The sequence below is a fragment of the Lytechinus variegatus genome, chromosome 19 (genome assembly GCF_018143015.1).
Source record: "Lytechinus variegatus isolate NC3 chromosome 19, Lvar_3.0, whole genome shotgun sequence".
Taxonomy (NCBI): Eukaryota; Metazoa; Echinodermata; class Echinoidea; order Temnopleuroida; family Toxopneustidae; genus Lytechinus; species Lytechinus variegatus.
Genome location: NC_054758.1, coordinates 1,655,145 through 1,727,233, shown reverse-complemented (window position 1 = coordinate 1,727,233; position 72,089 = coordinate 1,655,145). Strand labels below are relative to the sequence as shown.

At 36.6% G+C, this 72,089-nt stretch overlaps 2 protein-coding genes across 2 annotated transcripts; both read right to left on the bottom strand.

The window, feature by feature from the left end:
* Positions 1-37,255: 37,255 nt before the first annotated feature.
* Positions 37,256-54,623, bottom strand: LOC121406206. The gene is made up of 6 exons (XM_041597229.1): positions 54,433-54,623; positions 53,582-53,739; positions 53,160-53,194; positions 40,807-41,250; positions 37,646-37,884; positions 37,256-37,393 (listed from the first exon to the last, which is right to left on the bottom strand). Exons 1-6 carry the CDS (start codon positions 54,550-54,552, stop codon positions 37,256-37,258), a joined length of 1,134 nt encoding a protein of 377 aa, XP_041453163.1. The 5' UTR covers positions 54,553-54,623.
* Positions 54,624-70,831: 16,208 nt separating this feature from the next.
* LOC121406205 (uncharacterized protein F54H12.2-like) lies at positions 70,832-71,623 on the bottom strand. Its single transcript, XM_041597228.1, has one exon. It carries the CDS (start codon positions 71,621-71,623, stop codon positions 70,832-70,834), a length of 792 nt encoding a protein of 263 aa, XP_041453162.1.
* Between the last annotated feature and the right edge of the window lie 466 nt (positions 71,624-72,089).

The following is a 72,089-nucleotide window of genomic DNA, read 5'->3' as shown; positions in this document are numbered from 1 at the left end:
TGCGCTCATTCTTTTAGAAATTGATCACGGTATCATAACATACATGCTACTAAGTTTTCACGCATCATTGATCTTCCGTCATTGAAATAGCGCCCTCTAAAGTTTCAAAAACGCTTACCTTTGAATGCCCCTCATTGCGTCATGCATGGCCAAACCCGTACCTTTTCTTGATTTAGGGTCTTTAAGATATATGCCCTTTCATGCCATTTAAAAAAATATATACCTTACAACTGACGAAATATCTCAAAAATGCTCCCGAAAATCAGCAAAATACCCAAAAATGCACTTTACTGCCAGCACAACTTCAACTTGCTCTTATTTCCTTATTATTGAAGCTTATTCTTTTTAACTTGGCAGATATGAGTATTGATATATACTTAAACAGTTCGTTAATGTTTTGTAACAGAAACTAACAAATTGCTGACGGTAGCTTAAAATTATTGTGCAAAACCTTCATTTTTATGTCTTTCTTTATATGGCATTTACTTCCGGTCTATTGCTTCCACACAAATAAAAGTGGTATCAATGTCACCGCATTGGAATACTCTTTCCAGTGATACCAAATACGACATAGGTTACAACAGAAAATTTCAAGATAAGTCAATCTGAACACATGGTATACTGCTCACAATGCACACATTTTCAACAACCACGTATGGGCCGCCAATATGGTCTAAAAAATTTTACTCGAAAATGTAACTTCCTATGGACAGCAAAATGTGTTAATATCCAATTTGATTAACATGTAATATTTGTTAGTCCTCCCCTGCCACCGTTCCTCATCAAAATTCATTCTAATTTGGTAGACATGTTATCCATAATTAGTGACCATAACTTTAGAAATAGCGCCCTCTATTGCAAAATCTTAAAATAGTTGAATTGCCGTAACTTCCTTTGAATTTATTTTTGTCTCATATTTTCAGGGTTTGCCAATTGTATCATTTCACATAATCTAACTGTGTTTTACGCATCAGTGACCATTCCTTTAAGAAATAGCGCCCTCTAATATTTTGAGAATGTATATCATCTACAGTTTTCTTTCTATCTCTTTTTGTTTCTTGCCCTCTATTAAATCAGAGGCGTCAATGCATGCACATCGTTCTGAAACGATTGCAGTTCTAGTCTTCTTCTTCTTCTTCTTCCACCAAAATCCCATTTGTTTAACACATGGTTTTGTTAGCTCTACCCTGGCTCCGTCCTTCATCCAAATTCAACCAAATTTGGTAGACATGTTGCCCAGCATCCCTAGTTGTGCCTCTCGTCTTCCATTTTCCAAAATCACTCATGCATGACCATCCAGGCGCCATTTTGTCCATTTCAAGTCCATTTGCATACCATTCTTCATTCTTTCATATCTCAGTTATCCTGCATGCTACAGACTTCTAACAAATTGCTATAGATAGTCCAAGAGTTGCTCCATCATCTGCGACGTATAAATTGACCTTCAAAATGCCATCTTCATGCCTTAAATTCAAATCCAAAATAGCCTTCCTTCAAAAACTTCATATTTATTAAAATGTAAAGTCAAAAAATCGTAAAATGGCCATAATTTTTTTTTTTTATTCATTTCGAGCTCATATATTCAGGAGTTGATTACAGTACCATATCATACATACTACTCAGTTTTCACGCATCACTGATTTTTCGTCATTGAAATAGCGCCCTCTAAAGTTTCAAAAACACTTACATTCGAATGCTCCTCATTGCGTCATGCATGGCCAAACCCGTACCCTTTCTTGGATTTAGGGTCTTCAAGATATGCCCTTTCATGCCATTAAAAAAAATATATACCTTACAACTGACGAAATATCTGAAAAATGCTCCCGAAAATCAGCAAAATACCCCAAAAGGCACTTTAATGCCAGCACAACTTCAACTTGCTCTTATTTCCTTATTATTGAAGCTTATTCTTCCTAACTTGGCAGATATGAGTATTGATATATACTTCAACCGTTCGTCAACCTTTTGTAACAGAAACTGACAAAAATCTGACGTCAGCTTCAAATTATTGTGCAAAACCTTCATTTTTAATGTCTTTCTTTATATGGCATTTACTTCCGGTCTATTGCCTCCGCACAAATAAAAGTGGTATCAATGTCACCGCATTGGAATACTCTTTCCAGTGATACCAAATACGACATAGGTTACAACAGAAAATTTCAAGATAAGTCAATCTGAACATATGGTATACTGCTCACAATGCACACATTTTCAACAACAACGTATGGGCCGCCAAATGGTCTTAAAAAATTTTACCCGAGAATGTAACTTCCTATGGACAGCAAAATGTGCTAAAATCCAATTTGATTAACATGTAATTTTTTTAGTCCTCCCCTGCCACCGTTCCTCATCCAAATTCATTCTAATTTGGTAGACATGTTATCCATAATTAGTGACCATAACTTTAGAAATAGCGCCCTCTATTGCAAAGTCTTAACATTGTTGAATTGCCATAACTTCCTTGTTTGAATTTATTTTTGTCTCATATTTTCAGGGTTTGCCAATTGTATCATTTCACATAATCCAACTGTGTTTTACGCATCAGTGACCATTCCTTTAAGAAATAGCGCCCTCTAATATTTTGAGAATGTATATCATCTAGAGTTTCTATCTCCTGTTTCTTGCCCTCTATTAAATCAGAGGCGTCAATGCATGCACATCGTTCTGAAACGATTGCAGTTCTAGTCTTCTTCTTCTTCTTCTTCTTCTTCTTCTTCTTCTTCCACCAAAATCCCATTTGTTTAACACATGGTTTTGTTAGCTCTACCCTGACTCCGTCCCTGATCCAAATTCATCCAAATTTGGTAGACATGTTGTCCAGCATCCCTAGTTGTGCCTCTCGTCTTCCATTTCCAAAATCACTCATGCATGACCATCCAGGCGCCATTTTGTCAATTTCAAGTCCATTTGCATACCATTCTTCATTCTTTCATATCTCAGTTATCCTGCATGCTACAGACTTCTAACAAATTGCTATAGATAGTCCAAGAGTTGCTCCATCATCTGCGACGTATAACTTGACCTTCAAAATGCCATCTTCATGCCTTAAATTCAAATCCGAAATAGCCTTCCTTCAAAAACTTCATATTTATTGAAATGTAATGTCTAAAAGTCGTAAAATGGCCGTAACTTTTGTGTTTTTATTCATTTTGCGCTCATTCTTTTAGAAATTGATCACGGTATCATAACATACACGCTACTAAGTTTTCACGCATCATTGATCTTCCGTCATTGAAATAGCGCCCTCTAAAGTTTCAAAAACGCTTATCATTGAATGCCCCTCATTGCGTCATGCATGGCCAAACCCGTACCCTTTCTTGGATTTAGGGTCTTCAAGATATGCCCTTTCATGCCATTTAAAAAAATATATACCTTACAACTGACGAAATATCTCAAAAATGCTCCCGAAAATCAGCAAAATACCCAAAAATGCACTTTACTGCCAGCACAACTTCAACTTGCTCTTATTTCCTCATTATTGAAGCTTATTCTTTTTAACTTGGCAGATATGAGTATTGATATATACTTCAACAGTTCGTTAATGTTTTGTAACAGAAACTAACAAATTGCTGACGGTAGCTTAAAATTATTGTGCAAAACCTTCATTTTTAATGTCTTTCTTTATATGGCATTTACTTCCGGTCTATTGCTTCCACACAAATAAAAGTGGTATCAATGTCACCGCATTGGAATACTCTTTCCAGTGATACCAAATACGACATAGGTTACAACAGAAAATTTCAAGATAAGTCAATCTGAACACATGGTATACTGCTCACAATGCACACATTTTCAACAACCACGTATGGGCCGCCAATATGGTCTAAAAATTTTTACTCGAGAATGTAACTTCCTATGGACAGCAAAATGTGCTAATATCCAATTTGATTAACATGTAATATTTGTTAGTCCTCCCCTGCCACCGTTCCTCATCAAAATTCATTCTAATTTGGTAGACATGTTATCCATAATTAGTGACCATAACTTTAGAAATAGCGCCCTCTATTGCAAAGTCTTAAAATAGTTGAATTGCCATAACTTCCTTTGAATTTATTTTTGTCTCATATTTTCAGGGTTTGCCAATTGTATCATTTCACATAATCTAACTGTGTTTTACGCATCAGTGACCATTCCTTTAAGAATAGCGCCCTCTAATATTTTGAGAATGTATATCATCTACAGTTTTCTTTCTATCTCTTTCTGTTTCTTGCCCTCTATTAAATCAGAGGCGTCAATGCATGCACATCGTTCTGAAACGATTGCAGTTCTAGTCTTCTTCTTCTTCTTCTTCCACCAAAATCCCATTTGTTTAACACATGGTTTTGTTAGCTCTACCCTGACTCCGTCCCTCATCCAAATTCATCCAAATTTGGTAGACATGTTGTCCAGCATCCCTAGTTGTGCCTCTCGTCTTCCATTTTCCAAAATCACTCATGCATGACCATCCAGGCGCCATTTTGTCAATTTCAAGTCCATTTGCATACCATTCTTCATTCTTTCATATCTCAGTCATCCTGCATGCTACAGACTTCTAACAAATTGCTATAGATAGTCCAAGAGTTGCTCCATCATCTGCGACGTATAACTTGACCTTCAAAATGCCATCTTCATGCCTTAAATTCAAATCCGAAATAGCCTTCCTTCAAAAACTTCATATTTATTGAAATGTAATGTCTAAAAGTCGTAAAATGGCCGTAACTTTTGTGTTTTTATTCATTTTGCGCTCATTCTTTTAGAAATTGATCACGGTATCATAACATACATGCTACTAAGTTTTCACGCATCATTGATCTTCCGTCATTGAAATAGCGCCCTCTAAAGTTTCAAAAACGCTTACCTTTGAATGCCCCTCATTGCGTCATGCATGGCCAAACCCGTACCCTTTCTTGGATTTAGGGTCTTCAAGATATGCCCTTTCATGCCATTTAAAAAAATATATACCTTACAACTGACGAAATATCTCAAAAATGCTCCCGAAAATCAGCAAAATACCCAAAAATGCACTTTACTGCCAGCACAACTTCAACTTGCTCTTATTTCCTCATTATTGAAGCTTATTCTTTTTAACTTGGCAGATATGAGTATTGATATATACTTAAACAGTTCGTTAATGTTTTGTAACAGAAACTAACAAATTGCTGACGGTAGCTTAAAATTATTGTGCAAAACCTTCATTTTTAATGTCTTTCTTTATATGGCATTTACTTCCGGTCTATTGCCTCCACACAAATAAAAGTGGTATCAATGTCACCGCATTGGAATACTCTTTCCAGTGATACCAAATACGACATAGGTTACAACAGAAAATTTCAAGATAAGTCAATCTGAACACATGGTATACTGCTCACAATGCACACATTTTCAACAACCACGTATGGGCCGCCAATATGGTCTAAAAAATTTTACTCGAGAATGTAACTTCCTATGGACAGCAAAAAGTGCTAATATCAAATTTGATTAACATGTAATATTTGTTAGTCCTCCCTGCCACCGTTCCTCATCAAAATTCATTCTAATTTGGTAGACATGTTATCCATAATTAGTGACCATAACTTTAGAAATAGCGCCCTCTATTGCAAAGTCTTAAAATAGTTGAATTGCCATAACTTCCTTTGAATTTATTTTTGTCTCATATTTTCAGGGTTTGCCAATTGTATCATTTCACATAATCTAACTGTGTTTTACGCATCAGTGACCATTCCTTTAAGAAATAGCGCCCTCTAATATTTTGAGAATGTATATCATCTACAGTTTTCTTTCTATCTCTTTCTGTTTCTTGCCCTCTATTAAATCAGAGGCGTCAATGCATGCACATCGTTCTGAAACGATTGCAGTTCTAGTTGCATTGACGCCCAATGGCGACAATGCATTGTTCTTGTTCCATATTCCTATTCCGTAATCTTCTTCTTCTTTGCATTGACGCCCAATGGCGACAATGCATTGTTCTTGTTCCATATTCCTATTCCGTAATCTTCTTCTTCTTCTTTGCATTGACGCCCAATGGCGACAATGCATTGTTCTTGTTCCATATTCCTATTCCGTAATCTTCTTCTTCTTCTCTTCTTCTTCTTCCACCAAAATCCCATTTGTTTAACACATGGTTTTGTTAGCTCTACCCTGACTCCGTCCTTCATCCAAATTCAACCAAATTTGGTAGACATGTTGTCCAGCATCCCTAGTTGTGCCTCTCGTCTTCCATTTTCCAAAATCACTCATGCATGACCATCCAGGCGCCATTTTGTCAATTTCAAGTCCATTTGCATACCATTCTTCATTCTTTCATATCTCAGTTATCCTGCATGCTAAAGACTTCTAACAAATTGCTATAGATAGTCCAAGAGTTGCTCCGTCATCTGCGACGTATAACCTGACCTTCAAAATGCCATCTTCATGCCTTAAATTCAAATCCGAAATAGCCTTCCTTCAAAAACTTCATATTTATTAAAATGTAAATTCAAAAAAAATCGTAAAATGGCCATAATTTTCTTGTTTTTATTCATTTCGAGCTCATATATTCAGGAGTTGATTACAGTACCATATCATACATACTACTCAGTTTTCACGCATCACTGATTTTTCGTCATTGAAATAGCGCCCTCTAAAGTTTCAAAAACACTTACCTTTGAATGCTCCTCATTGCGTCATGCATGGCCAAACCCGTACCTTTTCTTGGATTTAGGGTCTTCAAGATATGCCCTTTCATCACATTTAAAAAAATATTTACCTTACAACTGACGAAATATCTGAAAAATGCTCCCGAAAATCAGCAAAATACCCTAAAAGGCACTTTAATGCCAGCACAACTTCAACTTGCTCTTATTTCCTTATTATTGAAGCTTATTCTTTCTAACTTGGCAGATCTGAGTATTGATATATACTTCAACAGTTCGTTAATGTTTTGTAACAGAAACTAACAAATTGCTGACGTCAGCTTAAAATTATTGTGCAAAACCTTTATTTTTAATGTCTTTCTTTATATGGCATTTACTTCCGGTCTATTGCCTGCGCACAAATAAAAGTGGTATCAATGTCACCGCATTGGAATACTCTTTCCAGTGATACCAAATACGACATAGGTTACAACAGAAAATTTCAAGATAAGTCAATCTGAACACATGGTATACTGCTCACTATGTACACATTATCAACAACAGAATTGGACACAGTGTCTATTGCATCGGTTTCGCACAAAACGAACTGAACGTACTATGGCATGCCATTTGTCCAGTAAGGCGATAAACTCAGTTTATGCATGCACATCGTTCTGATATGTACTTAACACTGGGTTACGTTGATGAATTGTCAGCGAATTCGTATGCTTATTTCTATTACTCTCTCTGCGTCTTTCTCTCTCTCTCTTTCTTCAGTGGCCACATGGTCTAAAAATGGACGAAATTTGTTTGACTCGAGAATGTAATTTCCTATGAAAGCAAAATCTGCCAAAATCCAATTTGATTAACGTGTGTATTTTTGTTAGTCTTCGCCTGCCTCCGTTTCTCATCCAAATTCATTTTGATTTGGTAGACATACTGTCCATAATTAGGGACCATAACCTTTAGAAATAGCGCCTTCTATTGCAAAGTCTTGAAATAGTTAAATTGCCATAACTTCCTTGTTTGAATTTATTTTGGTCTCATGTTTTCAGGGTTTGCCAATTGTATCATTTCACATACTCCAACTGTGTTTTACGCATCAGTGATTATTCCTTTAAGAAATAGCGCCCTCTAATATTTTGAGAATGTATATCATCTAGAGTTTTCTCTTGATCTCCTCCTGTTTCTTGCCCTCTATTAAATCAGAGGCGTCAATGCATGCACATCGTTCTGAAACGATTGCAGTTCTAGTCTTCTTCTTCTTCTTCTTCTTCCACCAAAATCCCATTTGTTTAACACATGGTTTTGTTAGCTCTACCCTGACTCCGTCCTTCATCCAAATTCATCCAAATTTGGTAGACATGTTGTCCAGCATCCCTAGTTGTGCCTCTCGTCTTCCATTTTCCAAAATCACTCATGCATGACCATCCAGGCGCCATTTTGTCAATTTCGAGTCCATTTGCATACCATTCTTCATTCTTTCATATCTCAGTTATCCTGCATGCTAAAGACTTCTAACAAATTGCTATAGATAGTCCAAGAGTTGCTCCGTCATCTGCGACGTATAACTTGACCTTCAAAATGCCATCTTCATGCCTTAAATTCAAATCCAAAATAGCCTTCCTTCAAAAACTTCATATTTATTAAAATGTAAAGTCAAAAAATCGTAAAATGGCCATAATTTTCTTGTTTTTATTCATTTCGAGCTCATATATGCAGGAGTTGATTACAGTACCATATCATACATACTACTCAGTTTTCACGCATGACTGATTTTTCGTCATTGAAATAGCGCCCTCTAAAATTTCAAAAACACTTATCTTTGAATGCTCCTCATTGCGTCATGCATGGCCAAACCCGTACCCTTTCTTGGATTTAGGGTCTTCAAGATATGCCCTTTCATGCCATTTAAAAAAATATATACCTTACAGCTGACGAAATATCTGAAAAATGCTCCCGAAAATCAGCAAAATACCCCAAAAGGCACTTTAATGCCAGCACAACTTCAACTTGCTCTTATTTCCTTATTATTGAAGCTTATTCTTTCTAACTTGGCAGATTTGAGTATTGATATATACTTCAACTGTTCGTTAATGTTTTGTAACAGAAACTAACAAATTGCTGACGTCAGCTTCAAATTATTGTGCAAAACCTTCATTTTTAATGTCTTTCTTTATATGGCATTTACTTCCGGTCTATTGCCTGCGCACAAATAAAAGTGGTATCAATGTCACCGCATTGGAATACTCTTTCCAGTGATACCAAATACGACATAGGTTACAACAGAAAATTTCAAGATAAGTCAATCTGAACACAAGGTATACTGCTCACTATGCACGCATTATCAACAACAGAATTGTACACAGTGTCTATTGCATTGATAAACTCAGTTCATGCATGCACATCGTTCTGATATGTACTTAACACTGGGTTACGTTAATGAATTGTCAGTGAATTTGTATGCTTACTTCTATTACTCTCTCTACGTCTTTATCTCTCTCTCTCTCTCTCTTTGTTCAGCGGCCACATGGTCTAAAAATGGACGAAATCTTTTTGACTCGAGAATGTAACTTCCTATGGAAGGCAAAATCTGCCAAAATTCAATTTGATTAACATGTAATTTTTGTTAGTCTTCGCCTGCCTCCGTTTCTCATCCAAATTCATTTTGATTTGATAGACATATTGTCCATAATTAGTGACCATAGCCTTTAGAAATAGCGCCCTCTCGTGCAAAGTCTTGAAATAGTTAAATTGCCATAACTTCCTTGTTTGAATTTATTTTGGTCTCATGTTTTCAGGGTTTGCCAATTGTATCATTTCACATACTCCAACTGTGTTTTATGCATCAGTGACCATTCTTTAAAAAAATAGCGCCCTCTAATATTTTGAGAATGTATATCATCTAGAGTTTTCTCTCTATCTCCTTCTGTTTCTTGCCCTCTATTAAATCAGAGGCGTCAATGCATGCACATCGTTCTGAAACGATTGCAGTTCTAGTTGCATTGACGCCCAATGGCGACAATGCATTGTTCTTGTTCCATATTCCTATTCCGTAATTGCATTGACGCCCAATGGCGACAATGCATTGTTCTTGTTCCATATTCCTATTCCGTAATCTTCTTCTTCTTCTTCTCTTCTTCTTCTTCTTCTTCCACCAAAATCCCATTTGTTTAACACATGGTTTTGTTAGCTCTACCCTGACTCCGTCCCTGATCCAAATTCATCCAAATTTGGTAGACATGTTGTCCAGCATCCCTAGTTGTGCCTCTCGTCTTCCATTTTCCAAAATCACTCATGCATGACCATCCAGGCGCCATTTTGTCAATTTCAAGTCCATTTGCATACCATTCTTCATTCTTTCATATCTCAGTTATCCTGCATGCTACAGACTTCTAACAAATTGCTATAGATAGTCCAAGAGTTGCTTCATCATCTGCGATGCATCACTTGACCTTCAAAATGCCATCTTCATGCCTTAAATTCAAATCCGAAATAGCCTTCCTTCAAAAACTTCATATTTATTTAAAAGTAATGTCTAAAAGTCGTAAAATGGCCGTAACTTTTGTGTTTTTATTCATTTTGCGCTCATTCTTTTAGAAATTGATCACGGTATCATAACATACATGCTACTAAGTTTTCACGCATCATTGATCTTCCGTCATTGAAATAGCGCCCTCTAAAGTTTCAAAAACGCTTACCTTTGAATGCCCCTCATTGCGTCATGCATGGCCAAACCCGTACCCTTTCTTGGATTTAGGGTCTTCAAGATATGCCCTTTCATGCCATTTAAAAAATATATACCTTACAACTGACGAAATATCTCAAAAATGCTCCCGAAAATCAGCAAAATACCCAAAAATGCACTTTACTGCCAGCACAACTTCAACTTGCTCTTATTTCCTTATTATTGAAGCTTATTCTTTTTAACTTGGCAGATATGAGTATTGATATATACTTAAACAGTTCGTTAATGTTTTGTAACAGAAACTAACAAATTGCTGACGGTAGCTTAAAATTATTGTGCAAAACCTTCATTTTTAATGTCTTTCTTTATATGGCATTTACTTCCGGTCTATTGCCTCCACACAAATAAAAGTGGTATCAATGTCACCGCATTGGAATACTCTTTCCAGTGATACCAAATACGACATAGGTTACAACAGAAAATTTCAAGATAAGTCAATCTGAACACATGGTATACTGCTCACAATGCACACATTTTCAACAACCACGTATGGGCCGCCAATATGGTCTAAAAAATTTTACTCGAGAATGTAACTTCCTATGGACAGCAAAATGTGCTAATATCCAATTTGATTAACATGTAATATTTGTTAGTCCTCCCCTGCCACCGTTCCTCATCAAAATTCATTCTAATTTGGTAGACATGTTATCCATAATTAGTGACCATAACTTTAGAAATAGCGCCCTCTATTGCAAAGTCTTAAAATAGTTGAATTGCCATAACTTCCTTGTTTGAATTTATTTTTGTCTCATATTTTCAGGGTTTGCCAATTGTATCATTTCACATAATCTAACTGTGTTTTACGCATCAGTGACCATTCCTTTAAGAAATAGCGCCCTCTAATATTTTGAGAATGTATATCATCTACAGTTTTCTTTCTATCTCTTTCTGTTTCTTGCCCTCTATTAAATCAGAGGCGTCAATGCATGCACATCGTTCTGAAACGATTGCAGTTCTAGTCTTCTTCTTCTTCTTTGCATTGACGCCCAATGGCGACAATGCATTGTTCTTGTTCCATATTCCTATTCCGTAATCTTCTTTGCATTGACGCCCAATGGCGACAATGCATTGTTCTTGTTCCATATTCCTATTCCGTAATCTTCTTCTTCTTCTTCTTCTTCTTCTTCTTCTTCTTCTTCTTCCACCAAAATCCCATTTGTTTAACACATGGTTTTGTTAGCTCTACCCTGACTCCGTCCTTCATCCAAATTCAACCAAATTTGGTAGACATGTTGTCCAGCATCTCTAGTTGTGCCTCTCGTCTTCCAATTTCCAAAATCACTCATGCATGACCATCCAGGCGCCATTTTGTCAATTTCAAGTCCATTTGCATACCATTCTTCATTCTTTCATATCTCAGTTATCCTGCATGCTAAAGACTTCTAACAAATTGCTATAGATAGTCCAAGAGTTGCTCCGTCATCTGCGACGTATAACCTGACCTTCAAAATGCCATCTTCATGCCTTAAATTCAAATCCAAAATAGCCTTCCTTCAAAAACTTCATATTTATTAAAATGTAAAGTCAAAAAATCGTAAAATGGCCATAATTTTCTTGTTTTTATTCATTTCGAGCTCATATATTCAGGAGTTGATTACAGTATCATATCATACATACTACTCAGTTTTCACGCATCACTGATTTTTCGTCATTGAAATAGCGCCCTCTAAAGTTTCAAAAACACTTACCTTTGAATGCTCCTCATTGCGTCATGCATGGCCAAACCCGTACCCTTTCTTGGATTTAGGGTCTTCAAGATATGCCCTTTCATGCCATTTAAAAAATATATACCTTACAACTGACGAAATATCTGAAAAATGCTCCCGAAAATCAGCAAAATACCCCAAATGCACTTTAATGCCAGCACAACTTCAACTTGCTCTTATTTCCTTATTATTGAAGCTTATTCTTTCTAACTTGGCTGATATGAGTATTGATATATACTTCAACCGTTCGTCAACCTTTTGTAACAAAAACTGACAAAAATCTGACGTCAGCTTCAAATTAGTGTGCAAAACCTTCATTTTTAATGTCTTTCTTTATATGGCATTTACTTCCGGTCTATTGCCTGCTCACAAATAAAAGTGGTATCAATGTCACCGCATTGGAATACTCTTTCCAGTGATACCAAATACGACATAGGTCACAACAGAAAATTTCAAGATAAGTCAATCTGAACACATGGTATACTGCTCACTATGTACACATTATCAACAACAGAATTGTACACAGTGTCTATTGCATCGGTTTCGCACAAAAACGAACTGAACGTACTATGGCACGCCATTTGTCCAGTAAGGCGATAAACTCAGTTTATGCATGCACATCATTCTGGTATGTACTTAACACTGGGTTACGTTGATGAATTGTCAGCGAATTTGTATGCTTATTTCTATTACTCTCTCTCTGCGTCTTTCTCTCTCTCTCTCTTTCTTCAGTGGCCACATGGTCTAAAAATGGACGAAATTTGTTTGACTCGAGAATGTAATTTCCTATGAAAAGCAAAATCTGCCAAAATCCAATTTAACATGTAATTTTTGTTAGTCCTCTCCTGCCTCCGTTTCTCATCCAAATTCATTCTGATTTGGTAGACATACTGTCCATAATTAGGCACCATAACCTTTAGAAATAGCGCCTTCTATTGCAAAGTCTTGAAATAGTTAAATTGCCATAACTTCCTTGTTTGAATTTATTTTGGTCTCATGTTTTCAGGGTTTGCCAATTGTATCGTTTCACGTACATGTACTCCAACTGTGTATTACGCATCAGTGACCATTCTTTTAAAAAATAGCGCCCTCTAATATTTTGAGAATGTATATCATCTAGAGTTTTCTCTTGATCTCCTCCTGTTTCTTGCCCTCTATTAAATCAGAGGCGTCAATGCATGCACATCGTTCTGAAACGATTGCAGTTCTAGTCTTCTTCTTCTTCTTCTTCTTCCACCAAAATCCCATTTGTTTAACACATGGTTTTGTTAGCTCTACCCTGGCTCCGTCCTTCATCCAAATTCAACCAAATTTGGTAGACATGTTGTCCAGCATCCCTAGTTGTGCCTCTCGTCTTCCATTTTCCAAAATCACTCATGCATGACCATCCAGGCGCCATTTTGTCAATTTCAAGTCCATTTGCATACCATTCTTCATTCTTTCATATCTCAGTTATCCTGCATGCTAAAGACTTCTAACAAATTGCTATAGATAGTCCAAGAGTTGCTCCGTCATCTGCGACGTATAACTTGACCTTCAAAATGCCATCTTCATGCCTTAAATTCAAATCCGAAATAGCCTTCCTTCAAAAACGTCATATTTATTGAAATGTAAAGTCATAAATTCGTAAAATGGCCATAACTTTCTTGTTTTGATTCATTTTGAACTCATTATTTCAAGAATTGATTACGGTATCATAACATACAGGCTACTGAGTTTTCACGCATCATTGACCTTCCGTCATCGAAATAGCGCCCTCTAAAGTTTCAAAAACGCTTACCTTTGAATGCTCCTCATTGCGTCATGCGTGGCCAAACCCGTACCCTTTTTGAATTTAGGGTCTTCAAGATATGATCTTTCATGCCATTTAAAAAAATATATACCTTACAACTGACGAAATATCTGAAAAATGCTCCCGAAAATCAGCAAAATACCCCAAAATGCACTTTAATGCCAGCACAACTTCATCTTGCTCTTATTTCCTTATTATTGAAGCTTATTCTTTCTAACTTGGCTGATATGAGTATTGATATATACTTCAACCGTTCGTCAACCTTTTGTAACAAAAACTGACAAAAATCTGACGTCAGCTTCAAATTATTGTGCAAAACCTTCATTTTTAATGTCTTTCTTTATATGGCATTTACTTCCGGTCTATTGCCTGCTCACAAATAAAAGTGGTATCAATGTCACCGCATTGGAATACTCTTTCCAGTGATACCAAATACGACATAGGTCACAACAGAAAATTTCAAGATAAGTCAATCTGAACACATGGTATACTGCTCACTATGTACACATTATCAACAACAGAATTGTACACAGTGTCTATTGCATCGGTTTCGCACAAAAACGAACTGAACGTACTATGGCACGCCATTTGTCCAGTAAGGCGATAAACTCAGTTTATGCATGCACATCGTTCTGATATGTACTTAACACTGGGTTACGTTGATGAATTGTCAGCGAATTTGTATGCTTATTTCTATTACTCTCTCTGCGTCTTTCTCTCTCTCTCTCTCTTCAGCGGCCACATGGTCTAAAAATGGACGAAATTTGTTTGACTCGAGAATGTAATTTCCTATGAAAAGCAAAATCTGCCAAAATCCAATTTGATTAACATGTAATTTTTGTTAGTCCTCTCCTGCCTCCGTTTCTCATCCAAATTCATTCTGATTTGGTAGACATACTGTTCATAATTAGGGACCATAACCTTTAGAAATAGCGCCTTCTATTGCAAAGTCTTGAAATAGTTAAATTGCCATAACTTCCTTGTTTGAATTTATTTTGGTCTCATGTTTTCAGGGTTTGCCAATTGTATCATTTCACATACTCCAACTGTGTTTTACGCATCAGTAATCATTCCTTTAAGAAATAGCGCCCTCTAATATTTTGAGAATGTATATCATCTAGAGTTTTCTCTTGATCTCCTCCTGTTTCTTGCCCTATATTAAATCAGAGGCGTCAATGCATGCACATCGTTCTGAAACGATTGCAGTTCTAGTCTTCTTCTTCTTCTTCTTCCACCAAAATCCCATTTGTTTAACACATGGTTTTGTTAGCTCTACCCTGACTCCGTCCCTCATCCAAATTCATCCAAATTTGGTAGACATGTTGTCCAGCATCCCTAGTTGTGCCTCTCGTCTTCCATTTTCCAAAATCACTCATGCATGACCATCCAGGCGCCATTTTGTCAATTTCAAGTCCATTTGCATACCATCTTCATTCTTTCATATCTCAGTCATCCTGCATGCTACAGACTTCTAACAAATTGCTATAGATAGTCCAAGAGTTGCTCCATCATCTGCGACGTATAACTTGACCTTCAAAATGCCATCTTCATGCCTTAAATTCAAATCCGAAATAGCCTTCCTTCAAAAACTTCATATTTATTGAAATGTAATGTCTAAAAGTCGTAAAATGGCCGTAACTTTTGTGTTTTTATTCATTTTGCGCTCATTCTTTTAGAAATTGATCACGGTATCATAACATACATGCTACTAAGTTTTCACGCATCATTGATCTTCCGTCATTGAAATAGCGCCCTCTAAAGTTTCAAAAACGCTTATCTTTGAATGCCCCTCATTGCGTCATGCATGGCCAAACCCGTACCCTTTCTTGGATTTAGGGTCTTCAAGATATGCCCTTTCATGCCATTTAAAAAAATATATACCTTACAACTGACGAAATATCTCAAAAATGCTCCCGAAAATCAGCAAAATACCCCAAAATGCACTTTACTGCCAGCACAACTTCAACTTGCTCTTATTTCCTCATTATTGAAGCTTATTCTTTTTAACTTGGCAGATATGAGTATTGATATATACTTAAACAGTTCGTTAATGTTTTGTAACAGAAACTAACAAATTGCTGACGGTAGCTTAAAATTATTGTGCAAAACCTTCATTTTTAATGTCTTTCTTTATATGGCATTTACTTCCGGTCTATTGCCTCCACACAAATAAAAGTGGTATCAATGTCACCGCATTGGAATACTCTTTCTAGTGATACCAAATACGACATAGGTTACAACAGAAAATTTCAAGATAAGTCAATCTGAACACAAGGTATCCTGCTCACAATGCACACATTTTCAACAACCACGTATGGGCCGCCAATATGGTCTAAAAAATTTTACTCGAGAATGTAACTTCCTATGGACAGCAAAAAGTGCTAATATCAAATTTGATTAACATGTAATATTTGTTAGTCCTCCCTGCCACCGTTCCTCATCAAAATTCATTCTAATTTGGTAGACATGTTATCCATAATTAGTGACCATAACTTTAGAAATAGCGCCCTCTATTGCAAAGTCTTAAAATAGTTGAATTGCCATAACTTCCTTTGAATTTATTTTTGTCTCATATTTTCAGGGTTTGCCAATTGTATCATTTCACATAATCTAACTGTGTTTTACGCATCAGTGACCATTCCTTTAAGAAATAGCGCCCTCTAATATTTTGAGAATGTATATCATCTACAGTTTTCTTTCTATCTCTTTCTGTTTCTTGCCCTCTATTAAATCAGAGGCGTCAATGCATGCACATCGTTCTGAAACGATTGCAGTTCTAGTCTTCTTCTTCTTCTTCCACCAAAATCCCATTTGTTTAACACATGGTTTTGTTAGCTCTACCCTGACTCCGTCCCTGATCCAAATTCATCCAAATTTGGTAGACATGTTGTCCAGCATCCCTAGTTGTGCCTCTCGTCTTCCATTTTCCAAAATCACTCATGCATGACCATCCAGGCGCCATTTTGTCAATTTCAAGTCCATTTGCATACCATTCTTCATTCTTTCATATCTCAGTTATCCTGCATGCTACAGACTTCTAACAAATTGCTATAGATAGTCCAAGAGTTGCTCCATCATCTGCGACGCATAACTTGACCTTCAAAATGCCATCTTCATGCCTTAAATTCAAATCCGAAATAGCCTTCCTTCAAAAACTTCATATTTATTGAAATGTAATGTCTAAAAGTCGTAAAATGGCCGTAACTTTTGTGTTTTTATTCATTTTGCGCTCATTCTTTTAGAAATTGATCACGGTATCATAACATACATGCTACTAAGTTTTCACGCATCATTGATCTTCCGTCATTGAAATAGCGCCCTCTAAAGTTTCAAAAACGCTTACCTTTGAATGCCCCTCATTGCGTCATGCATGGCCAAACCCGTACCCTTTCTTGGATTTAGGGTCTTCAAGATATGCCCTTTCATGCCATTTAAAAAAATATATACCTTACAACTGACGAAATATCTCAAAAATGCTCCCGAAAATCAGCAAAATACCCAAAAATGCACTTTACTGCCAGCACAACTTCAACTTGCTCTTATTTCCTTATTATTGAAGCTTATTCTTTTTAACTTGGCAGATATGAGTATTGATATATACTTAAACAGTTCGTTAATGTTTTGTAACAGAAACTAACAAATTGCTGACGGTAGCTTAAAATTATTGTGCAAAACCTTCATTTTTAATGTCTTTCTTTATATGGCATTTACTTCCGGTCTATTGCCTCCACACAAATAAAAGTGGTATCAATGTCACCGCATTGGAATACTCTTTCCAGTGATACCAAATATGACATAGGTTACAACAGAAAATTTCAAGATAAGTCAATCTGAACACATGGTATACTGCTCACAATGCACACATTTTCAACAACCACGTATGGGCCGCCAATATGGTCTAAAAAATTTTACTCGAGAATGTAACTTCCTATGGACAGCAAAATGTGCTAATATCCAATTTGATTTACATGTAATATTTGTTAGTCCTCCCCTGCCACCGTTCCTCATCAAAATTCATTCTAATTTGGTAGACATGTTATCCATAATTAGTGACCATAACTTTAGAAATAGCGCCCTCTATTGCAAAGTCTTAAAATAGTTGAATTGCCATAACTTCCTTTGAATTTATTTTTGTTCTATATTTTCAGGGTTTGCCAATTGTATCATTTCACATAATCTAACTGTGTTTTACGCATCAGTGACCATTCCTTTAAGAAATAGCGCCCTCTAATATTTTGAGAATGTATATCATCTACAGTTTTCTTTCTATCTCTTTCTGTTTCTTGCCCTCTATTAAATCAGAGGCGTCAATGCATGCACATCGTTCTGAAACGATTGCAGTTCTAGTCTTCTTCTTCTTCTTCCACCAAAATCCCATTTGTTTAACACATGGTTTTGTTAGCTCTACCCTGGCTCCGTCCTTCATCCAAATTCAACCAAATTTGGTAGACATGTTGTCCAGCATCCCTAGTTGTGCCTCTCGTCTTCCATTTTCCAAAATCACTCATGCATGACCATCCAGGCGCCATTTTGTCAATTTCAAGTCCATTTGCATACCATTCTTCATTCTTTCATATCTCAGTTATCCTGCATGCTACAGACTTCTAACAAATTGCTATAGATAGTCAAAGAGTTGCTCCATCATCTGCGACGTATAACCTGACCTTCAAAATGCCATCTTCATGCCTTAAATTCAAATCCGAAATAGCCTTCCTTCAAAAACTTCATATTTATTAAAATGTAAAGTCAAAAAATCGTAAAATGGCCATAATTTTCTTGTTTTTATTCATTTCGAGCTCATATATTCAGGAGTTGATTACAGTACCATATCATACATACTACTCAGTTTTCACGCATCACTGATTTTTCGTCATTGAAATAGCGCCCTCTAAAGTTTCAAAAACACTTACCTTTGAATGCTCCTCATTGCGTCATGCATGGCCAAACCCGTACCCTTTCTTGGATTTAGGGTCTTCAAGCTATGCCCTTTCATGCCATTTAAAAAAATATATACCTTACAACTGACGAAATATCTGAAAAATGCTCCCGAAAATCAGCAAAATACCCCAAAGGCACTTTAATGCCAGCACAACTTCAACTTGCTCTTATTTCCTTATTATTGAAGCTTATTCTTTCTAACTTGGCAGATCTGAGTATTGATATATACTTCAACAGTTCGTTAATGTTTTGTAACAGAAACTAACAAATTGCTGACGTCAGCTTAAAATTATTGTGCAAAACCTTCATTTTTAATGTCTTTCTTTATATGGCATTTACTTCCGGTCTATTGCCTGCGCACAAATAAAAGTGGTATCAATGTCACCGCATTGGAATACTCTTTCCAGTGATACCAAATATGACATAGGTTACAACAGAATTTCAAGATAAGTCAATCTGAACACATGGTATACTGCTCACTATGTACACATTATCAACAACAGAATTGTACACAGTGTCTATTGCATCGGTTTCGCGCAAAAACGAACTGAACGTACTATGGCACGCCATTTGTCCAATAAGGCGATAAACTCAGTTTATGCATGCACATCGTTCTGATATGTACTTAACACTGGGTTACGTTGATGAATTGTCAGCGAATTCGTATGCTTATTTCTATTACTCTCTCTGCGTCTTTCTCTCTCTCTCTTTCTTCAGCGGCCACATGGTCTAAAAATGGACGAAATTTGTTTGACTCGAGAATGTAATTTCCTATGAAAAGCAAAATCTGCCAAAATCCAATTTGATTAACATGTAATTTTTGTTAGTCCTCTCCTGCCTCCGTTTCTCATCCAAATTCATTCTGATTGGTAGACTTAGGGACCATAACCTTTAGATATAGCGCCTTCTATTGCAAAGTCTTGAAATAGTTAAATTGCCATAACTTCCTTGTTTGAATTTATTTTGGTCTCATGTTTTCAGGGTTTGCCAATTGTATCATTTCACATACTCCAACTGTGTTTTACACATCAGTGATCATTCCTTTAAGAAATAGCGCCCTCTAATATTTTGAGAATGTATATCATCTAGAGTTTTCTCTTGATCTCCTCCTGTTTCTTGCCCTCTATTAAATCAGAGGCGTCAATGCATGCACATCGTTCTGAAACGATTGCAGTTCTAGTTTTATATTTGTGTTTTTATGTATCAAAAACAAAACCAGAACGCTCCCCGCTCCGTGATTCCGTTTGTAAAAACGAAAACAGCGAAGACGAGATCAGAGACTCCCTTTTCCAGTCCCTGCAACGTGATTTCGTTTTTCGTACAACCTACAGGCATATTAAAGAGCGCCCTCCAGGAGGTGAGGCAAGTTTCAATGGAGATTTTAATAAACTGTACCACACGTATTATGTTGAAGCCAGTTTAAAAGGAGGTGAGGCAAGTTTCAGTGGAGGTTTTTATAACTGTACTCTAAATTATGTTGAAGCCAATTTAAATGGAGGTGAGGCAGGTTTCAATGGAGCTCAGTTTTTTAAAAAGAATAAACTGTACCACACATTATGGTGAAGCCAGTTTAAAAGGAGGTGAGGCAAGTTTCAATGGAGTTTTTTTTTTTAAAAAGAATAAACTGTATCACACATTATGGTGAAGCCATAAAAGGAGGTGAGGCAAGTTTCAATGGAGGTTTTTTAAAAAGAATAAACTGTACCACACATTATGGTGAAGCCAGTTTAAAAGGAGGTGAGGCAAGTTTCAATGGAGTTTTTTTTAAAAAAGAATAAACTGTACCGGACATTATGGTGAAGCCAATTTAAATGGAGGTGAGGCAGGTTTCAATGGAGGTTTTAAAAAAGAATAATTATACCACACATTATGGTGAAGCAGTTTCAAAGGAGGTGAGGCAAATTTCAATGGAGGTTTTTTCAAAAGAATAAACTACTACACAATATAGTGAAGCCAGTTTTAAAGGAGGTGAGGCAAGTTTCAATGGAGGTTTTTTCCAAAAGAATAAACTGTACTACACATTATGGTGAAGCCAGTTTAAATGAAGGTGAGGCAAGTTTCAATGGAGGTTTTTTAAAAGTAATAAACTGTACCATACATTATGGTGCAGACAGTTTGAAAGGAGGTGAGGCAAGTTTCAATGGAGGTTTTTTAAAAAGAATAAACTGTACCACACATATTCTGTTGAAGCCAGTTTAAAAGGAGGTGAGGCAAGTTTCAATGGAGTTTTTTTTGAAAAAGAATAAACTGTATCACACATTATGGTGAAGCCATAAAAGGAGGTAAGGCAAGTTTCAATGGAGGTTTTTAAAAAAGAATACTTATACCACACATTATGGTGAAGCAGTTTCAAAGGAGGTGAGGCAAATTTCAATGGAGGTTTTTTCAAAAGAATAAACTACTACACATTATAGTGAAGCCAGTTTTAAAGGAGGTGAGGCAAGTTTCAATGGAGGTTTTTTTCAAAAGAATAAACTGTACTACACATTATGGTGAAGCCAGTTTAAAAGGAGGTGAGGCAAGTTTCAATGGAGGTTTTTTTCAAAAGAATAAACTGTACCACACATTATGGTGAAGCCAGTTTAAAAGGAGGTGAGGCAAGTTTCAATGGAGGTTTTTTCAAAAGAATAAACTACTACACATTATAGTGAAGCCAGTTTTAATGGAGCAGAGGCAAGTTTAAATGGAGGTTTTTTTCAAAAGAATAAACTGTACTACACATTATGGTGAAGCCAGTTTAAATGGAGGTGAGGCAAGTTTCAATGGAGTTTTTTTTAAAAAAAGAATAAACTGTACCGCACATTATGGTGAAGCCAATTTAAATGGAGGTGAGGCAGGTTTCAATGGAGGTTTTTTAAAAAGAATAACTGTACCACACATTATGGTGAAGCAGTTTGAAAGGAGGTGAGGCAAGTTTCAATGGAGGTTTTTATAACTGTACTCTAAATTATGTTGAAGCCAATTTAAATGGAGGTGAGGCAGGTTTCAATGGAGCTCAGTTTTTTAAATAGAATAAACTGTACCACACATTATGGTGAAGCCAGTTTTAAAGGAGGTGAGGCAAGTTTCAATGGAGGTTTTTATAATTGTACTCTAAATTATGGTGAAGCCAATTTAAATGGAGGTGAGGCAGGTTTCAATGGAGCTCAGTTTTTTTTAAAAAGAATAAACTGTACCACACATTATGGTGAAGCCACTTTAAAAGGAGGTGAGGCAAGTTTCAATGGACACACTTGAAAAGGCCATCTTGTAGCTTCTCGTCAACTTTTGGATTCACGATCACGCACGTGGTAGTATAAAAAATGCCTGCACTGTATGTACTGACTCGATGCAGGCGCTGCGTTCACATGTATATTTATCATAGAGGGTGCTCTTTAATATGCCTGTACGTATAGCTCGTACAAAAACGAAATCATGGTGCAGGAAGAGGAGACTCCATTGAAACTTGCTTCACCTCCTTTTGAACTGTCTGCACCATAATGTGTGGTCAGTTTACTCCTTTTAAGAAACCTCCATTGAAACTTGCCTCACCTACTTTCAAACTGGCTTCATGCACCATAATGTGTGGTACAGTTTATTCTTTTTGAAAAACCTTCATTGAAATTTGCCTCCTTTCAAACTGGCTTCACCATAATGTGTGGTACATGCAGTTTATTCTTTTTAAAAAACTCCATTGAAACTTGCCTCACCTCCTTTCAAACTGGCTTCACCATAATGTGTGGTAGTTTATTCTTTAAAAAAAACCTCCATTGAAACTTGCCTCACCTCCATTTAAACTGGCTTCACCATAATGTGTAGTACAGTTTATTCTTTTGAAAAAAACCTCCATTGAAACTTGCCTCACCTCCATTCAAATTGGCTTCACCATAATTTAGAGTACGTTATAAAAACCTCCATTGAAACTTGCCTAGCCTCCATTTAAACTGGTGCCCCTTCACCATAATGTGTAGTACAGCTAGTTTATTCGAAAAAACCTCCATTAACACCTGCCTCACCTCCTTTCAAATTGGCTTCACCATAATGTGTGGTAGTTTATTCTTTAAAAAAACCTCCATTGAAACTTGCCTCACCTCCATTTAAACTGGATTCACCGTAATGTGTGGTACAGTTTATTCTTTTGAAAAAAAAAACCTCCATTGAAACTTGCTTCACCTCCTTTTAAACTGGCTTCACCACATTGTGTGGTAGTTTATTCTTTTTAAAAAACCCTCCATTGAAACTTGCCTCACCTCCTTTTAAACTGGCTTCACCATAATGTGTGGTACGGTTTATTCCTTTTAAAAAACCTCAATCCATTGAAACTTGCCTTAGCTGCATTTAAACTGGCTTCACCATAATGTGTACAGTTTATTCTTTTGAAAAAAACCTCCATTGAAACTAAGTGCCTCACCTCCTTTTATGGCTTCACCACATTGTGTGGTAGTTTATTCTTTTTAAAAAACCCTCCATTGAAACTTGCCTCACCTCCTTTTAAACTGGCTTCACCATAATGTGTGGTACAGTTTATTCTTAAAAAAAAACTCCATTGAAACTTGCCTCACCTCCATTTAAACTGGCTTCACCATAATGTGTAGTACAGTTTATTCTTTTGAAAAAAACCTCCATTGAAACTTGCCTCACCTCCATTCAAATTGGCTTCACCATAATTTAGAGTACGTTATAAAAACCTCCATTGAAACTTGCCTAGCCTCCATTTAAACTGGTGCCCCTTCACCATAATGTGTAGTACAGCTAGTTTATTCGAAAAAACCTCCATTAACACCTGCCTCACCTCCTTTCAAATTGGCTTCACCATAATGTGTGGTAGTTTATTCTTTAAAAAAAACCTCCATTGAAACTTGCCTCACCTCCATTTAAACTGGCTTCACCATAATGTGTAGTAAAGTTTATTCTTTTGAAAAAACCTCCATTGAAACTTGCCTCACCTCCATTTAAACTGGATTCACCGTAATGTGTGGTACAGTTTATTCTTTTGAAAAAAAACCTCCATTGAAACTTGCTTCACCTCCTTTTAAACTGGCTTCACCACATTGTGTGGTAGTTTATTCTTTTTAAAAAACCCTCCATTGAAACTTGCCTCACCTCCTTTTAAACTGGCTTCACCATAATGTGTGGTACGGTTTATTCCTTTTAAAAAACCTCGATCCATTGAAACTTGCCTCACCTCCATTTAAACTGGCTTCACCATAATGTGTGGTACAGTTTATTCTTTTGAAAAAAAAACCTCCATTGAAACTTGCCTCACCTCCTTTTAAACTGGCTTCACCATAATGTGTGGTACAGTTTATTCTTTTTAAAAAACTGAGCTCCATTGAAACCTGCCTCACCTCCATTTAAATTGGCTTCAACATAATTTAGAGTACAGTTATAAAAACCTCCATTGAAACTTGCCTAGCCTCCATTTAAACTGGTGCCCCTTCACCATAATGTGTAGTACAGCTAGTTTATTCGAAAAAACCTCCATTAACACCTGCCTCACCTCCTTTCAAATTGGCTTCACCATAATGTGTGGTAGTTTATTCTTTAAAAAAACCTCCATTGAAACTTGCCTCACCTCCATTTAAACTGGCTTCACCATAATGTGTAGTAAAGTTTATTCTTTTGAAAAAACCTCCATTGAAACTTGCCTCACCTCCATTTAAACTGGATTCACCGTAATGTGTGGTACAGTTTATTCTTTTGAAAAAAAACCTCCATTGAAACTTGCTTCACCTCCTTTTAAACTGGCTTCACCACATTGTGTGGTAGTTTATTCTTTTTAAAAAACCCTCCATTGAAACTTGCCTCACCTCCTTTTAAACTGGCTTCACCATAATGTGTGGTACGGTTTATTCCTTTTAAAAAACCTCAATCCATTGAAACTTGCCTCACCTCCTTTTAAACTGGCTTCACCATAATGTGTGGTACAGTTTATTCTTTTGAAAAAAAAACCTCCATTGAAACTTGCCTCACCTCCTTTTAAACTGGCTTCACCACATTGTGTGGTACAGTTTATTCTTTTTAAAAAACTGAGCTCCATTGAAACCTGCCTCACCTCCATTTAAATTGGCTTCAACATAATTTAGAGTACAGTTATAGAAACCTCCATTGAAACTTGCCTCACCTCCTTTTAAACTGGCTTCAACATAATATGTGTGGTACAGTTTATGAAAACCTCCATTGAAACTTGCCTCACCTCCTGGAGGGCGCTCTTTAATATGCCTGTAGGTTGTACGAAAAACGAAATCACGTTGCAGGGACTGGAAAAGGGAGTCTCTGATCTCGTCTTCGCTGTTTTTTTTTACAAACGGAATCAAGGAGCGGAGAGCGTGTTCTGGTTTTGTTTTTGATACATAAAAACACAAATATATAATGAGAAATCAGAGAGAGCCCAAAACATTTCTGATTTCAATATTCTGTTTTTGATCAAAAAAAACGAAATCACAGCACGGGTTTTCACGCTGTGATTTCGTTTTTTGTTTTCAAAGACCGAACCACGTACTGAATTTCCGTTTTCGCTGTACGCTGAACGGGTATAAAAAATGAATTATCCATTAGTACCCTGATTCACATCTGCCCTCATCTCACCAGGCACGACTGTTCCAAAGAACTGTAAGTTCACTATTTTATTGGTATAATTAATTATTGTAATTAAAAGCAAAACTTAGTGTTTTCAAAGAAAACAGAAATTCAGTAATTATTTTGCTTATGATTAATGTTAGAGTATTGAACACTAAAGTGCAAAGAATATTAAATGATTTGTTGTATTGTATAGTAAATCATATTTCATAAATGAAAACTTTGTGAAATTAAACCAAGGAGAAACCAACTAAACATGAAGTAATGATATAAAGATGAAGTAATTAAATGTTATTAAAGTAGACATTTTATTATGGAAGAATTGTTGGTTTATACGCTCAATGACAATGACGATTCCCATATATTTTAAACTGATAGTTATGTGATATATGGCTTGTGAACTGAACAAGAGTAATAGCCAGGATCAGTTTATTGATGTTGTATATGATATAGTTGATGTAAATATTCATTGAACTGAGAAGTTATACTTCTATGAGAAGAGAGATTTCCTTTTGCTATTTAGGGATAAAAGATACCGTAGTTTTATTTTACATTACTTTCCGTAAGTAGCTCAGTGAATTCAAGCTAGTATATCGTAACTGACTTGTGAAGAGTTATAGTGTTATTACTGGACCTTGTCTATTAGGAGATGGTTATTTATTTACTCTCTTTAGGGACGAGCTGGGCTCGTACTTCATCCTCGAACTCAGAGTTCGTGACTTGTGATTTATCGTAGCAATCTTCGTACTGTGGCTCTCAGCCCCATCATTTCGTCCGCGAATCTGGACTGGCTTTTCGTCGAGAGTTCGCTCGCTTTACTTCGCGTCGTCGAAGCCACCGCAGCTCGCTCTTAGACGACTATATTCATCGGACCAACGATAGTCATTGACGATGTCGAAGGGGTCCTTGTTCTGAACTATATAAATTATAACCAGATTAGATATACTACGGTCCAGTGTAGGTATTCATCCAAGTATAAACCCTCTTTTGATGAATGGGTACCGGCAGGATTAATTCCTTAAATGCATGAGCGCTGAGAGGCAGCTCGAGCTAAAGCCGGGGTAAAAATTATAACAACGCGCCTCGGAATAGAATATTTCTAGATAGATGGCGCTATATAAATGCCTATTATTATTATTATTGATGAAACTTAATTGGTGGAATTAATAACCAAAAATATTGTCACGTTTGGATGCCAAATTATTAGGCCTTGATTAAATATAAATAAATCACTCTCATTAGATACATATTGCAACGTAGGTTAATTCATGCTGATGCTAACTGCTAAATACAGTTTGATGTTATGTTGATATGCATGTGATTCATGATTTAATTCTGATTGTTCAATTTCTTTAACTATATGTACATTTATAGAGCTGGTCGCTCTGAATTAAATTTATGTTACATATAGATATTGAATGATTGTGTGATTATTGCAAGTGGTAACTACTTTCATTTCAAACAGAACCAAATCTATTACCAGACTGGGAATTTCAGTCCCAAGATCTGACAAATCCCCTATATTTATTGTTTCAATATATGATTTAGACAAAAGTTCAATGTCATAATACATCAGTAACTGAAGTAATATGAGTGATAAAACTTATATAAAACACAGAAAGAGTGGATGTGGACAGGCCTTGGTATGGAGACGAAGGAGAGAGGGAGGAGTGCAGTGTAAATATTTAAAAGATTGCGTGCTAAATTTAGTTGAAAATAAGAGTTTTACGCCAAAGTGTACTACCTCTTAGAAGCATTTTAACAAGAATCTTCTCTGGAGTACGTTGCTTCAAGATGAAATGTAATATGACATAACTCTTTGTGATGTTCCTTGTATCCACCTCGAACATAACTTTTTGCTTTGTCAAATAACGCAACTCCCTCTCCTTAAGACTCTGATGAAATAATAAAGAAAAATTATTCAATAGATTGCATGATGTAATCAGTCAGATTTGGCATTCAGGGAGAAAGCTTCGATTTTTTTCTCTTAATCATATGAAAACAATAGGTTCTTAAATATATAAACAAATTTAATAAAAATGAAGAATTATAACATAGAACATGGCCTAATTAATTGAAAGTGAGTCATTAACTGGTAATTTGTAATTGAATCCGGTCAATATAGCACTTAAAATTTGTGAAGATAAAGTGTGCTTTCCAAATATTGGTCTGAATTATTGACGAAGTAAATATGGATTTTCTTAAATATTTGCAATCAAATACTTATTTCCATTGAAAATTTGTGATTGAGATATAGATTAATTAAGGTGGAGGAAATCTATTCGCACCCATTGATGCCAGAATCAGATAGGCCTTCAATCATGACAATAATACGAAACTGTGGATTAATTGCATATTAAAGGCATGTTGATTATGGAAACCCAAATTAGCTTCTATTAGTTTTTGGTATTTTATGATTTACAAGTGTCACTTTGGTGTATACACATGATAAATAAAAAAGGAGAAAAAATATTGACACCCCCGGGAAAGGGGGTCTGCGCGTGAGTGCGTATGCATCCCTATGCAACGGGCATACTTGCATGCAGCTATATCCCAGCGGCTCGAGCGCCGGGTGCACTAGCGCAGGGGCGATGGTTGGACAACGCTCTGCGGCCGCTTTTCACCAAATTGAACGGATCAATGCGGCCGGAACGGCGCGCGCGTAACGAAAATTATGCGAAGCTTTGGAGCGGATTTCTTTCTTTTTTTCTCTCTCGATAAGATACGAAGGTACATTAGTACCACGAAGAAAAAAAACACTATTTCTACTAATCTGTATATACAGATTAGCAAAAATATCGTAATCTGTATATACAGATTAGCACTGGTGGAAAGGTAACAGAGACCCCAACTCTCTTATTTATGTTAAATTACATGGAAATATAGCGTAGTCTTTCATCCAGACCCAGATCTTTCAAAAACAAATGAATAATAATAATAAATAAGTAATAATAAAAAAGCAAACAAAGACCCACGATCATATTTATGTAGAATAACATGGAAATATAGCGTAGTCTTTCCTCCAGACCCAGATCTTTCAAATAAGAAATGATGAATAATAATAATAAATTAGTAACAATAAAAAAGCAAACGAAGACCCACGATCCTCTTTATGTTGAAAAACATGGAAATATAGCGTAGTCTTTCCTCCAGACCCAGTTATAAAAGTCATTTAAAACACAACAACAACAACAAAACAAAGACCCTGCAATCTTATCAACAATAAATAATATAGAAATATGGTGTAGGCCCAACTATCCTTCAAACTAAGAACCTTCAATGAATAAAATTTTAGAGAGTTTTCTTTATTCCAGACCTTGTCATTTTCAAAAATTAGATAAATGAAATCCTCATAACTAAGACTCAATCATATTCTTGTGCCTTTTCAATATGAATAAGATGATTGGGGGAGTATTTCATCAACATTTATGTCCGACAAGTTGTCAGATGTGACAACTGTCCTTGGTGTTGATTGGCTAAGAAGCAGTGTTACCATGGTAAGTGTCGGAAAAAAACGTTGGACAACTCCTTTCAATGAAACGCTCCCCGGGCTCTAAGTTTTGATGTTTGTTTTTTTGTCATAAATTTCTTTGCCTGGAAGAAAAAGTGAATGTTTAATTACATCATGTATTACAGGAAATTAGGATGGAAGAGGGTAAAATGTTTTTTTCTGTATTTTTTGCAATAAACTTGTTTTGTCAAATTAAGTATGCTGGGGTCTAAGTTTTAAGATTAATGTTTCGCTTAATTTGTATTTTCAAGAGAACAGGGGTGGGGGTAAAGACAACATTCTAAGTCCAAGCATTTTAAGTGGGTTTTATTTTGAAGATTGGTCTTAGCTGTGAATTTCTTCAATATTTGTTTATCTTTTAAACAACCTGGTCAAGATGAAAGACTAAGCATAATACTCGTGTTGTTCCAGAAAAATAAGAATATGAGTCTTTTTCTAAAGATTGTTTAAATCATTTTTAAATCACCGGGTCTGGAATAAAGACAACGCTCTAAACATGTGCTTTACTACATGCATGGTCTTAATTTGGAGGATTGTTGGTTCTTAGATTCGTTGTTGGGGGTTGAGTTTTATTGATTTTTTATTCCTGAAATAATTGTGTCTGGAGGAAAGTCGATCTTCGACAATCGGTCTTCATGTTGTTCCACAGTAATTAGATTATTGGGTATTCGTTTTAGAATATTTGTAAAAACTATTTCATTTTTCAAATAATAACCAAGTCTGGAGAAAGGATGTCTGCTTTACCCACGCGTTATTACAATGTTTTGTAGGGGTAGTAGTATTATTTAAAAAAAAACTGGGTGTGGTGTAAAGACATATTTTTACTGGGTGAAACTTTGGAAAATTGGTCTTAGATTTGAAGTTTTTTAGTTTTTTTTTTTAATAGCCGGGTTTGGAGGAAAGAGTACGTTTTAAAACTCGTGTTATTCCACAAGAATAAGAATATAAGGTCTTATGTTAGAAGATTTTTTTTCGTAACTGTTTTAGGTCTGGAATAAAGACAACACTCTAAACCTCTTTTAAAACAGGTTCTTAGGTTGAAGGTTTATTTGGTCCTAGGCTTTGATTTTTTTTAATTCTTACTATTAGCGTTTTTTTGGAAAAAGAAATTGGTCGGGCTGAAAAACTACCCCATAGAATTATGGTTCTTTATACTGTTTTTAAACTGTTATTCATAATGTTGAAATAACACATAACTGGGTCTGGAGAAAAGACTACGGTTGATTCTCAATTTACTCTTAGTGCATATATTCACAATATACACCGTATAAGTTGAAACAACAACAAAGACATTAATTCCACCAGAAAAGACTAAGCTCGATTCCCATTTTTTTCCACAGGAATATCATTATAGTATCTTAGTTTCGACTTATATTCAAAATTTTGAAATAACTGGGTCTGGAAAAAGACTTTGGACTTGTATTAAAATTCTTGAAACAACCGGGTCTGGAAAAAAGACTCGGACTTGTATTATAATTATTGAAACAACCCGGTCTGAAAAACAGATTTTGGATTTATATCACAATTTTTTTAAACAACGGGTCTGAATAAAAGACTTTGAATTTGTATTATAATTTTTGAAACAACCGGGTCTGGAAAAAAGACTTTGGACTTGTACTTTAATGTTTTATTAACCGGTCTGAAAAAAGACTGCAATTTTGTGCTATATGAACGCAATTCTATAGGATTTTGGTTTAGAACGGATTCGTCAAAAATCCCTTCAAATTTATGTGGGTAAAGTCATTATTACATTATTTTGTGGGCGGTCAAAAATTATTACATTTGTGGGCGTAATTACATTTGTGGGTGCAACAACCCCCCCCCCCCCGGGCCATTTTTGTAGTAAATGTAGGCCCGCTCCAATTAAAGCCCCGATTTTTGCCTCTCCCGCGGCTCATACCCATAGTCTAGGAGCCAGGGGGCTTTATTCAGAATTTTTGGTGGGGAAGGTTTGACAAACTTATCGGGGAAAAATTGTGCGCTGATTCCAAAAATGCCACTCTTATTGACCGTACTCACGCCATTTTGGTCATTTTGGCAAAATTTTGGCCAAAAATTACCATTTTGATCACTCTTTGGAAAATGGTCCCTTAACAGACTGCTTTTGTAGTCACATGCAATTAAAAGGGTCTATCTTAAGTAAAAATGCACGCAGAGTCCAGATAAAGTGCTTTCATTTGCCAAATCACAATAGCAGTGGTCATTTTGGCCATAATTTGGCCAAAAATGACAATTTTCATGATTTTTTGGGCCGAAATGTGTTACAAATATTGATCAGAGCTTCGACTGGATGTTTTTAGAAATCCACATTTATTTTTCAAAATGTGCGCTGGATCATAACCATCAACCTCATGTAATTTATTCCGTCAGTTTTGACCTATGAGGGTCATTTTGGGTACTTTAGACATAACTGACCATTCGCGCAATTTGCATTATTAACTGTTCAAATAGGCAGGAAATTGAGGTCTTCAGCATGTTTTTTCTTCTTCCCTTATAAAATGAGAATGCATTTAAATGTCCTTCATGTGTAAAATTTTATGCTGATTCCAAATATATCAGTCTAAATGACCCTATTTAACAGTTTAAGGTCATTTTGGCCACTTATGACCCTCAAAATGACCAATGACATCAGTTCAATCTATCCAAAAATACTTTGAATGTTACCAGAATCGTTACAAGGGCATACTGTGACACCTAACATTGGTGTATTAATCCTTGAAATTGAACATCTCAAAAGTATTTTGACCTCATGCAATTTATTCCATCAGTTTTGACCTATGAGGGTTACTTGGCGTACTTTAGCCACAACTGACCATTCACGCAGTTTTGCATATAATAAACTGCACATAGACAGGAATTTCAGGTCTTCAGCGTGTTTTATCTTCTTCCCATATAAAATGGAAATGCATTCAAAAGTTCATCTTATGTAAAATGTGATGCTGATTCCAAAAATATCTAATGACCCTATTTAACAGCTTTAGGTTATTTTGGCCACTCTTTGGCCCTTAAAATGGCCAATAACATCAGTTCAATTTATCCAGAAATACTTCGAATGTTACCAGAATCTTAACAAGGGTGTGCTGTAATACCCAACACTGGTGAATGAATCCTTAAAATTGAGCATCCCCAAAGTTGACTACCTTGGTCATTTTGGCCACCTTGACCCCCGGCCAGCCCTGCTCATTGTGTATGTTAATTCAGGTGATATCGAACATGGTGAGGAGAAATTTTGGATTGCGTTAATATTAGCATCAATTATTGTTAAATGGGGAAGTTTGAAAGCTTCTTGGTGGAAATCAATGAAATTATTCCACACAGACCATAACTATTGGACCCTGTGGTCATTTTGACCACGTTTCCCTCAATATTGACCAGTGACCATGGACCCTAGGAATCTCCAATTAGTGGAGAGATCAGCTAAGAGAGAGACCTTGCATGCTTTGATGAGTCAAAAAGGGCTCAAATGCTGGTCAGTATCATGCAGCATGAGCTACCAATAATCGGTGAAGAGTGTCGATAATTGTGATAAAATCCTTTACATCGTGCATACATAAGGTTGTTTGACCATGGCACTGTGGTCATTTACATGATTTTAGCCACCTTGACCACACAGTAAATGTTTATGGAAACCTCACATATATGGGGCAGTAAATTCAGGAATGAGACACTTTAGCATCATTTACATGTTATTTTAAGACACCTTTGTAGATTAATGTAGATTAATGATTCCAAAGATATTAGTCTTAATGACCATTTATGAGCTAGTGGTCATTTTGGTCGCTTTTGGTCCCGATAATGACCAATCACATTTGCATGTATCAAAGAGGATTCAAATGTTGTTGTCGCTCCGTATTATTAATAAGATGTATTATATCAATTATTGATTTCAATATGATATGACTAATAGCACATTATCAAAATTTTGAAACCAATTTGGCCATTTTGACTATCTATCGCATGTATGACTTTTGTAAATAAACATGACAGGAGCAATTGTGGAAATGCGTTCAATCCCTTTCGATTGGAAATATTAAAAGCTCACCTTGAGTAAAAAAAAAATGTGCCAAATACCTCACCATTTGGTCATTGTGTGGTCATTGAGTAGCCATAACATCATTCCCTCCTTTTTTATTTAAATTATACAGATAACTATATTCTAGATCTAGAGGAAGGCACTAATCCTGAACTCAAAGGTGCGTCATTACAAAGCTATTAGTCAAAGTTAATTTCACAGATAGATTTAACCATGGTGCATTTTTATTACCTTTGCCATTTTGTGTAATGTTTCACAAACCTCACATTGGCATGGTTGGTAAAGTTGAAAGTGGAAAACTTGCCCTAAATTGTTAGAGTGACCAAAATTCGGCACAGAGAATAATTTCATATAGAGAACAGGAGAATGTATTTTATTACCCAGTACGTCTTCAAAAGAATTAAGGGTAAGTTTGCTGCTCACCAATCATGCCAATGTGAGATTTGTGAATCACTGTACAAGAAAAAACAAAGATTGTAAAAATGAATGATAGTCAAAACTCTTTGTGAACTTCACTGTGACCTATTTTGCTTTGTAATGATTCTCAGTACAATTTGACTTTAAAGAAGGAAAATAATTCTGGCTATTTAGGAACATACAGTGATCAAAGGGGCCACAGTAGACAGTCACATGATATTTGGCACAATTTTTTACTCAAGGTGAGCCTTTAATATTTCCATGAAAAAGGATTGAACGCATTTCATCATGTTCATAGACCTACAATTGCTGCTAAGTCATGTTTATTTCAAAATTCACACATTGGATAAACGGTCAAAGTGGCCAAAGTGGTCACATTTTGATTATGTACTATTAGTAATATCATATTGAATTAAATAATTTGTCATTGATTATGATTGATACAACAAATCTTACAAAAATATAGAGCAAGAACATTGGAATACTTTTGATACAATTTCATGTAATTGTCATTGCTAATTGTAGGGACCAAAATGACCACTAAGTAGTCATTAAGACTGATATATTCTAAATCATTGTATTAATCTGGTGCAGAAAGTTTTTGTAATATGTCTTATCTAACATCATTCTTGAATTCGTTTCCATGAATTACAAAATGGTTAATGTGCCTAAACTCATGAAAATGACCAAAGTGCATGGTCAAACAACCTTATGTGTACTTGATGTAAAGGTTTTTATCACATTCATTAAACTCTTGATTATTGGTGTAGTAGCTCAAGCTGAAAATAATATTAAGCAACATTTGAGCTCTTTTTAAATCAAATAATGTGTGGTCACGAGAAATTATTGAGGAAAGGTGATCAAAATTACCACAAAGTCCAATAGTTCGGCCAATAACACTGATTTATATGGAATCGTTGCATTGCTTTTTACCCCAAAGCTTTCAAATTTTTCCAATTTAACAATAATTGATGCTAATATTAACACAATCCTGAATTGTCTCCTCACTATGTTCACTATAGGCTAATTTAGTATACACATTGGGCAGGGGACAATCTGGCCAAAATGACCAAGGTTGTCAAAAATATTTTTGGGACACTCAATTTAAATGATTAATACACCAGTGTTAGGTGTCACAGCACACCCTTGTAACGATTATAGTAACATTCAAAGTATTTTTTGATAAATTGTAGTATTGAACAGATGGTATTGGTCATTTGGGGCCAAACAGTGGCCAAAATGACCATAATCTGTTAAATGGGGTCATTAAGACTGACATATTGGGAATCAGCTTAAAATTCTACACAAGAACATATGCATCATTCCCATTTTATAAAGGAGGAAGATAAAGCACACTGAAGACCTCAAATTCCTGCCGATTTGCACAGTTATTATGCAAAATTGCACGAATGGTCAGTTACCCAAAATGGTCAAAAGTCAAAAATAATGATATAAATTACATGAGGTCAAAATACTTTTGAAATGTTCATTTTAAAGGATTAATACACCAATGTTCGATGTCACAGCACATCCTGGTAACGATTCTGGTAACATTGAGGTATTTTTGATAAATTGAACTAATGTTATTGGTCATTTTTATGGCCATAAGTGGCCAAAGTTACCATTAGGTGTTCAATAGGGTCATTAAGACTGATATATATAGAGTCAGCATAATATTCTATACAAGATGGACATTTAAATGTATTCCCATTTTATAAGGGAAGAGATAAAAGACACTGAAGACCTCAAATTCCTGCCTATGTGCGAATGGTCAGTTATGTGTAAAGTACCCAAATAGACCCTCATAGGTCAAAACTGATGGAATGAGGTCAAAATAATTTTGAGATGTTCAATTTAAAGGATTAACACACCCCAATGTTAGGTGTCGCAACACACCCTTGTAACGATTCTGGTAACGTTCGAAGTATTTGGGGGTAAAATGATCTGATGTCATTGGTCATTTTAAGGGCCATAAGTGGCCAAAATAACCATAAGCTATTGAATAGGGTCAATAAGACTGATATATTTGGAATCTGCATAAAATTCTACACAAGATGGATTTTTGAACGCATTTGCATTTTATATTGGGAAGAAGATAAAACACGGTATGAGACCTCAAATTCCTGCCTACATGTATATGTGCACTTTATTATACAAAACTTCGTAAAGGGTCAGTTATGTATAAAGTACCCCCAAATGACCCTCATAGGTCAAAACTGATGGAATAAATTACATAAGGTCAAAATACTTTGTGAGATGTTCAATTTAAAGGATTAACACACCAATGTTAGGTGTCGCAGCACACCTTGTAATGGTTCTGGTAACGTTCGAAGTATTTGGGGGTAAAATGAACTGTCATTGGCCATTTTGAGGGCCATAAGTGGTCAAAATTACCACAAGCTATTAAATAGGGTTATTATGAATGATATATTTGGAATCAGCATAAAATTTTACACTTGAAGGACATTTAAATGCATTCTCATTTTATAAGGGAAGAAGATAAAACACGCTGAAGCCCTGAAATTCCTGTCTATGTGCAGTTTATTATATGCAAAACTGCGTGAATGGTCAGTTGTGGCTAAAGTACGCCAAGTAACCCTCATAGGTCAAAACTGATGGAATAAATTGCATGAGGTCAAAATACTTTTGAGATGTTCAATTTCAAGGATTAATACACCAATGTTAGGTGTCACAGTATGCCCTTGTAACGATTCTGGTAACATTCACAGTATTTTTGGATAAATTGAACTGATGTCATTGGTCATTTTAAGGGTCATAAGTGGCCAAAATGACCTTAAACTGTTAAATAGGGTCATTTAGACTGATATATTTGGAATCAGCATAAAACTTTACACATGAAGGACATTTAAATGCATTCTCATTTTATAAGGGAAGAAGAAAAAACATGCTGAAGACCTCAATTTCCTGCCTATTTGAACAGTTAATAATGCAAATTGCGCGAATGGTCAGTTATGTTTAAAGTACCCAAAATGACCCTCATAGGTCAAAACTGACGGAATAAATTACATGAGGTTGATGGTTATGATCCAGAACACATTTTGAAAATAAATGTGGATTTCTAAAAACATCCAGTCGTACCTCTGATCAATATTTGTAACACATTTCGGCCAAAAAATCATGAAAATTGTCATTTTGGCCAAATTATGGCAAAAATGACCACTGCTATTGTGATTTGGCAAATGAAAGTACTTTATCTGGAATCTGCGTGCATTTTTACTTAAGATAGACCCTTTTAATTGCATGAGGCTACAAAAGCAGTCTGTTAAGGGACCATTTTCCAAAGAGAGGTCAAAATTGTCATTTTTGGCCAAAATGACCAAAATGGCGTGAGTACGGTCAATAAGAGTGGCATTTTTGGAATCAGCGCACAATTTTACCCCGGATAAGCTTGTCAAACCTTCCCCACCAAAAATTTCTGAATAAAGCCCCTGGCTCCTAGACTACCAACCCTTTGTTTTGGTCCAGTGCCCCCCCCCTGGATATCCCGCATACCTTTCTTAACGCAAAAAATAATGTGAATTTGGAATATCCTTTTTCTCGTGCGCGTGTATGGTTGTCTGTATTCACCATTATGTGCGTCCATGCGTGTGCGTAGGTAGGCATGTGTAAGTAGTGATGGGATGGGTGTGGTTGCGTGCGACTGTGGGTACCCTACCAGCTTTCCCCTTTAGTCTGAATAGTACTCGTAAGAAAACCCTATTGCTGATATTTATTCCTTGTTGGAGATGGGTTTGAACTAGATTATGAACATGATGAACAATGTGGCGAAAATGGTAGAGTGTAATCATATTTGAGAAAAAACATTTTGGGTTTTCTTCTTTTATTCCATCATTCATTTATTAGTTCGTGAAAGGTGGACTAAAAATAAAATCGTTGTTTCATTTCGTAATTTATTTTGTTGGTTTGTTTATTTTAGCGTTGTTTACTCCAGTTTAATAATATCAAAAGTGAATATACCCATATTTTACCTTAGCTTTATCTTTCTCAGTGCTTTCTTGACAAGTAATCTTCAATCCACCTCTACGCCATCTTAGTAAGAGTTGTTCTCCTTTCATTGGGGCAACGTAACCAACCAGGCTCTTGATACATTCAATTTTGGGGGAAAGTGAATGATAAAAATCATCTTTGTATTTTTATATATTTATACTGTATCACTTCTGTCAAATATTTTTACCCAAATGCACTGTAAAGTATTGTCTTCTTGAAAAGCATTACATGAAAAACATTAAAACATTACAAAAAATATAAAATAGAAAAAATTAAGTTGCGTACAATTTATTGAGAAGACCAAACAAACAGAAAAGAGAAATAAAAAGGGGGAATACACGCACCTCTCCTTCAATGTTTTCATGTCGTACTTCGACAATAATCACGTGTTCTTCATTCTTCAGAGTTAACTCAGGTATATATGGTGTACAAATAACACGTTTTCCAATGAATACCCATTCAATGGCAGCCACAATCCAAAATTCTGAGAAGTGGTCTAAGTAGATATCGAGATCACGTTCCCTCATGACACACCTTGGGTTACTAGTGCTGGTCGATGGTACAGCAGTAAAGCTTGAAGAATCTATTTGTGGAAGTAATAACAGTTGCATAGAGTTAGGCGTCCTACCAAAGTATTTTATAGCACGCAATGTGTTGTCCCTTTTTATAGGATACGAACACGTGAAATTCACTTTACCTTTTTAAAATTTCATTTGTGTGCATGTTTTATCATATTAGCATAATTATAGCATTCATCTTAATACTTGTCTGTATAATCTCACAAAGCACTTATCTATTTTCCACCTTTTTTACTTTTTTGGCTGAAATTTGTATTTTTCCCTCTAAAAAATTTTTTTTTGTTTCAAAGTTGAAATAATGTGGTTGGGATACGGGTTATGTAATTGGTCATCAATAACACCCCCGCAATGTCTGACTCATTCATTATTGGCATGGGGGTGGTGGCTCAACTTGCCCCTATGCTCAAGTTACCCCGCCTTCCTCTATTATTATTATTATTATCATATCATACCCTGATATTAGTTATGGTATTTTGGCATGGGGTTGTGCAATCAAAACACAATTATCGACAGTTACATCAGCATTTGCCTAAAGAGATCTGTACCAATGTTTTAATGTGTAAAGGCTTCTGGATAATATAAGTATGTCATTTTACATGATTATTTCTAAGCGTAAAATTTTTTATACGCACTCCACATTAGCAAAAACACTTTCTTCTTTTTTGGACCAGTGAATTCTCTGCCCAGCGCCTTTAAAAAATATCCAAGCATGAATATTTTGAAAGACAAACTTATACATATGCTAATTTGTCAATACTCTACACCAACAAGTCAAGCTAATAAACTAAGCCCCCTAAACTAACCTTTAACTGTCAATAAATTTTTAGAATATTACATCCTCTAAATAGTGACACTACGCCTAACGGCCTGTGCACCTGCCATGCTTCTCTTTCAATTTTCAGTTTCATTCACAAGTATGCCCCCCCTTAAGGTTCACAGCAAATATGTTTAATTTTGACGGGAATATGTCGTTCATAAACACTGAGTGAGAGGTTTTCTTCTTGCTTGTCAAATTTTAAGTGAAACAAAATGACCCTGACATTTTCGTGAACCCCCCCCCCCCCCCTCTTTTTTTGAGGGGGCGGGGGCTTCTAAAATTTTAAGTGGGACAGAATTACCTTCATTTTAGTGAAACTTTTGGAGGGGGCTTGTCAATTTTTTCCTAGGGAAAATGTGCCTCCCCTTTTTGTAAAACCCTGGATTTTTTTTATTGTAATCAAGGGTTGCGTGACATTACACTAAATAATATAATTATTCATCCCTGTTTTCGTAGAAGCGTAACCAAGAGAGAAAAATTACTATTCAAAATATCAATATGAGTTGCATCGACTTTAAACTTAATGCTGCTCTTAGCCAATAATGTTAGAAACAAATCCCCCCTCGCTCTCTCTCTTTTCCTCTCTCTCTCTATTTTCTTCTTATTTTTTCAAATTTAAAATCTTATTTTTTACATTGTTATCTTGATATCATTTTCTAGAGATGGCTGCATTTCGAACATTGCATGCACATCTAACTCTGCTTCGGTAATGCAGTCCATGCAGTGGGTCCCTGCAAGAGAGCAAAGTGCGACCGACCGAAAAAAGTACTATGTAGAATGGAATTCGCATTTTACAGGTATTGACGGCATGATAAGGTCCGGGATAAGGTAGATTTTGTAACATCAAACCGTCCATTTTGATAATATTGGATAGATTCTTATAAAAAATTTCTTTAAAAAGCGGTAGTTCTATGAAAATTACAAGTAAAATCGGTAAGCGGTCGAAATGTCTAAAAAGCGGTAGACTATACCGCCAAATTGGTAGAGTTGGCAACTATGCCGTTTAGTTTCCATTACAATGTCTAGAATAGCCTTAAAATACCCACCAATCCCAATGGATTAGGAATGATTTCAATGTAGAATGAGTTATTATCTTTTAGACAAGTGAATGTAATTTGCAAGCTCTTCCCCAAAATAGGTTTCCATTTTTCTCCATGTTAAATCAATATATATACAGTGCGTCCCAGAAAAAACGGAACTGAGTTTAGCGATCATTTATCATAACTTAATCATAAATAAAATAGACAAATGACCTACCAATTTAAAGCTTAGAATCCCCTCTTTCATCTGATATTACTTAGATTATTTCTTATTCACGCATGAGTGAGCAAAAACAATTTGAAGAAAGGATACCAAAAACTCATTTGGCGGGGGGTATCTGGGTTTCAAAAAGAAAACCACATTTCTGAAAAGTTCAATATCTGCTCTTTAATTTGGTACCTAAATTACAGAAAATGGTCAAGAAATAACAAAGTTCTGGTCATTTGAAATAAGGCTTTAATTTCAATAATTTCATAAAATGAAGAGGTTCTCCAGGCTGGCTTTCTAACTCACTCGACACTCCGTTTTGTTGACGATCAGCCATGCATTAAATCTTTTGTTCACCATGCGAAAGCTTATGTGGGAAACCGGTGAAAACACGTTTATCTCATGAAATTATGGAAATACAAGCCTTATTTCAAATGACCAGAACTTTTTTATTTCTTGACCAAATTCAGTAATTGAGGTACCAAATTAAAGAGCAGATATTGAACTTTTGAGAAATGAGGTTTTCCTTTTGAAACCCAGATACCCCCCGCAAAATGAGTTTTTGGTATCCTTTCTTCAAATTGTTTTTGCTCACTCATGCGTGAATAAGAAATAACCTAAGTAATATTAGATGAAAGAGGAGATTCTAAGCTTTAAATTGGTAGGTCATTTGTATATTCTATTTATGATTAAGTTATGATAAATGATCGCTAAATCTCGGTTTCGTTTATTCTGGGACGCACTGTATATTAATTATTACAGCATTTCAATTATTTCATTTAGTCAACCACCACATGAGACTTAAATCAACAATTAAAAACTAAGATGGGAGACTGAGTGACTTAGAAACCGGAAACCTTACCACTTTGTCGATAATAGATGAAGACTTCTGCATCCTTTGGCTTTGTGAATACACCACAATGGGGCATCGTTACTATCACAGGACTGTCAAAGATTGCATCAGAAGGTGACATCTTCAATCCAACCGAAATGATGGCTTCTGTCTCCTTCAGCTCCAGCTCAGGTGGGACGTCTTCAATCACTTCCACGGTGATGTCCTTTGCGCTGTAAATTTCATATTTCGAAATCCTGACCGTAATACCATGCTTTTCAAGTTGAATCAAGTCTTCCTCTCCATCATCTGCATGGTCCTCTTCTCTTTCTGTAGTTTTGGTTTGACTTTCATTCTGCTCACTCTGCTCCCTCTTATCTGCAAGGTTTGGATCACCCTGGGGTGTTATGGAATCCTCTGAAACTGCTTCAGCAGAGACCTTAGATTCATTGGGACGTTCTGTATTCAAGCTTTCTGTTGATTTGTTGGAGAAATGTTGAATACAACAATCATGCATAATGAGCCTTAAAGGACAAGTCCACCCAAACAAAAACTTGATTTGAATAAGAGGAGAAAAATTCAACAAGCATAACACTGAAAATTTCATCAAAATCGTATGTAAAATAAGAAAGTTATGACATTTCAAAGTTTCGCTTCATTTCACAAAAACAGTTATATGAACGAGCCAGCTACATCCAAATGAGAGAGTCGATGATGTCATTCACTCACTATTTCTTTTGTTTGTTATTGTTTGAAATATGAAATATTTTGATTTTATCGTCATTGTCATGTGAAATGAAGTTTCATTCCTCCCTGAACACGTGGAATTCCATTATTTTAACATTTTGTGCTTCAGGCAAGGAGTTCCCAATCTTCAAATTTGTAAAAATTGAAATATTGTATAATTCAAATAATAAAAAAACAAAAGAAATAGTGAGTGAGTGACATCATCAACTCTCTCATTTAGATGTAACACTGGCTCGTTCATATAACAATTTGTTAAAAATAAGCGAAACTTTGAAATGTCATAATTTTCTTATTTTACATCCGATTTTGATGAAATCTTCAGCATTGTGCTTGTCTGATTTTTTTATGGATTCAAATCAACATTTTTCTGAGGTGGACTTGACCTTTAAGCGAATGACACACGACAATGACCTTAAACTGACACTTGCTCAAAATGGTGTTGCAGATATACCTTGGATGCCAAACCTCTCCCCTTACACATACACAGCCCACACACACGCATACACACACTGTCATACAGACAAACACATGCTATTTTGTCCCTCTATAAACTGGGGACATCCCGATAGACCGCGGGTCCCATAGTCCGCAGTGCGTGTAAAATTATGATCATATATATCAAATGTCATCGAGAGGTCCAAAAGTCAATACGAGACCATGGGGTTCTATCAGGTGCGGATCCATGGGGGGGGCGAGGGGGAACTGCCTCACCCACTCCCCCCACTCTAAGAAGAGGGGAGAGGGGAAAAGGAGAGAATAAAAAGAGAGAGGAAGATGGGAAAAGAAGATAATAGAAAAGAGAGTAAGAGGGGGAAAGGAAAGACAAAGAAAAAGGGAGAAGAACACGGGAAAAGAAGAGAAAAAAGAGAGGAGGGAAAAGGAAGGGAAGAAAAGAAAGCTAGGAGAAAGGAAAAGGAGGAAAAAGAAGAAAAAAGAGGAAGGAAGAACAGAATATGTAAATAGAGAGGAAGATGGGGAGAAAGATAAGAACAAAGAGAGATAGAGGAAGAGGGGAAAAGAAGAGAATAAAAAGAGAGAGAGTGGAAGGGGAGGGAGAAAAGAAAAAAAATAAAAGAGAAAAAAGGGAAAGAAAAGAAAAAGAAAGAGGGATAAGTAATGGGGGAAAGATAAACAAAGAGGAAGAGGGAAAAGAAAGAAAAGAAAAGAAAAGAAGAAGAAAAATAGGAAGAGAATAATATTAAAAAGAGAGAAAGATGGGAAGAAAGATAACGAAAAGAGAGATGGAAATGAATGTCGAATGTCCCACTGGGGATTTGAAATTTCATCTTTTTAGGTTTGAATATAAACAAATTCAGTTTAATCATTGAAATATGTATCGTCTTAATGACTTTTCGACCAGTCCATAATATTTAACATTTCTGATCGCGCTTCGCGCTCGTGGTAATTATCTAGTTACATACGTGTCCTGTTCAGGTTCACAAACATTGCCCAGAATGAAATTTAATTTTTAGCTTGCATATGGCTTATGAGATCATAACACATTTATGTTGCTTATAAAGTAAATCTAGGAAATGACTGTTAGGACATGGGCGTTTTGCCCCCCCCCCACAAAAAAAGAGAGAATCAAGGCTAAGAAAAATAGAGAGAAAAGGAAAGGCATTAGGATGAAATAAACTATTATTTTCCAAATATTATGTCAAAATCTATCACAACCTTGTATTTTTGTAATAAAAGTGTCAACATATTTGCTTGCTCGCTTCGCTCACTCCCAACATCTTATCAATTTTATGCGATACGCCATATCGAGCCCCCTCGAAATTGTTGGCTAATTACTGCACTTGGACAAATCAACTTTGAGCGGCCTATCGGGGAAAATATGGGTGAAAAAATGGCCCCTCCCCCTATTGGCGGAAGCTGGGTCCGCCCCTGACTTAGGCTTTCAGGATAAAATACAGGAAAATAAAAAAAAATCAGATCGCGCTTCGAGTTCTCATTATTTATTTATGCCTTGTGAGATACCTCAATGTGTTTTTAAAGAATAAAATCTCAGATTTTCTTAACGTCTACCCTCCCTCCCCCCCCCCATTTCACTTATTTCTTTATTTTTGTGCCCTCGCCCCCCCCCCCTGCAACCATGCTGAATAAATACGCCACTGATGAGGATAATTAGTCTAGATTGCATATTTCCAAGAGGTTATCATTAATAATATTGAAGGGTATACTGAAACAACAGTACAGAAACTACAGCTCACGTTCACTATATTCTAGTAGGGCCTATACTCTGGTAAGAAGTTAAACCAAATTGAAACCCCCCAAAATCACTCGTGCTTCGCGCTCCCATTGATATTACATCATGGGCGGAAATCCCAGGGGGACGGGGGGACGCATAGGCGGCGGAAGCAAGGGGGAGGGGTGACGAGGGGGACGTGTCCCCCCTAAATCTGAGGAGGGGGGACGGTCCCCCTAAATTTGTTGTTGATGACCTTTTTTTTTTCCTTGTCAATTTATTTCCCTACGTTCCCCTAATTTTTTTGGGTCTACTTTTTTTTTTGCTTGTCCCCTCCTAATATTCATGGCTTCCGCCGGCAATGGGGGGACATGTCCCACCTACTCAAAATAGTAGGGGGAACAAAATATCAGATGTCCCCCTACTATTTTGGTCTTTGATAATCATAGAAATACATCATTCTAAATCGAAATAAATCATAATTTGGGATGAGATTACCTTACTTTGGCGATGATAACCTTTTTTTTGCTTGTCATATTTTCCCGCCCCTTGTCCCCATAGGCGGATCCAGGGGGCCGAGCTCCCCCCCCCCCCCCCTCTTGGCGGAGCAAAAAAAAAACGAAAGAAAGAAGGAAAAAAGAGAGGAGAAAATGAAGAGAAGGACGACGAAGGCATAAAATAAGATAAGGGGAAGACTTGGAAAATAAAAAAATCTTTCGTGCAACTATATAAAACTTCGCCCTCATATTGCCTATTAGGTGATTTACATAACTTGTTGAATATGGAGTTTGAATATCAAGTTTGGAAGTCAATATACAACACATATTTCACCTCGGAAATCGGACTTTCATTACTTTGTGTAATCTACAACTTGGTTTTTAAAAAGTGCTCTGTAAATATGTCAATTTTATGGTTTGAATGTTAAAATTTGCTGCTTGCGCTACGCGCTCGCAAATTTTGATTTATCAGGTGCCTATATTTTTGTGTATCCCATAAAGTTTTCAAAATATCCCTTTTCTGGTCTGATTGTTAAGGCGCATCAGCTAGAGCCCTGCACGCTCGCATTAGGATTGGCGAGTTATATAAATGTTTCAATATTGTTTATACAACAAACTACTTAAAATCCCCTTTTCATGACAGTTTATCGAAAATTATAGCTCGCGACTTGCGCTCGCATTAATGGTTAAAAATATTTAAACTGATGCATCCTATTCATAATCACAAAAGTGAAATGTCCAGTTTTTACGCCATGATGTCATCAGATTTCGTGCCCTCATTAGGCATTAATAAATATGATATCAATTTAATAATTAAATTGTCCCTTTGTTTCATCTTGCGCTTAGCAAGATGAATAGGAAGATAGTCATCATTTTCATATGATGGCCTGTCGTAAGGATGTCCCGGTCCTATGTCAAAACTCAAAGTAATAATAAAATCAGCTCTTTTTTAATTGCGATCCATATCCACCTTACAATTTTTCTACAAAGTGCTAGAAATATAAAGCTGAAATTGACTATTTTTCAGATCGGACTATCAAAGTTTCATGATTTTCATGATTAAAGTTGTATTTAGAATGCCTAGATTCTAGGTCTAAATATGAAACACGCTCGCGCATGTTCATTCAGATACCCAACTTGTTCTCTAATTAAAATCATTCTCCAGTTTCAGATCACAATATAAAAAATATTCTGCTCGCGCTTTGTGCTCGCATTATTAATGTAGGAAGACCCCATATTACTCATCATTTTGATGATTTACATTACATGAACAGAGTGGCCCACTTTTAAGTCTAAATCTTAATTTTTTTCTGCTCACGCTTCGCACTCCCATCAATCGTTAAATCACATAGATATCCTGTTCACGATTACAAGAACTGATTGAAATTTTCCATTCTTTCTTTAAAAAGTTCAAAAATGTTCAGCTCGCGCTTCGCGCTCACATCTTTTGATTGTTAAAATATGTGACGCCTTCATGGCTAAGTGCAAGCAGTCCTTAACAGGTACCAGTTTAAAACGTATAATTTTTTTTTTTGCTCGCACTTTGCGCTCGCATTATTAATACTCATATTTTTTAGGATTTACAAATCATGAATAGAGTGTCTCGTTCAATTAATATTATAGGACTAAACCTAGAAATTTTCCGCTCGCGCTTCGCGCTTGTTTTAATTGTTTACTCATATACCTATTCTGCTTGAGTTAAAAAAAAGTGCTTAGAATTTCCTTTCCTTGGGTGAAAATTTCAAAAAGTTTCAGCTCGCCCTTCGCGCTCGCATTATTTGATTGCTAAATGCTATTTTAACAGGTATCTTTTTCATCAGTTCATTTCCCCTCGCGCTTTGCGTTCGTATAAGTTGCATACATGTCTTTTTCAGGATAACAAACATTGCCCAAAATCAGTTCAAATGTTAGGACAAATACATAAAATTTCCCCCAAAACTTAGCTCGCGCTTCGCGCTCGCATCATATAAATGAGGATTCTGATATTATGTATTAATTTATAAGAATAATGCCAAGAAGTGACTAATGAGGACTACCCCTTCAAAGAAACAAACAAAAATTATCTTCGAGCTCCCGATCGGAGAAAATATGGCTGAAACAAATTTACGCCACACACCCCCCTGTTACACCCACAAATGTAATAATCGCCCACAAATGTAATAACGCCCACAAATGTAATAACACTTTACCCACAAATGTAATAACGCCCACAAATGTAATAACACTTTACCCACAAATGTAATAATTTCGCCCACAAATGTAATAATGCACTTTACCCACAAATGTAATAATTTTTGATCGCCCACAAATGTAATAATGACTTTACCCACAAATGTAATAAATTTGAAGTGATTTTTGACGAATCCTTTCTAGACTAAAATCCTGTAGGAATGCATTCATATAGCACAAAAGTGCAAAGTCTTTCTTGGGGATAAGTCCAAAGTTTTTTTTCCAGACCCGATTAATTGAAAAATTATTATATAAGTCCAAAGTCTTTTTTCCAGACCCGGTTGTTTCAAAAATTATTATATAAGTCCAAAGTCTTTTTTCCAGACCCAGTTAATTCAAAAATTATAATATCAGTTCAAAGTCTTTTTTCCAGACCCAGTTGTTTAAAAAATTATTGTATAAGTCCAAAGTCTTTTTTCCAGACCCGGTTGATTAAAAAAATATAATATCAGTCCAAAGTCTTTTTTCCAGACCCAGTTAATTAAAAAAATTATTATATAAGTCCAAAGTCTTTTTTCCAGACCCGGTTAATTCAAAAATTATAATATCAGTCCAAAGTCTTTTTTCCATACCTGGTTGTTTAAAAAATTATCATATAAGTCCAAAGTCTTTTTTCCAGACCCGGTTAATTAAAAAATTACAATATCAGTCCAAAGTCTTTTTTCCAGACCCAGTTGTTTCAAAAATTATTATATAAGTCCAAAGTCTTTTTTCCAGACCCAGTTAATTAAAAAATTATTATATAAGTCCAGTCTTTTTTCCAGACCTGTTTATTTCAAAAATTATAATATAGGTCCAAACTAACATACGATAATGATATTCTAGTGGAATAAAAATGAGAATCGAGCATAGTCTTTTCTCCAGACCCAGTTATTTAAAACTGGTGGAATCAGGCAAAAAGTAACCCAACCCTCTTATTAATGTTTAATAACATGGAAATATAGCATAGTCTTTCATCCAGACCCAGATCTTTCAAATAACACATGAATAATAATAATAATAATAATAATAAATTAGTAATAATAAAAAAAGAAAAGCAAACAAAGACCCACGATCCTATTTATGTTGAGTAACATGGAAATATAGCGTGGTCTTTCCTCCAGACCCAGTTATAAAAATCATAAAAAACACAACAACAACCAACAACAAAACAAAGACCCTGTAATCTTATCAACATTGAATAGCATGCAAATATGGTGTAGTCTTTCTCCAGACCCAATTATTTCAAAATAAAAAAAATTATTTTAAAAAAGAACAACAGAATCTAAAACCCAACTATCCTTCAAACTAATAACTTTCAATAAATAAAAGTTTAGAGAGTTTTCTTTATTCCAGACCTTGTCATTTTCAAATATAAGATAAATGAAATCTTCATAACTAAGACTCAATCTTATTCTCGTGCCTGTTCAACATGAATAAGATGATTGTGGGAGTATTTCATCAACAGTTACATCCGACCTTGATGTTGATTGGCTATTAAAGATGCAGTGCTTCCATGGTTAGTGTTGGATAAAATGGGACTTGGCGGATTAAACGTCAGACAACTCATTTCATGAAATGCTTCCCGGGCTCTAAGTTTTGATGGTTTCAATTAATTATAAATTTCTTTGCCTGGAAGAAAAAGTGAATGTTTAAATACATTATATATTACAGGATCTTAGGCTGGAAGAGGGTTTTAATTTTAAATGTTTGTTTTGTTGTTCTGTTTTTTTTAATAAGCTGGTCTGGTCAAATTAAGTATGCGTTATCACAAGGGTTTTGTAGTTTGGAAGATGTTGGGGTCTAAGTTTTAAGATTAACGTTTCGCTTAATTTGTATTTTTAAAGGACAAGTCCACCCCAACAAAAACTTGATTTGAATAAAAAGAGAAAAATTCAACAAGCACAACACTGAACATTTCATCAAAATCGAATGTAAAATAAGAAAGTTATGGCATTTTAAAATTTCGCTTATTTTCAACAAAATATTCATATGAACGAGCCAGTTACATCTAAATGAGAGAGTTGATGATATCACTCACTCGCTATTTCTTTTGTAATTTATTATATGAAATATGTAATATTTTGATTTTCTCGTCATTGTCATGTGAAATGAAGTTTCATTCCTCCCTGAACACATGGAATTCCATTATCTTAACATTTTGTGCTTCAGGCGAGGTCCTAATCGTAAAATTTGTAAAAACTGACATATTATATAATTACAATAACAATAAAAAACAAAAGAAATAGTGAGTAAGTGACATCATCGACTCTCTCATTTGGATGTAACTGGCTCGTTCATATAACTATTTTGTTGAAATTAAGCGAAACTTTGAAATATCATAATTTTCTTATTTTACATCCGATTTTGATGAAATTTTTAGCATTGTGCTTGTCTGATTTTTCTCTATTGATTCAAATCAATATTTTTCTTGGGTGGACTTGACCTTTAAGAGATCTGGGTGAGGGGTAAAGACATTACTCTAAGCCTAAGCATTTATACTGGGTTTAATTTTGAAGATTGGTCCTAGCTGTGATTTTTAAATAACCGGGTCTTGAAGAAAGACTAAGCATAATACTCGTCTTATTCCACAAGAATAAGAATATGACAAAGTTTTATGTTTTTAAGATTGTTTAAATCATTTTTAAATGACTGGGTCTGGAATAAAGACAACGCTCTGGACATGTGCTTTTCTACATGCATGGTCTTAATTTGGAGGATTGTTGGTTCTTTGATTCGTTGTTGGGGTTTGGGTTTTATTGATTTTTTATTCTTGAAATTGTGTCTGGAGGAAAGTCGATCTTCGACAATTGGTCTTCGTGTTATTCCACAGTAATCAGATTATCGGGTCTTCGTTTTAGAATATTTGTAAAAACTATTGCATATTTTTAAAATAATAACCAAGTCTGGAGGAAGGATGTTTGCTTTACCCATGCATTATTGCAATATTTTGTTGGGGTCTTCGTATTATTAAAAAACTTGGTGTGGGGTAAAGACATATTTCTTTTCTGGGTGTAACTTTGGAAGATTGGTCTTAGATTTGAAGTTTTGTAAATTCATTTTTTAAATAGCCGCCGGTCTGGAGAAAAGAGTACGTTTTAAAACTCGCGTTATTCCACAAGAATAAGAATATGATAGGGTCTTATGTTACAAGATTTTTTTTGCGATTTGTTTTAATGATTAGGTCTGGACTAAATACAACGCTCTAAACTTCTTTTCAAAACATTTCTTAGGTTGAAGAATTGTTTGGTCTTAGATTTTGATTTATTATTATTATTAGCGTAATTTTGAAAAATAAAACTAGGTCGGGCTGAAAGACTTTGCTACATGTATATGTCCATGTTATCCAGCATTAATAAGATTATGGGGTCTTTATACTGTTTTGAAAATGTACATGTAATTCATAATTTTGAATAACTGGGTTTGGAGAAAAGACTATGCTATATTTTCATGGAATTCAACATTACCAAGAGTGGAGGATCTTTTTTTCAATCATTTCTTATTTTGAAATAATCTGGTCTGGCTGAATGTCTATAACATCAATGGATTGTGTGGTCTTAAAATATTTGATGAATGTTTTAAATGACCCGGAGAATGTCTTTGCGCTAAATGAATGCATTAATGTAGGGTTTAGTTTTCAGTTTTAAGTAACCGGGCCGAGAGAAAAGACTTTTCATTTTTGTGCTACATGAACGCTTACTTTAGGGTTTAGTTTTTAGTTTTAAGTAACCAGGTCAAGATTACTCTTGATTCTCAATTTACTCTTAGCGCATATATTCACAATAATACACCAAATAAGTTGAAACAACTACAGACATTAATTCCACCAGTCTTCATTAACTGAGTCTGGAAAAAAGACTAAGCTCGATTCTCATTTTTATTCCACTGGAGTATCATTATCGTATCTTAGTTTGGACTTATATTATAATTTTTGAAATACCCAGGACTGAAAAAAGACTTTGGACATATCGTATAATTTGTTTAACAACTGAGTCTAGAAAAAAGACTACGCTTGATTCTCAATTTACTCTTAGCGCATGTATCCACAAAAATACACCAAATAATTTGAAACAACTACAGACATTAATTCCACCAGTCTTCATTAACTGGGTCTGGAGAAAAGACTAAACTCGATTCTCATTTTTATTCCACTGGAATATCATTATCGTATCTTAGTTTGGACTTATATTATAATTTTTGAAATACCCGGGTCTGAAAAAAGACTTTGGACATATCGTATAATTTGTTTAACAACTGGGTCTGGAAAAAAAACTTTGGACTTATATTTCAATTATTGAATTAACCGGGTCTGGAAAAGAGAATACGCTTGATTCTCAATTTACTCTTAGCGCATGTATTCACAATAATACACCAAATAAGTTGAAACAACTAAAGACATTAATTCCACCAGTCTTCATTAACTGGGTCTGGAGAAAAGACTAAGCTCGATTCTCATTTTTATTCCACTGGAATATCATTATCGTATCATAGTTTGGACTTATATTATAATTTTTGAAATACCCGGGTCTGAAAAAAGACTTTGGACATATCGTATAATTTGTTTAATAACTGGGTCTGGAAAAAAGACTTTGGACTTATATTTCAATTTTTGAATTAACTGGGTATGGAAAAAAAGACTTTGCACTTTTGTGCTATATGAACGCATTACTATAGGGTTTAGTTTTTCGTTTTAAGTAACCGGGTCTGGAGAAAAGACTACGCTTGATTCTCGATTTACTCTTATAGCATATATTCACAATATAAGCCATATAAGTTGAAACAACAACAAAGACATTAATTCTACCGGTCTTAATTAACTGGGTCTGGAGAAAAGACTACGCTCGATTCTCATTTTTATTCCGCTGGGATATCATAATCGTATCTTAGTTTGGAACTTGTATCATAATTTTTGAAATAACCGGGTCTGGAAAAAGACTTTGGACTTATATAATAATTTTCTAAACAACCGGGTCTGGAAAAAATACTTTGGACTTATATAATAGTTTTTGAAACAACCTGGTCTGGAAAAAGACTTTGGACTTATCTCCAACAAAGACTTTTCACTTTGTGCTATATGAACGCATTACTATAGGATTTTAGTTTAGAACGGATTCGCCAAAGATCCCTTCAAATTTATTACATTTGTGGGTAAAGTCATTATTACATTTGTGGGCGATCAAAAATTATTACATTTGTGGGTAAAGTGCATTATTACATTTGTGGGTGAAATTATTACATTTGTGGGTAAAGTGTTATTACATTTGTGGGCGTTATTACATTTGTGGGTAAAGTGTTATTACATTTGTGGGCGTTATTACATTTGTGGGCGTTATTACATTTGTGGGTGCAACACCCCCCCCATTGGCGAAAGCTGGAACCGCCCCTGTGTCCCCCCTACCTTTTGGTATTTATGTATTCATGGATTTTTTTCAAGAACACATTAATAAGTGGTCTTTATTATTTTTTTAATGTGATTATAAGATAATTTATGTTAGCCTGGCCGGGAGTGGGCGCCATTTTTCGAAAAGTACACATGGGTGCAAAACATCAGGTCAAATTTGCTCCTCCTCCCCTTGAAATCCTGGATCCGCGACTGGGTTCTATAACAATAACCCAATTAGGGCAATCAGCCCCTGACAACTACTTCAAGGAAAATATTATCCCCATATTTTTTACCGCCAGGGACTGTTACCCCCTCCCCCCGGAAATTTACTCTCCAGACAATTACCCCAGATAATTATGAAAATAATAATTGTGAAAATGCCTTAACGTGACGACATGGCGTGGTACTTTATCTTACCATGTCTTAATTATTCATTGGCGGCCGAAGGCAAAACATTTAGAGTGATCCACCTGAAATTTTGGGATGGACACAGGTAAAAAATTGACAAGCAAATCAACCAAAATTTTAGGAGGGACCACCAAAATATTTTGACAAGGAAAAAAAAGAAGGTTATCAACAAAAACATTTTAGGGTGGTCTACCTCACTTTAGGGGGGGGGGGACGTAGAAAAGAAATTGACGGCCAAAAAGGTTTTCGACTAAAAATTTAGGGGGACCGTCCTCCCACCTCAAATTTAGGGGGAAAGCCCCCCCCCCCATCCTTCCCGCTTCCGCCGCCTAAGTAATCAATCAGCTTATTTCGACATAGCGATATCAAGTCGATACGTCCACATGGCGAGATATGAAGTGTACAAGTCCCGGCAAGAATCCCGATATATCGCCATGTTGACATGTAACATATTTAGGTCGACTTGGCAAGATACAATATCTCGTGGACTGACTTGGCAGGATAACGAATCTCGCCGTGCGGACATAATAAGCTTATTTAGTCGACATGGCAAGATAAAGTACCTCGCCATGTCGTCAAGTCTATGGCATTTTAGAGGCTCCGTATGGCGTCTAGAGGGCATATTTCCGGGGGGGGGGGGGGGGGTAACAGTCCCCGACGATAAAAATATGGAGATAATATTTTTCTTGAAGTAGATTTCAGGGGGCGATTGTCTTGTGGTTCATCGTTATAGAACCCCAGTGACTCGTATCAATAACCTTTTGACCTCTTGATGACATGGATTTCACTATATTGTCCTGATCATTATTTTACATACACCGCGGACTATCGGACCCGCGGTCTATCGGACTCGCGGTCTAACGGACCCGCGGTCTATCGGGCTGTAACCTATAAACTGCCTTAATAACAATTTACCCTTCCCTACGGTTGTAATGTTTTCCATGCATCTTACCTTGATAATAGTGGACCTCTTCACGAGATTTTATTCTGAAAATTAATCAAATGTGAATAAACATTAAATCTACAAGGTATCATGACATTTACATTGATGGCTCATGATCCTTTGGTATTCTTTTACTTCGTTAAAAGTTGCAAAAGAAAAAGGTAATAAAAAATAAACAAACCTATTAACTTCTTAAAGCACCATTCATGTTTTAAATCCATTAAAGAACTACATTTGATTATAATTGATTGATCGGTAACTTTTAACTATGAAGCTAAGACTAGAAAATTTAATATTGTTATACATGAGTGTTTAACATCATGTTATTTCTTTTACATTCATTTATTGCAATTCTTCAAAAAATAGTAGAGAGTTGGTAGATTAGAAAAAAGCGTGCATATGCATGGGTCATACTGAACAAACCAAATCACCTCGATAAGATCATCTGTTCAACCACTTCATCTTTGGCATAGTGTATTGGTAGTTTCCCTGACTTATCAGCCACATCTGGCTTAGCTCCGTTCTCAAGAAGATAGCACACCAAAGCCTTCTCGGGTGATAGGTTTCCATTGTAAAACTCGTCTGAAATCTGAATCAACCAAAAGTAGTAATCCGAGGCCTGTTTTTTACCCGATCTTTCGTCCGTGGAGGGGGATGATGGTCGACCCCTACCCCCTCCCATTCCCCCGAAGTCTCCGCCGTCGGCAATTCGGTCGTGAATAAAAACAACCACGAATCAAATGGTAAAAGTAATGTAAATTATTTTTAAATATTATCTTGGTAGCTTTTATTGGTCAGGAAACAATGAAAATTTAAAAAACACCTGCCTGACATGAACCTGAACAGAGGTTTATTGATATGCAATGACGAACACAAAAAATATCGTAAATATTCGTATCATAATTATGATATCCGATAACGCGCCCCAACATGCCCAATGCCTATGTGACCCAATCGCTTATAATGTTGACAGTGCATTACAAACTGATCCCAAATTAATAGAAGTAAGAAAAGCAATTTTTATTCAACAATCTAATAATGACATAATATATGTTTATTCTCTATTTCTTCTCTTTCGAAGGGACCCTTTTTAATCAAGGATTTGTAACATGACCGAGATGTCACTCTATGTTTATCCTTAATTTTTTTTTACAAAGAATTAAGAGATAAGGAAAGTGATAACAGTCACTGAACGTTTGCGATATAATGCAAAATAATATCCAAGTTTATGTTTAATTAATTATTATATTTTTGTCATAGGCAGAATTGAAGAATAAATCACCTTTCGTAGCGTGTCACTTTCTTCTACATGTCTCCCAGTATTGTAACAGAGTTTGATGGCTTCATGTAGACACATCTGACCGTCAGCTGCCTGGACATTGAGATCAGCTCCTTGACACATTAAAATTTCAATGGCGGTGGTTTGACCACGTTGAATAGCAAGATGAATAGCCTTTAGATCATGGTTAAAAGAGGTTGGGATAAAAGGAGAACTATTCTTCCTGACTGAATATATTTACTTAATGTACCTTAAACCCTTTTTATTTATCGTACTTTGCTTAAAAAGTATAGTCAAATTCTCACTTCGGTAAGAAAAGGTTACACATTAATTATCATTGCCCTAGGAAGCAGGGGTGCTGGGGTTTTTTGAAAGAAAAAAATCCCCATTAATCTTTTAAAAGGAACTGCGTGTTTTATACATAATATACAGCACCCCAGGTGCGGTGATCCTGGGGAGCCAGGAGGCACAGTGCCCCCACTTTTTGGATCATTGAAAAGGAGTCCTTTTAACGCAAGGAAAGTTCACCCTAACGAACGTGTACTGTGCCCCTTTCACCTGAGGACCCGTTAAAGGTGTTACCAAGTGCCCTTTCTCGAAAAAGTTTCGGGGGAGGGGGGCAAAAATAAACCCTCTTGAGCTTGTAGTATGCCCCTTTCATCTGAGAAGGACCGGATTTATGTAATAGAAAGCGTCATTTCTCGAATCTTTGCCAATTTTTACCGAAAATACCCCCTCTCGAAAGTATTCTGTGCCCCCTCTCCCCTGAAAAGGACCTGTTTTATGTGTGAGCAAGTGCCTCCTTGCTTTCTTGTAAGTGCCCTATCTTGTATCAGTTTCCCCCTTTTTACTCAAGAAAAGAGCCGCACACAAACGTGTTCTATGCCCATTTCACCTGAGAAGGGCGCATTTACTGTGCTAACGAGTGCCCCTTTGCAACAATTAAGAGAACAATATACTGATTTTTATGTAACGAGAAAACTTGTAAGAATAATCCATCGTGCTTTAAGCCTCATGACTCGTGTGAGTGGGGTAGATGAGTCGATCCGGGGGGGGGGGGGGGGGGGTGAATATATTGGGGAAACGATATGTTTGCCCCCCCCCCATAATTCCGCATGTGCAAAAATAAAATAAGATGTACTGTTACACAGAAATCAGCAGGTGATGTTAAGGTTCACAACTCGTTCTTTATTTAAAATCGTGCTCAAAATGTCCACTTTTCAGATAGAAATATAAAAATGTTCAGCTCGCGCTTCGCGCTCGCATCGTTTCTGTAGGAAAATCCCATACTATTCACGATTAGAAAGGTAAATAGAATGTCCCTATTCAGTTCTAAACTCAAAAGAACTCCTGCTTTGATTTGCAATAATCTTTTGTTTGATATATATCTTGTTCTTAGTCATTTTTTTCAGATCGAAATATCGAAAAGTTTAGCTTGCGCTTCGCGCTAACATTTATTGTTCTTTTAGATACCCATCTTAATCATTGGTTCAAAAAATGCTTAGAATATCAAGCTCTCAGGTCAGAATATAAAGACATTTTAGCTCGCTCTCGGAACTCGCATTTTTTTGTGAGATATGTTTCCTCCTCATGAGTTACTACAAACAAAAACGGTACCTTTTTCCTGTTTTCAGGTCAGTATACTAAGAAATTTGAGCAGGCGCTTCGCACTCAAATTCATTTGTTGGTGAGCTATGTGTCTCTTCTCATGAGTCATATATATACACACACACACACACACATATATATACATATAAGTATGTAATATATATATATATATATATATATATATATACACACACATATATTATATATTATATATATATATATATATATATATATATATATATATATATATATATATATATATATATATATATAAGTGTGAAGTGAAATCTGTCTTTCTGACGGTCAATCGGATCTCGGTCGGCCTAGCCACTAGCCCGTCTCTGTGGTCTAGTGGTTAAGGCACCGGCGTTCAAAGCTGGGGGCCCGGGTTCGATTCCCGGCAGATACATTTTTTCGGCATAACCAATTTTTCCAAAGGGTAGATAGCTTTGGGGAACGTTGATTTAAGCTACGTCTACCATTGTTCTCTTCATCCATTTCTTTACAATATATATATATATATATATACCGTGTGTCTAAAAAAAAGTAACACTTTTGAAATGGTTGCCAAATTGAGCATATGTAATTTTATGAAGAAATGTTGATATGTATGGAAAGTTGAAGGACCAACCTTTCATATGATATGAAAAATTGGAAAAAAAATCATGCTTCAATGAACAGTGTTCACTTAAGTTAGAGGTATGAAAATGTGCCTGCGCAGGATTTTTCCTTCCAATTTTGGACAGGTAAGTTTTTTGTAGCTTACAAAATAAGGTAGATATGAGATATTCATGATCGATGGATCTACAGGATATTTTGAATACCTTGAATACCATTCCTTTTTCTCTGTTATATATCAATCCCGAAACACCACCGACCGACCACCCCCCCCCCCCCCACACACACACACGCACAAACACTTCCACTCCCATTTAATTGTATCATTGGTATGGTAGATGTGAACGGGATTAAGGCTGAATGGGAATTGGCTAAATTGAAATATTCCAAATCATAATTAACATTTCGCAACCCACTGTCCTCCCCTCCCACACTATGGGGCGCTAAGTGTCCGCCAATATATTTCGTCCAAATCAAGTCATTTCGTACACAAAATATGTTTTTATTCAGACGAAAATCATTTCGTCATGACGCTGTTTAATTTTTGTCACATAAAATTAATTTCGTCTCGACGAAATGCACGAAATAAATTTTGTCTAGACAAAATGTAATTACGTCCACAAACTTTATTTGCCATACGAAATGAATTTTGATCAAACGAAATGGCGCACCAAATGTCCGATGTTTAATTCCGTCAAATTCACGCCATTCCGTACACAAAATGTGTTTTTTCTTATGAAAATCATTTCGTCATGACGCTGTTTTATTTCGTATACGAAATTTAATTTTTGTCACATTAAATTAATTTCGTCCGACGAAATCAATTTTCGTTGAGACGAAATGTAATTGCGTCCACAAAATTCATTTCATATGTAAAAAATTAATTTTGATCTAACGAAATGGCGCCCAAAGTGTCCAATGGAAAATTCTGTATGCACACTTTGTTTTTTCACTCAAACGAAAATCATTTCGTCATGATGCAGTGTGATTTCGTATACGAAATTTATTTTGTGTCACCCTTAATCAATTTCGTCCACAAAATTCATTTCGTCCCGATGCGAAATCTATTCCGTGGACGAAATGATTTTGTGTCAAAACACACAAAAAAATTTGTCTCGTCTGTCTATTCATTTCGTTCCGATGCGATATCTATTCCGTCGACGAAATGATTTCGTGTCAAAACACAAAAAAAATTCGTCTCTGTCTATTCATTTCGTTCCGTTGCGAAATCTCTTCCGTCGACGAAATGATTTTGTGTCAAAACACACAAAAAAGTTTCGTCTCCTCTGTCTGCTATGGGTCGCTGATTGCCAGCGCCTGCAGGTAGCTGTTAAAGCTCCGGGCCGGTCACGTAGTTGTTGACGAGTTGGTGAATTTAGCTTATATTTCACGTTATTCATGCCTACATGAGCTGCATACAACTGCTCTAATCGCTAGGATGTGGATGGACATTGATTTCGTAAGTTCAGCTTAAAAGTTTTCGACTCAAAAATTACGTTAAAAAAGAGAAATTCGCGAATTCGTTAATCGTTACCAAACTTGCATTTGCAAAAACAATGCTAGTCCCGTGTATTCAAGTTTATGTACCATGTGTACTGTTGTCAGTATGGCAGTGAGTCCAAACTTCGCGCGTGTCCATACTTCGCGGACGGTCACTATCTCAAAAACTAGCTAATATCCTTAAAATCTGACATCACCAACGTGAAAAGAGACCTAAAATTATCCTTAGGTGAAAGTTTCCTTAGGATGAGTTCAGTATTCATGAAAATATTGGCAAAAGATCGGCAAATTTGTCACCGCTAGCGCCCGTTTTGAAGAAATCAACAAGCATCACGATATCACCATTTTGCAAGCAGAAATCATCAAAAATGTGAGTTAAAGTTGGTAGCAACCGATTCTATAGCATTTTGCCATCAATCTGATATAAATATTTCACTTTTTGAGCTTGAGTTTTTGTTTATATCTCCACAAAAGCTTTGGTGCGCGAAGTTAGGTCACACATTTTCCGAACGGTTTTCAAGCACAGCCCGCATTCGCCGATCGGAATAGAATTTTTAGATCGCGACAACGGCGAAACCCCTTGACCTACTTTATATTTTCGTCCATGATTTTATAGTGTACGATCTTGCCGTCAATGTGGTAACTATTTTTTGAATTGGCTTTGTATAAATTATGAATATTTTGTGAAAAAATTGAGCCTAATGAATAATTTTAAAAAGTGCGCGAAGTTTGGACACCCCATCATACAGCATGGGGCCGGGGAGGGTGATTTGTCTTTTCTGCACATCTGAAATGGTAATGAATTATACAGGCTGAAGATATTCGGCCTAGATCTTAATATATAATGTAAAAACGGCATTATCGCGATATTGGGAACCACCGTTCACTTAATACAACAGCGCTTTATTCAGTCACACGCACGGTTCCACATTTCCACCTCCATTCACTTCGTACACAAGTGCGCGTACACAAATCTACGAGTGGTTCCCAAAACCACGATTTGGCCGTAAAAACCATACTCAGAGCAAAAAAAAAATGCTGAAAATTTCATCAAAAGTGGATGACTAATAAAGTTATTGAAATTATTGTACAGCTTGGCCCGCAGCCTGCAGTAGACGGGAATAACCGTTGTTTCTGGGGTCAGTGGAATTTATTCAACAATTTCTGACATTTTACTATCATGGTGGGTGGAGCCAACGTAGTTCAGCGGAACAACCAAAATACAGAGACTGAACTGAAGCTTTTGGTCTAGGCCCCTGGTAGAAAGCTGCCAGCCGTGTGTTTTGAGGAGTTTTTCAGCATGTTTTTATTTTTTTTTTAGTTCTCCTCTTTCACACTCACAGACAGCTCGCTATCATGCAGCCACCATTAGGCATTAGGGGACTTACAATCCCGGGGAGGCCAGTAGTATACTGGTACGTATAGCCTCATAACTAATCCTATTGTTCTAAACAATAGAAATATGAATTATAATCCGATTATAAAAAATTAATCCGATTATAAATATGAAATATGAAAATATGAAATATGGATTATAAATTATGGAAATATGAAATATGGATTATAAATTATGGAAATATGGATTAAAATTAAAACAATAGGATTATAAATTATGGATTATAAATTATGGAAATATGGATTATAAATTAAAACAATAGGATTAAAAAAAGATGGGCGGTCAAGTGACGTCACGAAGGTGTGACGTCATAGAGTGACGAAACCTGAAAAACAAATGACGTCATAGTGGATTGCACAACATCGATGACGTCATGTCCATACTCAAAAACAAGAAGAAAGTAAATGGTGACATCATAGTGGATTGCACAACATCGATGACGTCATGCGCATACTCAAAAACAAGAAGAAAGTAAAGAAACAATAGACAAGTGTCGGACATGTCCAATCATGACCATACTCAAGAACAAGAAGAAAGTAAAGAAATTAAAAAACATGTCTTGGACATGTCCAAGAGAACAAGAGAACGGAAACAATTCAACTTTATTAATAGTGTATATCGTCACATTCTAAATATAATATCAACGTCATCCTTTCATTATAAAAAATATACGTTATATTTACTTAAAATAGGGTTACAAATATGCATAAAAGAGCAAGAACGATGTCGAAAAAAATAGTGTAAAGAGCTGGACTACCGGACAAACAACAACATGCACAGTTATTATAACACCCATAACGTTAAAACTGTAGGAGACGAAATGGAAGGTGAATCACGAGAAAATGGATACGAGGGTTTTTCATCGTCTGTACCTCTCTTCATAGAAGAGGGTCAATCGAACATACAACCAGTGAAACAGATCGACCAGAGCAGAAACGTGGAAGGGAAAGATACCACAAGTCATCAGAGTATCAATGGTGATCGAAAAGGCGTGGAGACTGGTAAAGATATAGCAAGCAACACAGGTGGACGCAGTGAGAAAAATGGAACCCACATCGCCAAGTACCCAATCAGTGGAAAAGATGGTCGAGCAAAGTACGTCAACGTTCGAAATTTCAGAGGACAAGTCTAAGTCGATATCCGAGATTTCTACGAATCTGGCGGGGAATACTTTCCATCCAAAAAGGGGATCACTTTGACAGCGAGGGAGTTCAAGGCAATCATGATGATTTCGAAGAACATAACAAGAGCAATCTACAGCGGTCAAAATAAATGACATCCTTCTGACAGTTTATAAAACGCATCGACTATTAATAGTAGTATTACCATAATCATTATTACACAACAATTTTATTGGTCTTATACTTACAAGTCATGATAGTTCAATTTTGTTCTTAATGTTGACTCCTTGCTATACAATATGATTATGATTGTGTTTGGTTGATGATTATTTTGAGCAAACGAATGGCAAGAATAAAGTTTGACATAATTTAACTTTACATTATTTTTTTTTTCTTTTTAACATGTCTTTGGTTGTAAATGTTATAGATGGACAGTAAAATAGATCAATACAGATGAAGCTTTTGTCAAATAAAGAGAGAGAGAGAGAGAGGATGGGCAAACGATGAGCACACATTCGAACGTTCCCTAAATGTTTATCTTTTTCGCTGCACTTAACCACGAACTCTATTGTCAACGCTATGAGACAATAGAAATTTAAAATGCTGTGTAAATGTTTTTCACGATGCGGGGATCGTTAACTCCACCCTAAAATGTTGACCTTTCCTCTCGACACTTCACCACGATCCCATTTGGATCTATTTATGGTACGTTCCAGTTTACCGATAGACCCGTTTCATAGTTTAGAACAATAGGGATTAGTTATGACGCTATACGTGCCAGTATACTACTCGCGCAAGAGAAAGAAAAAAAAAAAGGATGGAAAAGAAAAGAAGGCGAAGACCACACTGGTGATAAAGAAGAAGAGGAAGAAGAAGAGTGAGCTTTCGACGTCAATGCAGAATCATGGTGGTTTTTGGCGGGAAGCTTGTACATACACATCTCAAGAAGTATTTGTTTAGGATCGCCCGTCATTCATGTGTGCTCTTGTTTGCGGGCGGATCAGGGGTATAAGACATCGAGGAATTCTAATTCTCAGCGTTCCTTGACTTTCAAGGAGAAACTGCAAAATCTGGTGGCATCCTTCTTTCCTATGAGCTCTTCTCAGCTACAATCTACCGTGGAGAGAGCCGTAGAGAGTGTTCAAGCGGGTGTTCATGCTAGATCATCATCCATCGATGATACTCATCATGGTGAAACAAGCGGGGTAAGTGAACGTGATGCTCTTAACGAATATTCATCAAGAGATGTGGGATTTTCTTGTAGTAGTAGTAGTACTAATGTTTCCGATACACCTGCCAACACTGACCATTCAGTACCTGAAATTGCTGCGCGTGAAATTGCAGCTCCTTCCCATCACCATGGTCCCGGTTCGATCTACACCCGTCAAAGCGTGCCTCCTCCGCATGTTAATTATAACCTCTCTTCCGATGAAGATGAAACACCCGGGCTAGCCCATAGAATGGAGAAACAAGTTGGGGGTAAACGCAAACGTTCTAACAGTGTAGTCGGTGGTAAGAAAAAAACAAAGACAAAAAACCTAACTCCACCCAACAGTGTGGAGTTGGATGAAATTGATGAAACTTTCTCAGATATTCCAGATACGTTACCTTCTTCTCCAAAATGGGAGTTCGTCGACCAACGAATTTCAAAACGTTTTGGAGTGAGAGAAGTGTGGTATGACTTTAAAAGTAATTCAGAGCCTAATATCGATAGTATTAAAGGCATGATTGACTATATTCGCTCGTCTCTTGATGAGCTTAAATCATTGGTAATAGCCAATACGTCCAAGAGAGATTACGTGAGATTAGTTTTGGTGTCTGAACAGTTAAACGTCCCAATCGCTTTCCCCTGGTCCACTGTAAAAGATTTTGATATAGGGGCAATTCTGGATCGAATCGAAGAAGTACTCAACAGTAACCAAGATTTTTTCATCAACCCAGGATTCACGATTCGATTTCATCATGTCGTGAATCCTGCGGGAGGGCGGGCGCGTAAGTTTGATGGTTTGTCTAGCACACTCGCTGCCTTAAAAAAGCGTTCCATCGCCACAGTCCCCGCTGGCGATGATAAGATGTGCTTCGCAAAAGCCATTCTCCTTGCAAAATACCAAAAGTTAAAAGACAAAAAGTATAGAAACTGGTCAAGGAATGATCGCCCAATCTCGAATGCATTTTTAAGGGAGGCGCGGGAGTTGCATAGGTTGGCAGGTGTACCCATTGGTGAAGTTGACAGCAGTCAATATCAATCATTTCAGGCTGTCCTTGCACCAGATTATAGACTGATGATTTATAGGGGTCGTTGTAAAGAAGCTCTTATTTATGCTGGGCCACCCGTTGGTCAACCCCTCTTTTTGTATTTAACCGACAATCATTATGATGTGATCGTGAATCACGAAGCTTTTTTATGTGCAAGGTTTGTGTGTACCGAGTGTCACGAGACGTATCACGATCCGAGACAACATAGCTGTTGTCGTATGTGTCCGGATTGTCAATCGACTAATTGCGATCGAGATACGTCTCGTGAGACCGAACACACTCCCCGTGTATGTGAAAAATGCAACGTGACTTTCCTAACGGAAGCGTGCTTCAAAATGCACACGGTACACATTTTTGACGGAAAAACTGCTTGCCAAAGGAAATTCAAATGTCTCGAGTGTGAGAAAATTTTTGACACAGATTTGATCAAAATAGAAAGGGAGGCTCATATATGTTCAAACATGAAATGTAATACATATAAAAAGATAGTCGACGGTCGTTACCATGAATGCTATATGCAGGTAACGCGTCAAAGTCCATACTTTTCAAGGGAAAATGCAAAACGAACATGTGCACCCCTAAATAAAAAATCACGTAAAAAGACAAAAGCTGACTTTCCGACAAAGTACATTTTTTCGATTTCGAATGTACGCAAGAAACGGTCTCCATGTACCAAATTATGTCCATGCTACTTGGGAGTGCGTACACTGCATGGATGCAGGACCCCCTGGAAAAGAAAATTGCGAGCGCTGCGGCCCACAGGGGGAAAGGTCTATCACATTTTCGGGCGATTCCACCCTCGTTGAATTTTCGAAGTGGTTGTTTTCTGCTAACCATCACCAGTCTATAGCGATAGCACACAACGCAAAGGCATATGATTCATACTTTTTGCTGAATCATTTAGTAGAAAATGGTGTGCAGCCACATGTCATACTGAATGGAGCAAAAATAATTAGCCTTCAAACGCAAGACCCTAAGATTGAAGTCAAGGATTCCCTGAATTTCTTCCAAATGCCTCTCTCAAAATTACCAAAAACATTCGGCTTAAATGAAATGAAGAAAGGCTACTTTCCCCATCTTTTCAATACTCCCGCTAATGCAAACTATGTAGGACCCTTGCCAGACAAAAAGTTCTACGGTGTTGGGAGCATGGGGAAAAGTGCACAGGCTGAATTTAATTCATGGTACGATGCCCTTTTCTCTGACAATTACATTTTCGATTTCAAGAAAGAAATGACCGCTTATTGTCAGAGTGATGTGGACTTCCTCCATCAGAGTTGTAAGATTTTCCGCGCCCATTTTAAATCCATCAGTATGACGAAGACAAACGTGGGTGGGATCGACCCTTTCTTGCGTTGCTTAACCCTTCCCAGTGCATGCAACCTTTTATTCCGTACAAATTATCTAAAACCTAAAACAATCGCGCTTATCCCTCAAGACGTCTATACGGGTACGAAAAAGCAATCTCTCCTGGCGGGAGAATGGTTGCACCACGAGGCAACCCTCAGTGGTATTGAGATCAAACATCATTTCAATGGTGGGGAAAGGAAAGTGCATGGGAGGTTTGTTGACGGCTATGGGGAGGGGAAAGATGGGAAGAAATATATTTGGGAATTTTTAGGATGCTTTTACCACGGGTGTCCCACTTGTTTTCCAAAACCCGAATTTAAGAACACAAAACTTGACAAAACAGTGGGACAATTGTACAATGAGACAATGCATAGGATTAAGCTCTTGAAAGATGCTGACTACACGGTGTGCTACACGTGGGAGTGCGAATGGAGAAAACTTTGGAAATATCCCGATGTCCACCCTCACATTGCACACCTTAAAGATACCTTTCAAGAACCACTCAATCCAAGGGATTCCTTTTATGGGGGGCGGACGGGTGGGTGTTCACTTTTCTACCACGCAAAACCGGGTGAAAAGATAAAGTACTATGACTTCACCAGTCTATATCCTTTCATTAATAAATTTGGTAAATACCCCATCGGACACCCCACCATTATACACTCGAATTTCCCACCCTTGAATGATATATTTGGTCTCGTCAAATGTAGTATCCTCCCACCGAAGAGATTGTTTCACCCCGTCTTGCCGTACCGTTCAAGAGGGAAATTGACTTTCTCTCTATGTAGGACATGTACTAACTCTCTTAATCAAGGCCCTTGTTTCCATGACGATAGTAAACGCGCATTGCATGGGGTATGGGTATCGGAGGAGTTGAAAAAGGCTGTGGAAATGGGATATTATAATCTGAAATTCGAAGAAGTATGGCATTTTTCAGCTTCTACACAAAACAATCCTCAAACCCGGGAAGGTGGTCTATTTGCCCCCTATATTGACGCGTTTATGAAAATAAAGCAAGAATCCTCGGGTTACCCTGCCCATGCAATTACCAGCGTAGAAAGGGAGAGTTATGTTGCAAAATACCTCGAACATGAGGGAATCGCGCTTGACCCCGCCAAAATTGAAAAAAATCCAGGCTTGCGTGCAATTTCGAAAGGAATCATAAATGTACTCTGGGGGAAGTTTGCTGAAAGGAGCAATTTACGTAAAACCACGTTCATTAAAACGAACGCCGAATTACTGGACATGTTGAATGATAAATCCTTGGACATTCAAGACATCATTGTCTTGAATGAGCATTTAATCGAGGTACACTACACCATGGCAAGTGGTTTTGTCGATCATAATGTCAATACGAATATAATCATTGCAGCGTTTACAACGGCTTTAGCCAGGCTAAAACTATACACCGTCCTTGAACAATTGGGGGAGAGGGTTCTGTACTACGATACAGACAGTGTCGTTTTCAAGACGGACCCTCATGTGGAACATCTTGACCCTCCTACGGGAGATTTTGTAGGAGATCTCACTAATGAAATCGACGATACCGATAGCGAGTTTATACAAACATGGTTATGCGGTGGGCCTAAAAATTACAGCTATCGAACGAACAAGGGTAACACCGTATGCAAAGTCAGGGGTTTTACTTTAAACGTAGCCAACTCCATGGTCATCAATCACGATACCATGAGGGAACTCATTCAGGGAGATCCTGGCAGGATCAAAACAATTCATGAATCAAAAATATTAAGGGATAGTAAAAACAAAACTATCTTTACGAAACAAACTAAAAAAGACTATCGGATTGTTTTCACCAAGAGGGTCCGTCTTGAAAATGGCAATACACTACCGTACGGACATGTAGATATCCCGTCTATATAAATGGCTAAAGGCATTTATTTGTGTCACTTGTAGAAAGGCTGTGTTAAAAGAAGGTACATACACTTTAATCTCTGTCAATACAAGTTTAACTATCAATAAAGTCACAATATGGATCGTGATCGTTTGGTAACGATACAGGTCCTCTTTAAAAGAGCACTGAAGGGTCAAGATACCGTTCGCAATATCTATATACTGACATTGTTATTATTCTTATTTTTTCTTACCTTTTATGTAGAAATGCTGATCAAAGACAATCGCGTCTTGAATGAAACAGATTATTACACTTATAAAAACGGCTCGTATGTTAACGAGAGTGTTAGTTCATTTTCGATTGGATGATGCGTCGGACCTCCGGTCCTATGTTTCTTCTTCTTTTTTAAGAAATTTCTTTATGTATTGTATAGTTATACACACTGATTCTACTATATTTAAAACATACGGTAATTATTGTAAGAGTATACCCACATCTCTTGTATTTTACTGTAAAGCATCACTTTCACTTTTTACGTTTGTTTATAATTCCATGTCCTAATTATTAACTTTCTTTGTTTCTTTTCTTTTTTTTCTGGCCGTGGATAACCTATTGTGAAAACATACATCAGGAGGGGAGGTTAATTGATAATATGGACACGCGCTTAAAACATAGCTTTTCATGCATGGTTGTTGGACCTAGTTTTTCAGGTAAAACGCAATTTGTGAAGCGGCTTCTTGAAAATGCATCTAAAATGATTGATCAACCACCCCAGAAAATAGTGTGGTTTTATAGCGAGTATCAACCTTGTTATACATACATGCGTCAGTCCATTCGAAATATTGAATTTTATGAAAATTTACCTCCTGATTTTAATGATTTTACATCTACCGAACGGCCGACATTGTTTGTCATAGATGATTTGATGGATGTTGCAGCAGGGGATAAAAGAGTGTCCGCTCTGTTTACAAAAGGATGCCACCATAGAAACGTTAGCGTTATTTTTATTACACAAAATTTATTTCATAAAGGTAAAGAATCGAGGACCATTTCCCTCAATACTCAGTATTACTGTCTTTTTAAAAATTGCAGGGACAAATTACAAATCACGTGTCTCGGTAAGCAAATGTATCCTGGACGTGTTAAATTTTTTCAGGAAGCATTTCTAGATGCTACAAAAAATAAATGGGGGTATTTATTTGTTGACTTTAAACAAGATACCCCCGAAGAATTTCGTCTTAGAACGAATATTTTTCCTGGGGAGACTCAATTCGCTTACGTTTCCAAAGTATAAAATCTGATTGAATTGTATGTTAGGTTTATTTTAATAATCATGTCTCGTCCAGTACGGACACATGCTGTTCTCCTGAAGGCACTGGCTCACTGTTCTCCGAAGCAACGACGTCAACTCCTCGAGACTGCGGACAAGGGGCTCATCGACGCCATCTGTGAGTGTGTTTTCAACGTGGTCCGTGGAAACGTCAAACTCTCTCCCACGCATAAACGTTCACTGAATAAACATAAGCACCATCTTCGAAAACTGGCAGACAGAAAAACACCGCTAAAAGAACGAAAACGTATCATCACCCAGCGAGGGGGCTTCTTCATCCCTCTTATTTCAAATCTCGTCGGTCCTGTCTTGGGTGCTCTTTCCAACCTTGTCACCGGGCGCAAATAAAGACAGAACTTGTCTACAGATGGAACACGTGCGTAAAATGGTGTTGGTCCCGCCAGAAACGTTAAGGACTTTACAATCTACACAGTCTACGCCAAATGAAAACCACGTCAACGAGCTAGATGGACAGATAAGAACTGTGCTTGAACGGAACGATTTAGATCTTTATGGTAAAGCACAACTTTACTCACAATACCTTCGTCAGTACCTGCAAGCCAATGATTCTCTTAAAAAAACCGCTGTCAATCGAGATAACCAACGGTTCGCACACGCAGCAATCCTCGACATTGGAAACTCCTCCCGATTTAAAAGATGAAAATGCTGTAGAACGGGACATTCTTCAACATGTACCAAAAATCTATGTGAAAAGGGCTTCGCAGCTCTTACACAAAATGAAACAGCATGACAATATTCACATGGTTTTGATGACAAACTTGTAAATAATGCACAGTGTGGAAAAATGAAATTTCATTGACAAACGATTTATTTAAATGTAATTAAAGCACATACACACGTTGTTACATTCAATATCTTAAATTTCTTCTAGCCTATTGTATTTAATCTACAGTCTTGTTCTTTTACAATGTACAGTATGTAGAGCGCGAGGGGAAATGAATAAAAGAGTTCTACCGTTACACGATGTATTAGTGAAGAAGGTAAGAATACGAGGGGTAATAAAAGATTGGATTTTCCATTGAAGGTTGGAGGTTGAAGAAAAAAAAGAATGAAAGAAAAAACAAACGCTGTGTGCGAGTAGGTTGTAGTTTGCATGTGCTTGTGTATAGTTGTATAACGGTGTCTGAGAGTATGAATAGTGTATAACGGTGTCTGAGAGTATGAATAGTGTATAACGGTGTCTGAGAATACGTATAGTGTGTACATAACGGTGTGTGGGAATACGAATAGTGCGTATTAATAGAAGTTATGACGGTGACCGAGGGTATGAATAGCATGTATATAACGGTGCGAGAGGAATAGGGGTAAACAAATGAGAATGAATAAACATACAGTGTGAAATGGTGTAGGAGATGATAAAATTTATGGAAATGAAGAAAATTACGCTTTAAAGGGCGGACAGTTAAAATGACCTTCACCGTTAAAGACGGCGATGGATAATGGAGGGGGTCAATTAAGCAGGGCGGTATCAATAATATTGTTAGATAAAAGTAAAGAAATTAAAACATAAATTTTCAAATTAAAAGGGGGATTCACTGAATGAAAAAAATAGTTAAATCAAAGCATCAATTATCCGATATAAAGAGATTGAATAGACAAAAAAAAAGGTTATAAAGAAATAATAATAAAATAAATAAAACATAAATTATCACGACTATAAAGACGATTAAATACCCAAACTTTAGGCCACTTGTCTAAAAACCAAAGACGGGTCTTGTAAGGGGAACGAGGAACCAAAACTTCGATTACACCAGTCGTTGATTTTTTTATCATTTTGTCTATAATCTTTACCAAATACACTTAGTACACGATTAAGTCCTTGCCCCTGGCATCTTTTTATGATATAATATATACAATATTGTATGGAAGCTTAAAAGTGCCACCGAGATGTTGAGATAATTATCTCGGGAAGTCGACATCTTGATAGCAAAAGATGAGATGACGAGATCCCAGATCTCATCATATCGACATCTTTTAGAAGAGATGATGAGATGACAAGATCCCGGATCTCATCATGTTGACATCTTTAAGAAGAGATGTTGAGATGACAAGATCTCGGATCTCATCATGTCAACATCTTTTAGAAGAGATGATGAGATGACAAGATCCCGGATCTCATCATGTTGACATCTTTTAGAAGAGATGATGAGATGACAAGATCCCGGATCTCGACATGTCGTCATCTTTTAGAAGAGATGATGAGATGACAAGATCCCGGATCTCATCTTGTCAACATCTTGTAGAATAGATGATGAGATGACAAGATCCAGGATCTCATCATGTCAACATCTTGTAGATGAGATGATCAGATGACAAGATCCCGGATCTCATCATGTCGACATCTTTTAGAAGAGATGATCAGATGACAAGATCCCGGATCTCGTCATGTCGACATCTTTTAGAAGAAATGGTCAGATGACAAGATCTTCGATCCATGATCATGTCATCTAATCATCTCTTCTTAAAGATGTAGACATGACGAGTTACGAGATCATGACATCTGATCATCTCTTCCACTGGATGTAGACATGACGAGATCCAAGATCTTGTCATCTGATCATCTCTTCTACAAGATGTCAACATGATGAGATCCGAGATCTTGTCATCTCATCATCTCTTCTAAAAGATGTTGACATGATGAGTTCCGGGATCTTGTCATCTCATCATCTCTTCTAAAAGATGTTGACATGATGAGATCCGGGATCTTGTCATCTCATCATCTCTTCTACAAGATGTCAACATGATGAGATCCGGGATCTTGTCATCTCATCATCTCTTCTTAAAGATGTTGACATGATGAGATCCAGGATCTTGTCATCTCATCATCTCTTCTACAAGATGTCAACATGATGAGATCCAGGATCTTGTCATCTCATAATCTCTTCAAAAAGATTTCGACATGATGAGATCTGGGATCTCGTCATCTTATCTTTTGCTATCAAGATGTCGACTTCCCGAGATAATTAACTCAACATCTCGGTGGCACTTTTAAGCTTCCATAATATTGCCCACACACTGTAGAATTAACCCCTTGCACCCGTTTTTTATTATGAACCCATGACACGGTGTTTCCTTGAAGAAAATTGGTAAATGTAGGGCTGTAAAATGAAGGTTCGTTCCCATAAGAGTAAAAAAATTCCCCATAACCCTCTTGAAAAAAAGCGGTCCAATGTGAGCCCGCTTTACTGCTTGGGTCTGTGTTTACAACGTAGCATTGTCTTTCATTGTCAATATCCCGTGGTAATTGGTCCAATGCACACGTTCCTCTGTAATAGGGGCGTGTGGAGGGATGATGCTTCAATATGTAGTCGATCTGCTGAGTATCCATTTTATTTAATAGAATTAGAGGGTTATCCTTGGTGATCGTAGATGATGTTTCTGCTCCTGTCAATCTGGATGAGCCCTTGTGCTTCGGATAAGACGATACAGTTTGCAGTTTTTGTCAACGGTGTATCAAACTGGAGTTCAAGTCGCAGGTTTCCTTGTTTAACGAGGTTAAGGTGACATCCATCCGATAGATCTGGAGTCAGGTCAAAAGCATACAACGTGTATCCCTTTGAATAGTCTTCTCTGTCAATGTCCAATCCTTTATCCGTAAACATACGCCCACAACCCATAAAGAGTGAATTGTAAGCTTGTAGAAAATTCTGTCCTGGTCCTTCAACGTAATTTGGACGAAGAGGTCTCATAGGTATTGTTTCTCCGTCGATAGTAACCCCAATGAAGTTGAGATTAAGATGTTTGAAGTTATAAGGATTTTTGGTATAGGATCCATTGTAGGCATCGTTGTCTACGAAACCGACGATGATTCGGTTGGGGAGTTGACCAAGAAATAAATTGTCCTTGCTCACTGACATGTTACCGGCTGGAATCGAGAAGGAACGGACATCTACTTTGTTCACGGGATACTTTGCGGTTGATTTTTCCAATGTTTTAGCGTGTGATATCATCACCGATGGGTTGACTTTTACTCTCCTGACATAGAGGGCAGCCTTATCAATGACCACTTTGTACTTTGGATTAGCGTCGGATGATAGGAGACAGAACGAGTCCTTGCTACGGTTGAATTTGAGTTTCAAATCCACTCCAGGTAGCAATAGCCTTTCCTGAAAGAACAAATCGGCGTATACCGGTCCAATCATGGAAAGAAGTATACTTCCAGTTATAAACGTATGTCGTTTTTTTAGTCCATTGTTTGTTTCACCATCTAAAGGATTGACGAGATTATTATTCCCTTTTGGCCTGAAATTCACCAAAATGGGAAAAAGAAACTTGAAAGGGGAAAACATGTTGGCTGCCAAGCAACTTCACTCCCCCTTTTTTCCGAACTGACGTACATAAACATATGGCGATTGAGTCCCCTGTACAGATCACGCTAGAACTTCGGTCTCTATATTTGGTGAGTGGAGCCAACGTACATCATCAGAACAACCAACATAAAAGAGACCAAAGCTTTTGGTGTAGCCCCGCGGCTGCCAAGCTAGGGCAAGGCTTGGCTAGGGGCTTAGACTCTACTAGTCTAGAGTCCCCTCACTACTCACCACAGCACTTTCTGGTGAGAAGCCATGTACAAAAATATTTTTTTTATTCTTAAAGGTCAAATCAATC

Coding starts and splice junctions, on each gene's coding strand:
- LOC121406206 (XM_041597229.1), bottom strand. CDS start 54,552: ATGTGTCAAGGAGCTGATCTCAATGTCCAGGCAGCTGACGGTCAGATG. Junction 41,251..53,159: donor AGAGGTCCACTATTATCAAG/GTAAGATGCATG, acceptor ACAAATCAACAG/AAAGCTTGAATACAGAACGT. Junction 37,885..40,806: donor CATCTATTATCGACAAAGTG/GTAAGGTTTCCG, acceptor TTCCACAAATAG/ATTCTTCAAGCTTTACTGCT.
- LOC121406205 (XM_041597228.1), bottom strand. CDS start 71,623: ATGATTGGACCGGTATACGCCGATTTGTTCTTTCAGGAAAGGCTATTG.